Raw genomic sequence first — 72,089 nt, forward strand, 5'->3', positions numbered from 1 at the left:
GGAGAAGCATATTTCAAGATTTTTACACAGAAATTTGTGATCTGAACACCAAGAGTTATGCGTAGGGTTGCCCAATAAAGACATCCTCACTTAGTTCTTCTTTTGGTGAACAAGGAAAAGGGAGATAGTAATCTTTGCAAGTCAACCTTATTGGCCACTCTGTCCGTGAGGGACTTCAAATCAACAATTGAAAGCTTCTTAGAGTCAATTGGGATGCCCAAATATATGATGGGATGCAAATCAAGCCCACAGTTCCTCATGTGAACTGACCAGAGCCATTCAGTCTTTGCATAATTGATCTTCAGTCCGCACATCGACTCAAAGCACATCAGCAGGAATTTAAGATTCATGGAAAGAAGAAGCATGGGTAGGGTCATGTGGCATGTGGGTTAAAACCAGACCATGTGAACGAGAAAACCACTTCGGGTTTGGTGAGGGACCAAACCTCTCAGATTTGGAAAGACGAGGGACCAAAGGTATACAAAAAAAGTTAAGCAACCAAAAATCAACTTTGCGAACAATTGAGGGACAAAAATCATCTTCCACAAATTAATTTATTTGTTTAAACATGAGTTATTTATATGGCTAACATTAATAGCCACCATACCTTCTTTGTGTTATAGTTTTCCTTTGCAACCTGCTTCGAATCAAAGTCCCGAAAATTGCTATTCAATAGTCTATGTTCTCACCTTGAATCTCGAATACCACAGGAGTTGCTATCATGCTTCTTTCTGTACTTGGAATATGGCTAAAGCTGGAGCCACTTGAAACTTGTTGTAAGAGGAGCACTATGGAAGGAAAGTATGGAACTTTCTGAATGACGCAGACTATTGAGTAAGTTCTTCGACTTAATTTAGTTTATGCATCTAGAGCTTACAAGGTAATTTCACGTTCCGTGTATGCTACAACACTACGTAGTTTTTTTCAGTGAATCGGACGGGATTTCTACGAACTGAATTTTTATAAATTTTCAAATTACGAAGTATGGTACAAGGACGAAGAAGGAAAAGACATGAAGCACCTGAGAGGTAGCGGACCTACAAAAAAGTAAGAAGACAAAACTGCGTATGTGTTGACGTGTATGTCATCTTTGTTATTGAGTAGAATCATGACGGTTTCCCTACACTAATGTTCGTTTTGGTCTATAGAAAGCTTAATTAACCAGGATATTTTGGGCCTAAGGTATTACTAAAGAAGGTGCCTCTAATCTTTAGTGTGATGTATGCCTACTTGTCAAATATGTAAAACATCTAGCAGAAGTGCGTTAGGCTCGCTTTTCCACAGATTTATGTGACGATATTATCACAAATCACTGCATTTCCAAGCTAACCCCTCGTTGAATTAGTTCTACTTCGTTTCTCAAAAAAAAAAAGTTCTACTTCAGTTTTTTTTATTTACTTTCATCTTAGGTTAACAAAATTCAAATGCACCTCATAGCCCGAAGAACATATGTGTAGATTCATGCATATATTCTGCATATTTTATTTATATATACGTCATAGAACTAATCTCTGCATCCGATTTGTCTGCCATCCAAAAGGAACAGACAAAAATTCAGGGTGGATATGGATTTTATACATAACTTATCCATCACCTGGAATCCATAAGCCCTCGTGGGTTGAGCAATGAAACCAATAAACTCATGGAAGGGGAGATGAACCTACTCTGCTATCATTTCTGACCAAAAGGATGCATGTTCTGTTCCTTTTTAATCCTCCTGAACCAGAGGAAGCCCATCAAGGCTTTGTCTTAATCTCCACTAGTACCTTCTATTGGGAAAAAAAATCTCCCCTAGTAGCTCCTAATAAGCTGGTTGGGGTTTCACCCTTTGTCAAGAGAGTTACCCCGATTAAATACGATAAAGAAAATTAGCTAGGAAGACAAGTTTGTTCCATCTTTGATGTGTCGCATAAGAGAATCTGCACAGATCTTGTCCTTTTGGATGTCACATGTAAAGAGTGGTATAAAGCATGCAGACACTCTATTAACACCTGTAATACAAGTCCAGCATTCCATCATTGGTGGACTAAAAATCTTTGAAAGTCTCTGCTTCAGAGGCTAGGGTAAATGCCAACACAACAATGCTAGCAGTTCTCTAGCATCTAGCCTTAGAGGTGCATTGATTCTCTGGCAGTGTCTTACATAATCGGTCCTGCTTTTACAAACTGGAATCATAGTAGTACAGATAATTCATGGTTATGGTTTGCAACTGATGGTGCACATTGTTTGTTCCTAGTGTCTACAACAGACATTCCATCAGTGTACATACTTTGTCGGGAAGAAAATTCATTCAGCGTACGTTTGCTTTCTAAGAGATAATGTACGTCGAAATTCCCAGCACTGCGGCTTTATGTGGTGCTAAATATTCTTCAAGTGGAAGTTTTAAGATATATCACTCAATAAGGATGTGTGCGCATTTTTTACGAACTGCATCATGTATGTCTCTACTCTTATAAAAAACAGAGTTGGTGATGATGGTGTGTCTGCCATCCTGCAATATAGGCCATCCGATTTATATCCGACGGATAGGAAGGAAACTATGGCAATTTTGCAAAAAGATACCCACACCCATCTCCACATTTGCAAATAAGGCCTTTCCTCGTTCATCCTTTTCTCCCACAAGATAAACTACTCATACAAATGCATCTTGATGTTCCGTGCAACGCATGGGCATCTTGCTAGTATGTCTAGATGTTTGATAACTCTCCACTTGAAGTTAAGAGTCCGACCAAGAAGTACCAACCCATTTGGGCATCACTCAAAAAAAATTACTTTAGAAATATTTTTCTAGTGATAGGTAATGATAATATATACATCCTTTGTTCCTTAATATAAGACATTTTGGCAGTTCAATTTAAACTACCAAAACATCTTACATTTAGAAATAAAGGTAGGAATAACTTTATTTCCCCTTAAAGCTTCAACGGTCGGTCAACCCCCCCCCCCTTCCCCTCCCTCAGCGTCGTCCCCACGCAGCGACCGGAGGGCCAATCCTAATCCCCGCCGGTTCCAGCCCCCACCCTCCCCCTCCTCCATCGCCCCCTCCTGGGGGCGTGGCCGGGCGAACCCTAGCCGTCGCCGGCGGCGGCGGGGCACTCTGAGTCCTCCTGTTCAGGCGCGCTGGCACGGGCCTTCGCTCCGGGCCAAAGCGTGGCGCTGGAGCCAGGTGTCGCGGCGGCGTGGCGGGCGGTGGCGGTGCCCAAGCGCTGTTGTCCCCCGCGGCGGGCGGCTAGGTGGTGGGCGCGCCTTGGTCGCTAGGGACGGCAGCATCGAGGCTAGAACTGGGGTCAGACAGCGCGGGCCGGGGCGGCGCGGGCTGCAGGTCTCTGTCCCTGCCATGGCCGTGGCAGGTGGTGGTGTGACGCAACAACGACTAAGTGGTGGGCGGGCCGGCCGGGATCCAAGGGCTACGTCGGCTGGACGACGGCGGGCAGTGCAGATGGGCTCCTCGTTGAGCTTCCTTGGTGGTTGGCGGTGGCCCTTGGGATTTCGTTTTGCCGGTGGACGGGTGTATGTTCCTGGTCTCGCGTGGAGCCGCGAATGCCGCCGAGGTGGGGCGACACGGGGGGTGTCCGGTGGGGAGGCAGGTTGGACGGATGGGAGGCGTCGACGAGCCGGTACGAGGGTGTGCTAGCCTGGATGTGTCTGCTCCCCCTCCTTTCCCCGGCCGTGTGTGGGCAGATGTGGCTCCGGCGTTATTCAAGGCGGGATGTATGCTGCGGTCTCTTCGGTCGGGTGCGTCCTTTGGCCCAAAGCCGGTCACTTTGGTCGGTCTTGGGGGTGTCCGGATGCAGGGCGGGGGCCCTGGCGGCGGGAGGCACGACGTTCGTGGGTGGAACTTACGTCTCGAGTGCGGGCGAGCAGCCATGGCCACGCGGATGGGTGGCCGCTGGTGGTTGGTGGAGCTAGGATACGTCGGAGGGGTGGGAGTGCCAGGGTACATCACTTGCCCAATTATTGTATTGGCCCACGGTGGCGATGGCCGTGGACGCCGTATCCTTCATGAAGGCTCCGTCGCGGTGTCCCTACTCCTTCGTGATGCTCCGAGTGAAAACTCAATCTTCGGGATCGGATGGTGGAGGCTATCAGTGGTTGTTCCCTTCTAGGAGGCACCATCTTGGAGTCCTTGCTCTGTTGTTTTCCGTCTCACCTCTCCTCGGAGGATTGCTCGCGGTGGAGGTCTCCGTTGGCTCCAAGCGGTTCGTCTTCACTCATACATAGTGGCTTGGTAGTCGTTGCAGTGGTGTAGCCGTGCTCGGCTCCTTTGTATCTTGCCTTGGTTGTGTGTGCAGCGGTGGCATGAGTTTGTATGATGCTTGTGGATCGGTGCTTTGTATATAAAGCAGGGCGAAAGCCTTTTTTGATAAGCTTCAATGGTCCAAAGAAGAATCAGCTTGCCATTTTTGCATGTTCAGCAGGTGCTTTAGGTTTATTTAGCCTATGGTAATTATTAATCATAGTAGTCAATAGCCTGCTTAAAGTATTAGAGGCCTCTGCCATTGAGCAAAGGAACCAAATAGTCTCAACGAAGATAGGCAGGCAAAAAGAGATGCGGATTCTCCCCGGCATTTCATTTCGTACAATGAAAATATGAAACGAAATCGCTCCTCTCCTTTCTTTCTTTCTTCTTGTGGCTCCTATGCAAGCTTGTCGCTGATTTGCCCACTGGTACTGCTACTAACACCTCCAATACACCCCCACCATTCCCAAGCATTATTCTCCAACTAGCCTCTCATCCCACTATATAAGCTGCACCATTGCCACCACTCTTGTTGCATACAAACACAAGCCAAGCCCGGTGATCTAGCAACCGTAGTAGCACTAGTAGTAGTAGCAGTAACAGTAGTCATTGCAATCCACCTTAGTTTTCTTTTTTGTTGAGAAGCCACAGCCCAGTCAAGCATGAGTTCATCGTGGACATTCAAGCAGAACAAGGTGTTCGAGGATGCGCTGGCCAAGTACGACAAGGACGCGCCAGACAGATGGCAGAACGTGGCGCGGGAGGTTGGCGACGGCAAGTCGGTGGAGGATGTGAAGAAGCACTTCGCGGAGCTGGAAAAAGACGTGGACGAGATTCATACAAACGGTGCCGGCAGCAGCAGCAACAACACCAAGGGCGGTTCCAGCCGTGGTGGCAGCAGCGATGGGCAGAGGTAGTAAGTAGTCTGTCCGAATCTCCTAGTTCTGGACTGTTCCATCCATGCACATGCATCATCACATAATTGGCCACCCTCTACTACTCATGTGGTGTGTGCAAACTGCAAAGGGAAAGGGCGGTGTTCCTTTCGGCCGGCCTGACTAGCTTTCCCCCTGCAGTCACTTGCACTGGATGCTTTATATTCCTTCCATACATGTATTTCCCTCTACTAATATGCATGGTCTCTTGCTGCTCCCTTAGGCATCGACTTCTCTGTTCCCTTCTTACTCTACATGTCTTGCAAATGCTATATTTGGTTATCTCTTGACCTTTAGGAAAAAACTATGTTTGCCCTACTGAATTTTGTTTGTAGTTTATGTAGTCTTGCAAATGTAGTAGCATTGACTCCTTTACCATTGTTGGGAAGCTAGTTACTCCCTCTGTAAACTAATATAAGAGCGTTTAGATTACTAAAGTAGTGATCTAAACGCTCTTATATTAGTTTACGGAGGGAGTACTTGACTAATTCATGAACATATTTTTGTTCCGTCACTCATTTCACTGACCGTAGCCAATCACTTAACTAGTGAACTGCTGTACTAGTGAACTGCTGTCAGATTTATCACTTATATAAACACAGGTTTATCACTATATAAACACAGGTTTGTTTTTCTGGCTTTATCAGTTGGTCTTATAAAGACGGTGAAGAAAGGACAGCGTCAGAATATATCCTACAATCCATCTGATAACTAACCTCAAAAGCAGGGCGCCTTTATTAGGCTTATAGGCGATGTTTTAACCACAGCATGCCCTTAACTGGCAAAAAAAAGGAGATACCGCAGGAGACTAATTTGTCCAGAATAACAAAAAAAGTGTAGTAAGCAGGCAGCTAGAGCATGCTTTTGCTCAACATTTGTGCGTAAAGCTTGCGGGCTCAGTCCCTTACTTGCTGTCTTTTCGCATAAAGTGCCGCTCGTCTCAACAGTTGATGTTTTGTTCTCTCGCATATGGACGTACAGAACAAATTCCAATCTTAGGTTTCTTCCTCTTGCCCCCCTAGCTAGACTAGAATAGATCCGCTACTATATGTTATTTCCAAATTAATGTCCTTCACTGGAAAGACACTCTTCTTTGTTTCTGTCGGCATCTCTACCTTTACAGGGAACATTTATACTTGTTACACTGTGAGCCAAGCATTTCTATTTCTTTTGTGGATTTATTTTTCAGTTTTTCAGTTCCCTCTGGAACGTAGCTAGACTAACCCTCGGTTTATTCTCTCCTTTTTCCAGGCCAAGGTACCTAAAGAGCCAGTGATCGCTGGGCTGGTGCAAGACTCGAGCACAGCTAGCCCGAAACCACTACTATCTACACTACGTACTAGACACACATGACCCCATAGCGATCGTGATCCGGTCATGTAGCTAGCTGAAGTAGCTATAGCTCTCCAATGATGATGGCACTACGACAAGAATAAAGTCCGAGACATAATCAATTCCCGCATCGGAGCTGTATCTTCCGTATATTTTGTACGCATTGTCTACGTGTATATGACCCACACCACGAGCCATGTCCCCAGCTATGGGTGTAGCAGTGGTACCGCCGTAGGCATAGGACGCGACTGGTGCAGTGGTCTGTCTCCCTGTCGAATCTGTTTCCTGATATATAGCGCCGACTTCTGCCCTGACATTTCTTGGCTTTGGACTCGCGCGTCATAGGGAATTCTCCAGCTCTCCTCTTTCATGGCGTGTCCCAAAAAATCTACATAAACTTTGGGGAATCTTAATTCCAGGAAAACCAGAATGGACGGCCCATATAGCTCAGGGTGCCAGCGTGATCGGGTCCCAGACGAGGAGCGCCCTAGGTCAAAATCACTAATTAAGAAGTACTCGCTGCAAAGATCACTTCAATTCCCCTGGATGAGACAAGTGGCGTACATTCCACTTGTCGCAACCTGTGAGTTTTCTTTTTTTCGTAGATTCGTTTATTCAAAATATTTTTTCTCTCAAACCGTGTGTCCAAATCTCGAACCGCTTTCACCGTTGGATTCCTCGCGCAAGATCTTCAAAACTAGATCCCATGTTGATAGGTTTTGACGAACTTTTTTTTCACGAAAAAACCAGACGAAAAAACCGAACCAGGAGCACGGGTTTTTCCCTTTCCGAAAGAGGCACGCCCGTGCCTCTCACAAAATCACAACCGTGCCTCTCGCGGAAGCAAAACCGTGACTCTCGTGGAAAGGAAAAAAAAAAACGTGTTTTTTTCGTTTCCGAGGAGGCACGGCCGTGACTCTCGTGAAAGCACAACCGTGCCTGTTGCGGAAGCAGAACCGTGACCCTTGCGAAAGAAAAAAAAATAGAAAAAGCGTTTTTTTCCCATTCCGAGAGGCACGGCCGTGACTCTCGCGAAAGCACAACCGTGCCTCTTGCGGAAGCAAAACCGTGACTCTCGCGGAAGAAAAGAAAACAGAAAACGCGTTTTTCTTTCCGTTTCTGAGAGGCACGACCGTGCTCTCGCGAAAGCACACCCGTGCCTCTCGCGGAAGCAAAACTGTGACTCTCGCGAAAGAAAAAAATAGAAAACGCGTTTTTTTCGTTTTTGAGAGGCACGGCCGTGACTCTCGCGAAGCAAAACCGTGACTCTCGCGGAAGCAAAACCATGACTCTCGCGAATAGAAAAAAAAACATATTTTTTCACGCAAAAAAAATTTCAAATTTTTTTTGCTTGAAAAGCTAAGAAAGACCGTTGGAAAACCAAAACGTCAAAAAAAACCCGAAAAAACACCGTTTAAAAAGCCAAAAACGCGTGCAGAAAAATAAAAAAAAACCGGAGGGAGCGCCCAGAGCGCGACACGTGGCGAATGGCTAAGAGCGCGCCAAGTGGTGCTGATCGTTGTGAGGCTCCCGAAGGAGCGCTCGTTAACTAGTTGCTCCGGCCCTATGTCCCAGCAGCGCCCATTTATTCTTTTTCTTAGCCAAATAGTACCCGTTTATTCGATTCCAGCAAACGGGCGCACACTATAGCTCCGTGCTGGGCCGGCCCATGTTACATTTCTTTTTCTGTAAAAACTCCCAAAAAAAATAGCGCCGCTGAGGGTCAAACTCAGCACCTGTTTATTCTTTGAGATCGAACCAGCGCACAAACCAACTGGCAACGATTTCCCTTGGTGGTAATTACCTTCCTTTACATTTCTTTAACTAAACTGTGTTGTGTTTTTTCCATTTTTTTGGCCGGGTTTCTTCTGTCTTTTTCCTTTTCTTTTTCTGTTAAAAAATTCATGAACCTTTTTCATCGACGAACTTGTTCAAAATTGATGAAGTTTTTTCAACTGTACAAAACTTTTTTTCAAAATCAATGAACGTTTTAAAATTGGATGAACTTTTTTTAATTTTGATTAACTTTTTTCAAATATGATGAACTTTTTTCAGATTTAATAAACTTTTTCCTAATTCGATGAACTTTTTCTCAGAAAGCGTGAACCTTTTTCAAAGGTGATGAACCTTTTTTAAAATTTGATGAACTTTTGTCAAATTCGTGAAATTTTTTCTCAATATTTTTTATCTATTTTCTGAAAATTGATGAACTCTTTTCAAAATCGATGAACTTTTTCTTAAAACCGTGAACTTTTTTCAAAATTGATGAACTTTTTTTTCAAAATTAATGATTTTTTTTTGTAATTCATTAACTTTTTTCGAAAAGTTTTCAGATTGTTGAAAAATCAAACGCTACAGTTAACGGTAGATGTGCAGTAAATTACGCATCTATTATTGTTCATAAAGAGTTCGCCCTGGACTTGGTCACTAGCACGTACCTAGGTCAGGTGGTTAACCTTTCGTAAACGTGTTCGTGAGTGCGCTTGTTTGATCCAGGAGGAGACCTTTTTTGCCGATTTTTTCGCGCTACCCACGAACAAGCAAACTCGGCCTTCTATCTATTGAAATTTGCTGGGCCGGCCCAGTACCATCGCCTGCGGGCGCCAGTAAGCCGAACCGGCACTGAGAGCGCCGGTTAGGACCTCCCCGCGCCTTCAGCGCCCGTTAGCGAACCGCCTGCTGCGTCGCTCGCATGGGCCTGGCCCAGCAACGCGCACTGGCTCCCGCTACCTGCACACTCGATCGCTGGCTCATGCTCGATCGTTTGTTTTTTTTCTCAAAATTGCTTCATTATGTCATGATTTTCTTAGGAAAAAACCAAGCGGGTTGCTACAGTACATACTCTTATTCTTAGGAAAAAGTTCATCAGATTCGAATAAAGTTCATCGAATGTCAAAATAGTTCATCGAATTTGAAAAAAAGTTCATCGATTGTGGAAAAAATTATCGAATATGGAAAAACTTCATCGAATATGGAACATCTTGAAAATTATTTGAAAAATGTTGAATTAATATTACAAAATGTTGAACAATTATTTGAAAATTTTGAATAAGTAATAAAGATGTTGAACAAGTATTTGACAAATGTCGAATAACTATTAAGACAACAAGTATTAAAAAAAGATGATCAAGTATTTAAAAATAATAAGTATTAAAAATGTAGAACAATTATTTCAAAAATATTGAATAAGTATTAAAATGTTTAATGAGTATTTGAAAAATGTTGGACGAGTGTTGAAAATGTTGAACAAGTATTTGAGAATGTTGAGTAAGTATTAAAAAACTTTGAACGAGTATTAAAAAATGTTGAACAAGTATTTGAAAATGTTTAATAAGTATTAAGAATGTTGAACAATTATTTCAAAAATGTTGAATATGTATTAAAAAATGTTGAACAAGCATTTGAAAAATATTAAGCAAATATTTAAAAAAATTGAATAAGTATTTGAAAAATATTGAATAAGAGCTTGGACAATGTTCAATATGTACACAAAGTATGTTGATCACTTAATAAAAAATATGTTTTTGACATATATGAAAATGTAGAGTGAAAACGAAAACAAACATAAGAAAAACCAAAAACCGAGAAACGGAGAGTACAAAAGGAAATCAAACAAAAATTGGAGAAGAAAAAATGAAAACCAAACAAAAAAAAAGAAAACCCTGTCAGAAAACAAAAAGGAAAAACAGGAAAAAAAAAACAAATGAAACTGTTGCCGTAGCCTCAACTAGATCGCGCCCCTTGTTCTCACCAGTCACCACCAAGGGAGAGGGCATTTCCTAAACGGTGCCTTAAGCACCCCTTAAAGGCGAACCAGTACAGGGCGCACACCCCCTATCCCCGCTGGTCCGGCCCGGCTACTGGTTTGTCCTGCGTTTTTAATCCAAAAAATCAACTGCGCTGATACTGAATCGAATCCACGATCCCCGTCACAAAGGATCGCTGCTATAACCACTCACCTATTGGGATATGGTAACATTCACTTTTTTCATCTTATATTCTTTCCATCTCCTTTTTTTTTTGCTTTCTGTTTTTTTCATCTTCATGGTTCACTATTTATTTATTTTGCAAATACGTGGACTTTTTCTTCAAATTGATGAACTTTGTTTGGAAATTTGATGAACTTTTTTCAAATTCCATGAACTTTTTTTCAAATCGTTTGAACCTTTTTTTTCACTTGTGCTTTTTAAAACTTCTTGAACTTTTTTCATTTTTGATGAACTTTTTTTCAATTTTCTGATGAACTTCTTTTTTTCAAATTCGATGTGCTTTTCTTCAATATCGGTGAACTTTTCCAAATCTGATGAACTTTTTCATGTTGGATGAACTTTTGTTTCAAAATCCACAAAAAAAATTCAATTTTTCGAAGAAGTTTTTTTATAAAATGATGAACTTGTTTTCAAACTTGATGAATGTTTTTTCCAAAATTGATGAACTTTTTATAAAATCAATTGTTTCTTTTTAAAATTGGCGAACTATTTTTTAAAGTTGATGAACTTTTTTCAAGTTTGTGAACTTTTTTGAAATCAATGATTTTTTCCTAATTCATGATTTGTTATGAAATCTGTGACCTTTCAAATTTTCTTCACATTTTTGTTCAAAAAATCTCGTTAGCGTGGCTACAGTTATTCTTAAATTCACGAAAAAGTTACAAATTGGTGACTTTTTCTGAAATATGTGAACATTTTTAAGATATGGGAACAATTTTTTCAAACACAAGAATAGTTTTTCAAATCCAAGAATGTTTTGTCAGATTCATGACGTTTTTGGCAGATAAGGGAATGTTCTTTTAAATCCAAAAGCGTCTTTTAGATACATGAACAGTTTCTAAAATTTTGGATTTTTTTCGGAAATTCACAAACATGTTTTGAATTTGTGAATATTTTTCGAATCTATAAACATTTTTTAAAATTCATGACCATATTTGAATTCACAAACAATTTTTTTAATTCATGAATATATTTTTTTCAAATTTTGAAATTCGAAACATTTTGTAAGTTAGTTAATGTTTTGAAAAAATCATGAACTTTTCTTCAGTCATGTAGTTTTTTAAAATTTATAGAAAAAAAAATTCAATTTTCTGTGAACATTTTTTGAAATCACGCACATTTTTTAAAAGGCAAAAAAAACTAGAAGAAAAAACCTAGGGTCACCCACACCACAATGGGCCGGCAAAAAGAGCGCGCGAAGTCAAAAGGCCCAGAGGGTCACCAGACAACAATGTGTGCGGAGGAGGTGGCAAGTGGCGCCTTGGGGGCCGTGGGTGCAACTTGGGTTGAAAGAAACCCTAGCCCCCACGCGCTCCCCTGTATATAGTCGGTTGGTCTGATTACCCCGGGTACCCGGGTAAAGGGGACCGGGTGCCTGGGCTATCCAGAGACTGGTGAAAAAGTTTGAAAATCAGCTCTAGGGTGCCTAACAATTTGTAGACTTCCCAAGAAATAGTTCAAAAGTCTTCACAAATCGAGGATACTCACCGCAAGGAAATCCTAACTACATGAATATGATCAAAAAGGGACTCTTGGATGGGACGTAGAGTTTCTGCACCCGAACTCAAATGAGCTCAGGTGAACAGTAAAATCAAAACAAAATATATAAAAATCAAAAATTTCCAAATTTTTTGGAAGAAACATTTACAAAAGTTTTAAGTGCTTGCAAAAATTTATCATGGAATCACATTTCTAGAAGGCGTGGCAAATGAAAAACAAAATCGGTACTCTGAAACTGCTACTTTCAAAAGTATTTTGGAGCACTGAATTTTTTTTTGCCACGCCTTACAGGAATGTGATTTCATGACGAATTTTTGCAAGCACCTAGAAATTTTGTCAATGTTTCTCCAAAAAAATTAGGAATGTTTTGAATTTTTTTGATTTGTTTTTTTATTTTACTGTTCACCGAGCTCAAATGAGCTCGGGAGCAGAAAGGCACTTTCACTCTTGGATGCGCCTTTGGATACAATGGCCTGGGATAGAGCGCAAACATTGTTTATCTCTATCTCTACTACTATAGTACATCAATTTTAAATTTGGGTTAGCCACACACGGTGATGCAGAAGCATTTCTTAGCCATTGATTTTTTCCACGGGATGGATCACTGCCATTTATCAATGTTGAACCCAACTGATCCGACGGCCATGATTTGTGGGATTTGCTTCGCATGGCCGCGCGCCAAAACGAGGTCGATGGATCTTTCTAGAGTTAAACGCTGCATCTGACCAACCTGACACTTGCCCTAGAAGTTTCACGTGAGGAGCAACCGAGCTAGCTTTACGTTGTGAACTGGCACTATTAGACAATGTAGTACTACTACTCCAGTGTAGGCCAGAAGCCTAAACAAGTGTGCGCGTGGAGGCTAGCAGCCTATATTACTGAAAAAGGCTTTCGCCCCGCTTTATATTATAAAGCATACCGCCCAAGCCAAGCATCCAACAAGGTTCAACAAAGCACACACACACGCGCACACGGAGGTCCACAAGAACATAGAGAAGACATAAGGGTCAATGCTGAGGGCACAGCACAACAAGCCCTAAACACAAAAACACACACTCCACAGAGCCACTAGACGGCCTAGTCCGGCTGTGGGGGAGGGGGCGGCAGCGGGGGTGCCACGCGGAGCACCATCGAGTGGAGATCGGTGAGGAGGGTGGTGATGACGTCCCTGTCCTGAGGGCGGCTAAGCGGCCGCCAAAGCTGCAAGTAACCACACATTTTGAAGATCGCGTCAGTCGCACGTCGGAGGGGCACCTTCTGAATAACAAGCTTATTGCGAATGTTCCAAGGCGTCCAGGCAAGAACCCCAACGCACAACCATCTAATATGGCGGTAGTGTTGGGGAACGTAGTAATTTCAAAAAAAATCCTACGCACACGCAAGATCATGGTGATGCATAGCAACGAGAGGGGAGAGTGTTGTCCATGTACCCTCGTAGACCGAAAGCGGAAGCGTTAGCACAACGCGGTTGATGTAGTCGTACGTCTTCACGATCCGACCGATCAAGTACCGAACGCATGGCACCTCCGAGTTCAGCACACGTTCAGCCCGATGACGTCCCTCGAACTCCGATCCAGCCGAGTGTTGAGGGAGAGTTTCGTCAGCACGACGGCGTGGTGACGATGATGATGTTCTACCGACGCAGGGCTTCGCCTAAGCACCGCTACAGTATTATCGAGGTGGACTATGGTGGAGGGGGGCACCGCACATGGCTAAAAGATCAAATCAATTGTTGTGTCTCTAGGGTGCCCCCTGCCCCGTATATAAAGGAGCAAGGGGGGAGGTGCGGCCGGCCAGGAGGGGGCGCGCCAGGAGGAGTCCTACTCCCACCGGGAGTAGGACTCCCTCCCTTTTCCTTGTTGGATTAGGAGAAGAGGGGGAAAGAGGTGGAGGAGGAGAAGGAAAGGGGGGCGCCGCCCCCTCTCCTTGTCCTATTCGGACTAGGGGGAAGGGGCGCGCGGCCCTGCCCTGGCCGCCTCTCCTCTTCTCCACTAAGGCCCACTATGGCCCATTAACCCCCGGGGGGTTCCGGTAACCCCTCCGGTACTCCGGTAAAATCCCGATTTCACCCTGAACACTTCCGATATCCAAATATAGGCTTCCAATATATCAATCTTCATGTCTCGACCATTTCGAGACTCCTTGTCATGTCCGTGATCACATCCGGGACTCCGAACAACCTTCGGTACATCAAAACATATAAACTCATAATATAACTATCATCGAAACATTAAGCGTGCAGACCCTACGGGTTCGAGAACTATGTAGACATGACCGAGACACGTCTCCAGTCAATAACCAATAGCGGAACCTGGATGCTCATATTGACTCCCACATATTCTACGAAGATCTTTATCGGTCAGACCGCATAACAACATACGTTGTTCCCTTTGTCATCGGTATGTTACTTGCCCGAGATTCGATCGTCGGTATCTCAATACCTAGTTCAATCTCGTTACCGGCAAGTCTATTTACTCGTTCCATAATACATCATCCCGCAACTAACTCATTAGTTGCAATGCTTGCAAGGCTTAAGTGATGTGCATTACCGAGTGGGCCCAGAGATACCTCTCCGACAATCGGAGTGACAAACCCTAATCTAGAAATACGCCAACCCAACAAGTACCTTCGGAGACACCTGTAGAGCACCTTTATAAACACCCAGTTACGTTGTGACGTTTGGTAGCCCATAAAGTGTTCCTCCGGTAAACGGGAGTTGCATAATCTCATAGTCATAGGAACATGTATAAGTCATGAAGAAAGCAATAGCAACATACTATACGATCGAGTGCTAAGCTAACGGAATGGGTCAAGTCAATCACATCATTCTCCTAATGATGTGATCCCGTTAATCAAATGACAACCCATGTAAATGGCTAGGAAACATAACCATCTTTGATCAACGAGCTAGTCAAGTAGAGGCATACTAGTGACACTCTGTTTGTCTATGTATTCACACAAGTATTACGTTTCCGGTTAATACAATTCTAGCATGAATAATAAACATTTATCATGATATAAGGAAATAAATAATAACTTTATTATTGCCTCTAGGGCATATTTCCTTCAGGTAGCGGGTAGGGGAAGCGTTAGCTCCGCAAGTAAGTCGGGGAAGTTGGTATTGCACCACCGTCCACCGACCGTTTCGCGGAAGCAAGCCCAGAGGAACTGGGCAGTAGAGCACAAGAAGAAGATGTGGTTAGCATCCTCGATCGTGCCACAGATGGGACACATCCCATCGCCCGGGCCGCTACGCTTGAGGACTTCAACCCCAGAGGGGAGGCGTCCACGGATCCATTGCCACAGGAAAATCCTGATCTTCAGAGGTAGGCGGATGTCCCAGATTAGGCTAAAGGGCTCCGGGGCCGCCGAGGGCGCAATGGCGGCGTACAAGGACTTCGTGGAGAAGCGGCCAGATGGCTCAAGGCGCCAGGAAAGGGCATCCAGGTCCTCCTCGATGTTCATCGGCATAAGGGCGATGTCTTGGAGGAGGGAGTCCCAAGCAGCCACCTCGAGGGGGCCGAAGGGGCGCCGGAAAGCGAGACGCCCTAAGTCAATAAGGGCCATCTCGACAGAGACCCGAGGGTCGGCCGCAATGGCAAAGAGTTCTGGGAATCGCGCAGCCAGGGGGAGTCCCCTAACCAACGGTCGAACCAGAACAGGGTCGAGGACCCGGATCCAATTGAGATGGATGTGCCGATGCGAAGGACGGGCAGAAGCTGGATCACGGATTGCCAGAACTGGGATCCACCCGTACGCTGGCAAAAGGCAAGAGGCTGGCCCCGAAGATACTTATTACGGATGATGGTAAGCCAGAGGCCTCCCTCCCCATTGGCGATACGCCACAGCCAACGGGCCAGGAGAGCAATGTTCATGCGCCGAGATGACAAGATCCCAAGGCCACCCTGGTCTTTGGGTTTGCAAATGTCGGGCCAGCTCACCATATGGTACTTCTGCTTGTCGCCCTCACCAGCCCAAAAAAACCTCGACTGGTATTTGGCAACCTCTTGATGGAGGGTCTCATGGAGGCCGTAGAAGCTCATGAGAAACCAGAGAAGGCTAGCAAGCGAAGAGTTGATTAGGATTACCCTGGCTGCTTTCGACAGCCACCTCCCCCTCCAGGGTTCAACCCGGTGCTGCATCCTAGTCACCGTCGGGCGGAGATCAGCGACGGTGAGCCTGGAATCACTAAGGCGGCAGTTCAGCCGGTCCGCAATGGATAAAGCCTCCTCTGGAGGATAGCCAAGGACCATCACTTCGCTCTTATCGAAGTTGATGGTGAGCCCAGACATCTGTTGGAAACACAGAAGAACTTCAGGTTGGCGATGTCGGGTGCGGAGCCCTCCACCATAACTATGGTGTCGTCCGCATATTGGAGGAGGGAGACCCCTCCCCCACCCACTAGGTGGGGGACTACGCCGCGGATATGGCCGCAAGCTTTGGCCTTATCAAGGATGACCGCGAGGGCATCGACAACCATGTTGAACACAAACGGGGAGAACGGGTCACCCTGGCGGACCCCACATAAGGTGGGGATGAAGGAAATATGCCCTAGAGGCAATAATAAAGTATTATATATTTCCTTATATCATGATAAATGTTTATTATTCATGCTAGAATTGTATTAACCGGAAACATAATACATGTGTGAATATATAGACAAACAGAGTGTCACTAGTATGCCTCTACTTGACTAGCTCGTTAAATCAAAGATGGTTATGTTTCCTAGCCATAGACATAAGTTGTCATTTGATTAACGAGATCACCTCATTAGGAGAATGACGTGATTGACTTCACCCATTCCGTTAGCTTAGGACTCGATCGTTTAGTATGTTGCTATTGCTTTCTTCATGACTTATACATGTTCCTATGACTATGAGATTATGCAACTCCCGTTTACCGGAGGAACACTTTGTGTGCTACCAAACGTCACAACGTAAATGGGTGATTATAAAGGTGCTCTGCAGGTGTCTCCAAAGGTACTTGTTGGGTTGGCGTATTTCGAGATTAGGATTTGTCACTCCGATTGTCGGAGAGGTATCTCTGGGCCCACTCGGTAATGCACATCACTATAAGCCTTGCAAGCATTGTGACTAATGAGTTAGTTGCAGGATGATGTGTTACGGAACGAGTAAAGAGACTTGCCGGTAACGAGATTGAACTAGGTATCGAGATACCGACGATCAAATCTCGGGCAAGTAACATACCGGTGACAAAGGGAACAACGTATGTTGTTATGCGGTCTGACCGATAAAGATCTTCGTAGAATATGTGGGAGCCAATATGGGCATCCAGGTCCCGCTATTGGTTATTGACCGGAGACGTGTCTCGGTCATGTCTACATAGTTCTCGAACCCGTAGGGTCCGCATGCTTAACGTTACGATGACAGTTTTATTGAGTTTTGATGTACCGAAAGAGTTTAGAGTCCCGGATGAGTTCGGGGATATGACGAGGAGTCTCGAAATGGTCGAGACGTAAAAATCGATATATTGGACGACTATTTTCGGACTTCGGAAAGGTTCCGAGTGATTCGGGTATTTTTCGGAGTACCGGAGAGTTACGGGAATTCGTATTGGGCCTTAATGGGCCATACGGGAAAGGAGAGAAAGGCCTCAAAAGGTGACCGCACCCCTCCCCATGGTCTGGTCCGAATTGGACTAGGGAAGGGGGGCGCACCCTTCCTTCTTTCTCCTTCCCCCTTCCCTTCTCCTACTCCCACAAGGAAAGGAGGAGTCCTACTCCCGGTGGGAGTAGGACTCCCCCCTTTGGCGCGCCTATACCCTTGGCCGGCTGCCTCCCCCTTGCTCCTTTATATACGGGGGCAGGGGGGCACCCCAGAGACACAACAATTGATCCTTGAGATCTCTTAGCCGTGTGTGGTGCCCCCTCCACCATATTACACCTCGATAATACCGTTGCGGAGCTTAGGCGAAGCCCTGCGTCGGTGGAACATCATCATCGTCACCACGCCGTCGTGCTGACAAAACTCTCCCTCAACACTCGGCTGGATCGGAGTTCGAGGGACGTCATCGAGCTGAACATGTGTAGAACTCGGAGGTGCCGTACGTTCGGTACTTGATCGGTCGGATCGTGAAGACGTACGACTACATCAACCGCGTTGTGATAACGCTTCCGCTATCGGTCTACGAGGGTACGTGGACAACACTCTCCCCTCTCGTTGCTATGCATCACCATGATCTTGCGTGTGCGTAGGAAATTTTTTGAAATTACTACGTTCCCCAACAGTGGCATCTGAGCCTGGTTTTATGCGTTGATGCTATGCACGAGTAGAACACAAGTGAGTTGTGGGCGATATAAGTCATACTGCTTACCAGCATGTCATACTTTGGTTCAGCGGTATTGTGAGATGAAGCGGCCCGGACCGACATTACGCGTACGCTTACGCGAGACTGGTTTCACCGTTGCGAGCACTCGTTGCTTAAAGGTGACTGGCGGGTGACTGTCTCTCTCACTTTAGTTGAACCGAGTGTGGCTACGCCCGGTCCTTGCGAAGGTTAAAACAGCACCAACTTGACAAACTATCGTTGTGGTTTTGATGCGTAGGTAAGAACGGTTCTTGCTAAGCCCGTAGCAGCCACGTAAAACTTGCAACAACAAAGTAGAGCACGTCTAACTTGTTTTTGCAGGGCATGTTGTGATGTGATATGGTCAAGACATGATGTGATATGATTTGTTGTATGAGATGATCATGTTTTGTAACCGAGTTATCGGCAACTGGCAGGAGCCATATGGTTGTCGTTTTATTGTATGCAATGCAATCGCCATGTAATGCTTTACTTTATCACTAAGCGGTAGCGATAGTCGTAGAAGCATAAGATTGACGAGACGACAACGATGCTATGATGGAGATCAAGGTGTCGCGCCGGTGACGATGGTGATCATGACGGTGCTTCGGAGATGGAGATCACAAGCACAAGATGATGATGGCCATATCATATCACTTATATTGATTGCATGTGATGTTAATCCTTTATGCATCTTATCTTGCTTTGTTTGACGGTAGCATTATAAGATGATCCTTCACTAAATTATCAAAGTATAAGTGTTCTCCCTGAGTATGCACCGTTGCGAAAGTTCTTCGTGCTGAGACACCACGTGATGATCGGGTGTGATAGGCTCTACGTTCAAATACAACGGGTGCAAAATAGTTGCACACGCGGAATACTCAGGTTAAACTTGACGAGCCTAGCATATAACAGATATGGCCTCGGAACACGGACACCGAAAGGTCGAGCGTGAATCATATAGTAGATATGATCAACATAGTGATGTTCACCATTGAAACTACTCCATCTCACGTGATGATCGGACATGGTTTAGTTGATATGGATCACGTGATCACTTAGAGGATTAGAGGGATGTCTATCTAAGTGGGAGTTCTTAAGTAATATGATTAATTGAACTTAAATTTATCATGAACTTAGTCCTGATAGTATTTTGCAAATTATGTTGTAGATCAATAGCTCGCGTTGTTGCTTCCCTGTTTTATTTTTGATATGTTCCTAGAGAAAATTATGTTGAAAGATGTTAGTAGCAAAGATGCGGATTGGATCCGTGATCTGAGGATTATCCTCATTGCTGCACAGAAAAATTATGTCCTTGATGCACCGCTAGGTGACAGACCTATTGCAGGAGCAGATGCAGACGTTATGAACGTTTGGCTAGCTCAATATGATGACTACTTGATAGTTTAGTGCACCATGCTTAACGGCTTAGAATCGGGACTTCAAAGACGTTTTGAACGTCATGGACCATATGAGATGTTCCAGGAGTTGAAGTTAATATTTCAAGCAAATACCCGAGTTGAGAGATATGAAGTCTCCAACAAGTTCTATAGCTAAAAGATGGAGGAGAATCGCTCAACTAGTGAGCATGTGCTCATATTGTCTGGGTACTACAATCGCTTGAATCAAGTGGGAGTTAATCTTCCAGATAAAATAGTGATTGACAGAATTCTCTAGTCACCATCACCAAGTTAGTAGAACTTCGTGATGAACTATAGTATGCAAGGGATGACGAAAGTAATTCCCGAACTCTTCATGATGCTGAAATCGACGAAGGTAGAAATCAAGAAAAACATCAAGTGTTGATGGTTGACGAGACCACTAGTTTCAAGAAAAGGGCAAAGGGAAGAAGGGGAACTTTAAGAAGAACGGCAAGCAAGTTGCTGCTCAAGTGAAGAAGCCTAAGTCTGGTCCTAAGCCTGAGACTAAGTGCTTCTACTGCAAAGGGACTGGTCACTGGAAGCGGAACTACCCCAACTATTTGGTGGATAAGAAGGATGGCAAAGTGAACAAAGGTATATTTGATATACAGATTATTGATGTGTACTTTACTAGTGTTTATAGCAACCCCTCGGTAATAGATACTGGTTCAGTTGCTAAGAGTAGTAACTCGAAACGGGAGTTGCAGAATAAACAGAGACTAGTAAAAGTGATCAAAGGTATATTTGATATACAGATTATTGATGTGTACTTTACTAGTGTTTATAGCAACCCCTCGGTAATTGATACTGGTTCAGTTGCTAAAGAGTAGTAACTCGAAAACGGGAGTTGCAGAATAAACAGAGACTAGTAAAAGGCGAGGTGACGATGTGTGTTGGAAGTAGTTCCAAGATTGATATGATCATCATCGCACACTCCCTGTACTTTCGGGATTAGTGTTGAAACTAAATAAGTGTTATTTGGTGTTTGCGTTGAGCATGAATATGATTTGATCATGTTTATTGCAATACGGTTATTCATTTAAATTAGAGAACAATTGTTGTTCTGTTTACATGAATAAAACCTTCTATGGTCATACACACCAACGAAAATGGTTTGTTGGATCTCGATCGTAGTGATACACATATTCATAATATTGAAGCCAAAAGATGCAAAGTTAATAATGATAGTGCAACTTATTTGTGGCACTGCCGTTTAGGTCATATTGGTGTAAAGCGCATGAAGAAACTCCATACTGATGGGATTTTGGAATCACTTGATTATGAATCACTTGATGCTTGCGAACCGTGCCTCATGGGCAAGATGACTAAAACGCCGTTCTCCGGAACTATGGAGAGAGCAACAGATTTGTTGGAAATCATACATACAGATGTATGTGGTCCGATGAATATTGAGGCTCGTAGCAGGTATCATTATTTTCTGACCTTCACAGATGATTTGAGCAGATATGGGTATACTACTTGATGAAACATAAGTCTGAAACATTTGAAAAGTTCAAAGAATTTCAGAGTGAAGTGGAAAATCATCGTGACAAGAAAATAAAGTTTCTACGATTTGATCGTGGAGAAGAGTATTTTAGTTACGAGTTTGGCCTTCAGTTAAAACAATGTGAAATAGTTTCACTACTCACGCCACCTGGAACACCACAGCATAATGGTGTGTCCGAACGTCATAACCGTACTTTATTGGATATAGTGCAATCTATGATGTCTCTTACCAATTTACCACTAATCGTTTTGGGGGTTATGCATTAGAGATAGCTGCATTCACGTTAAATAGGGCACCATCAAAATCCGTTGAGACGACGCCTTATGAACTGTGGTTTGGCAAGAAACCAAAGTTGTCGTTTCTTAAAATTTTGGGGTTGCGATGCTTATGTGAAAAAGTTTCATCCTGATAAGCTCAAACCCAAATCGGAGAAATGTGTCTTCATAGGATACCCAAAGGAGACAGTTGGGTACACCTTCTATCACAGATCCGAAGGCAAGACATCCGTTGCTAAGTATGGATCCTTTCTAGAGAAGGAGTTTCTCTCGAAAGATGTGAGTGGGAGGAAAGTAGAACTTGATGAGGTAACTGTACCTGCTCCCTTATTGGATCACAGAAATCTGTTCCTGTGACTTCTACACCAATTAGTGAGGAAGTTAATGATGATGATCATGTAACTTCAGATCAAGTTACTACCAAACCTCGTAGGTAAACCAGGGTAAGATCCGCACCAGAGTGGTACGGTAATCCTGTTCTGGAAGTTATGTTACTAGACCATGACGAACCTACAAACTATGAAGAAGCGATGGTGAGCCCAGATTCCGCAAAATGGCTTGAGGCCATGAAATCTGAGATGAGATCCATGTATGAAGAACAAAGTATGGACTTTGATTGACTTGCCCAATGATCGGCGAGCCATTGAGATTAAATGGATCTTCAAGAGGAAGACGGATGCTGATAGTAGTGTCACTATCTACAAAGCTAGAATTGTCGCAAAAAGGTTTTCGACAAGTTCAAGATGTTGACTACGATGAGAGTTTCTCACTCGTATCTATGCTTAACTATGTCTGAATCATGTTAGTAATTGCCGCATTTTATGAAATCTGGCAAATGGATAAACAAAACTACATTCCTTAATGGATTTATTAAAGAAGAGTTGTATATGATGCAACCAGAAGGTTTTGTCAATCCTAAAGGTGCTAACAAAATATGCAAGCTCCAGCGATCCATCTATGGAATGGTGCAAGCATCTCGGAGTTGGAATATACACTTTGATAAGTTGATCAAAGGATATAGTGTTATACAGACTTGCGGTGAAGCCTGTATTTACAAGAAAGTGAGTGGGAGCACTACAGCATTTCTGATAGGTATATGTGAATGACATATTATTAATCAGAAATAATGTAGAATTATTCTGCAAAGCATAAAGGAGTGTTTGAAAGGAGTTTTTCAAAGATAGACCTCGGTGAAGCTGCTTACATATTGAGCATCAAGATCTATAGAGATAGATGAAGACGCTTGATAAGTTTTTCAATGAGTACATACCTTAACAAGATTTTGAAGTAGTTCAAAATAGAACAGTCAAAGAAAGAGTTCTTGCCTGTGTTACAAGGTGTGAAATTGAGTAAAGACTCAAAGCCCGACCACGGCAGAAGATAGAAAAAGAATGAAAGTCATTCCCTATGCCTCGGCCATAGGTTCTATAAAGTATGCCATGCTGTGTACCAGATCTATTGTATACCCTACACTAATTTTGGCAAGGGAGTACAATAGTGATCTAGGAGTAGATCACTGGACAACGGTCAAAATTATCCTTAGTGGAATAAGGATATGTTTCTCGATTATGGAAGTGACAAAAGGTTCGTCGTAAAGGGTTACGTCGATGCAAGTTTTGACACTAATCTAGATGACTCTAAGTCTCGGTCTAGATACATATTGAAAGTGGGAGCAATTAGCTAGAGTAGCTCCGTGCAGAGCATTGTAGACATAGAAATTTGCAAAATACTTACGGATCTGAATGTGACAGACCCGTTGACTAAAATTATCTCACAATCAAAACATGATCACACCTTAGTACTCTTTGGGTGTTAATCACATAGCAATGTGAACTAGATTACTGACTCTAGTAAACCCTTTGAGTGTTGATCACATAGAGATGTGAACTATGGGTGTTAATCATATGGTGATGTGAATTATTGATGTTAAATCACATGGCGATGTGAACTAGATTATTGACTCTAGTCCAAGTGGGAGACTGAAGGAAATATGCCCTAGAGGCAATAATAAAGTATTATATATTTCCTTATATCATGATAAATGTTTATTATTCATGCTAGAATTGTATTAACCGGAAACATAATACATGTGTGAATATATAGACAAACAGAGTGTCACTAGTATGCCTCTACTTGACTAGCTCGTTAAATCAAAGATGGTTATGTTTCCTAGCCATAGACATAAGTTGTCATTTGATTAACGAGATCACCTCATTAGGAGAATGACGTGATTGACTTGACCCATTCCGTTAGCTTAGCACTCGATCGTTTAGTATGTTGCTATTGCTTTCTTCATGACTTATACATGTTCCTATGACTATGAGATTATGCAACTCCCGTTTACCGGAGGAACACTTTGTGTGCTACCAAACGTCACAACGTAAATGGGTGATTATAAAGGTGCTCTACAGGTGTCTCCAAAGGTACTTGTTGGGTTGGCGTATTTCGAAATTAGGATTTGTCACTCCGATTGTCGGAGAGGTATCTCTGGGCCCACTCGGTAATGCACATCACTATAAGCCTTGCAAGCATTGTGACTAATGAGTTAGTTGTAGGATGATGTGTTACGGAACGAGTAAAGAGACTTGCCGGTAACGAGATTGAACTAGGTATCGAGATACCGACGATCAAATCTCGGGCAAGTAACATACCGGTGACAAAGGGAACAACGTATGTTTTATGCGGTCTGACCGATAAAGATCTTCGTAGAATATGTGGGAGCCAATATGGGCATCCAGGTCCTGCTATTGGTTATTGACCGGAGACGTGTCTCGGTCATGTCTACATAGTTCTCGAACCCGTAGGGTCCGCACGCTTAACGTTACGATGACAGTTTTATTGAGTTTTGATGTACCGAAGGAGTTCGGAGTCCCGGATGAGATCGGGGATATGACGAGGAGTCTCGAAATGGTCAAGACATAAAAATCGATATATTGGACGACTATTTTCGGACTTCGGAAAGGTTCCGAGTGATTCGGGTATTTTTCGGAGTACCGGAGAGTTACGGGAATTCGTATTGGGCCTTAATGGGCCATACGGGAAAGGAGAGAAAGGCCTCAAAAGGTGACCGCACCCCTCCCCATGGTCTGGTCCGAATTGGACTAGGGAAGGGGGGCGCACCCTTCCTTCTTTCTCCTTCCCCCTTCCCTTCTCCTACTCCCACAAGGAAAGGAGGAGTCCTACTCCCGGTGGGAGTAGGACTCCCCCCTTTGGCGCGCCTATACCCTTGGCCGGCTGCCTCCCCCTTGCTCCTTTATATACGGGGGCAGGGGGCACCCCAGAGACACAACAATTGATCCTTGAGATCTCTTAGCCGTGTGCGGTGCCCCCCTCCACCATATTACACCTCGATAATACCGTTGCGGAGCTTAGGCGAAGCCCTGCGTCGGTGGAACATCATCATCGTCACCACGCCGTCGTGCTGACAAAACTCTCCCTCAACACTCGGCTGGATCGGAGTTCGAGGGACGTCATCGAGCTGAACGTGTGTAGAACTCGGAGGTGCCGTACGTTCGGTACTTGATCGGTCGGATCGTGAAGACGTACGACTACATCAACCGCGTTGTGATAACGCTTCCGCTGTCGGTCTACGAGGGTACGTGGACAACACTCTCCCCTCTCGTTGCTATGCATCACCATGATCTTGCGTGTGCGTAGGAATTTTTTTGAAATTACTACGTTACCCAACAGGGGAAGTAAGGCCCGATCTCACCGTCGATGTTGACCGCCGTCCGACCGCATGTGACGAGTTGCATAATGCGGGTCACCCAGCGGTCGTCGAAGCCCTTTCGAAGCAAAACTTCCCGAAGGAAGGGCCAATGGACAGTGTCGTAGGCTTTGTGAAAGTCGAGCTTTAGGAAGACCGCACGGTGGTTCTTGGCTCGGACTTCATGGAGGACTTCATGAAAGACCAGCACCCCATCCAAAATAAACCGGCATTGGATGAAGGCGGATTGGTTGGGGTGGGTGACAGAGTCCGCTAGAAGGGTCACCCTATTGGCGTACCCTTTAGCCAAGATCCTGAAGATCACGTTGATCATCGTGATCGGGCGGAATTGGCGAATGTCCGAGGCCCCCGGGACCTTGGGGATGAGGGTAATGATCCCATAGTTTAGGCGCCCAAGGTCCATGGTCCCAGAGAAGAACTCGTCGAAGAGGGCCATGACTTCCGGTTTGATGGTTTGCCAGAATGTTTTGAAAAACGAGACTGGCAATCCATCCGGGCCCGGAGCCGAGGACGGGTTCATTCCTTTGATCGCCGCTAGGACCTCCTCCTCCGAGAAAGGTGCCACCAGGGCGGCATTGGCCTCGTCGGAAACTAGCTGGGCACCCGATCAGGTGTCGGGGGCCAGCGCAGCCCCACCCGAGGGGTAGGGGAGAAAAGGGCTTTATAGAAGTCGTCTACGTGGGCTCGGATGTCTGAGGGGCGAACAAGCTGAGTATCGCCGTCCCACAAGGAGTGAATGGAGTTCCATCGATGCCGGCCATTGGCGATCGCCTGGAAGTAAGCCGTGTTAGCGTCACCACGGAGCACCCACCGTTGGGTGCCGCGCAGCCGCCAGTATGCCTCCTCATCCAAGTAGATGACCGAGAGCTGGTCCTCGAGATCATATCTCAGCATCCACTCGTCCGGGGAGATCCCAGAAGTGTCAGCGCGGGCGTCTAGAACTTGGATGGCACTCAGAAGGGCCTTCTTGCGGTCACGGATATCACGGCCGAGGTTCGCGCCCCAACCCTTCATAAATTGGCGTGCAAGCTTGGCGCAGAACTGCCAGGAGTCAACGGCGGACATGGCGCGGTGAGGAGAATCGCGCGCGGCGGTCCACTTCGCCGCAACGGCCACGCGGAATCTGGCCTGGTTGAGCCAGAAGAGCTCAAACCGGAATCGAGGAGGGATGGGGGGGCGTTCATCTGCGGAGGAGAGGAGGAGGGGGACATGATCGAAACCGATCCGGGTGATAGCCTGCAGTGAGGCCAGGGGACATCTGAGTTCCCACTCCGGAGAGACTAGGACGCGGTCTAGAACGGACTGCGTCGGGTTCGCCTGGCGGTTAGTCCAGGTGAACCGGGCCCTCGTTCGCTCAAGCTCACGGAGGCCAAGCTCCGCGATGCAGTCGTTGAACATCTGCATCTGGGGGCGGTTAACCCGGTCATTGTTCTTCTCATCCAGGGAGTGGATGAGGTTAAAGTCCCCTTCCATGACCACTGGGAGGGAGGAAGCGGAGATCTTCCGATGCAGCTCAGCGAGGAAGGTCAGGGAGCGGCGGTGGTCCGCCGGTCCGTATACAATGATGACCTCCCACTTAAAGTTTAGCGCCCGCTCGAAGATCTCCATACTAACGAAGAACTCGCCCCGGTCCATACCGCCCACCTCAAAGGTGGCATCCTTCACACCTAACAGGATGCCACCTGAGTGGCCATTGTTCCCACTAGAAGGAAGCCAATGCCAGGGAAACAGGTGGGAGCTAAGGCCGTCAAGTTCGGGGAGACAGAACTCCGTGCGCATGGTTTCTTGAATGGCAATATGTGATGTGTTCGTTGCGGATGTACTCAACTAGCTGGCGGCGGCGGCCGTCATGACCGAAGCCGCGGATGTTCCAAAAGAGGGCGCGCATCTAAACCGCCATTAAGGGGCTGCTTGACCCCAGGACGGTGGAAGCGCTGTGGGCTCTGAGAGCGGCAGTGCGGGAGCGGGTGTGGCCACGGATTTCCTCGACTGGCATCCCTGCGGGAGGCTGGGGCGCCGGTGTGCGGAGGATACGGGCCCGGGTCTCGGCGAGTTTCCCGTCAAGGATCTCGCGGGCCTGGATAGCCGCAATTTGCTCTAAGGGGGGACCAACTTCCCCCCAGAAAACTACAGCCGAGTCTAGGGCCACCTTGGCAAGACGGCCGAGCGGGATCGCTTCGAGCGCAGAGAACGAACAGCTGGAAGAACTGGAGGGGATGTCGGTCGCACCTGTCTCGAGGTTCCGGGCCGCAGCCCGGATCTCAGCCCGCTCGGAGATGGACGGCGCCGGGAAGCCGGCCGGGCGGTCCGCGTCAAGACGGGCACTGCGGCGGGAGGCAGTCACCGGAGTCGACGAAGCCCGAGCCCAACGGGCGTACGACACCGACCGAGGCGGGTGGGGGGGCGACGGGGGTGACCACCGTGTCGGTGGCCACGAGGAGCAGACGAGTCGGGGACGCAGGCACCGGAGGCTCCAGCAGGGCACCAGACCCCGCCCGGGCAGGAGAGGGCGGGTCTGGGGCCGGCGCGTCGTCCTCCAGGACGGGAGCAGGAGCCGGGGAAGAGGCGGGGGACGGCGGCGCGGCCTCCCCAGGGGGGTCCGCCGGGGGAGACCCGAAGGGGGGAGGCTCCGACGTCGGCGAGGCCGTCAGCAGCGGAGACGGCACCGCCGGGGACGAAGGTGGCGGGACGGTCGCGGAGAAGGAGCATGGCGAACGCGGCGAAGATGCCGGGAGGACGAGGAGGCTGACGCTGGAGATGTCGCTGAGCTCGGCCGAAGAGGAGGGAGAGGAGACAGGCAGCGTGGCGAGGGCGACCTCGGCGGAGGAGGCCAACCCACGCGACCGACCCGCACCCGCACCCCCGCGCCCCGGAGAGGGGTCGGATGGGTCTCGCGAGGGGGAGCGGCTGCGGCCAGAGCGCTCATCGTCGTCCTCCGGGTCCTCATGACAGGAGGGGCGCGGACGGCGGTAGTGGGAGTCGTCGCGGTTGTCCGCGCCGCCCCCATCAAAGTGGCCATCAGTGAGGTGCCGAGGGCGGCCGATGTGGTTGGGAGGCTCGGGGTAGATCTTGAGGTCGAATCCCTGGTCGTTGAAGAAAACCCGGACGGTGGCACGGAGAGTGGAGGAGTCGAGGCACTTGACCTTGACACGGACCTCCTCCTCTTTGCGGAGGGAGAGCTCATCCACCACTATCACCTTGCCCAGGATCTTGGACATACTGCGGATCACCTTCTCAGAGGCGGCGATGTCGGGGAGGCCAGCTATGAGGATCCATGCAGTGTCCAGCAAGGCAACTGCCTTAGGGTCCATCAGGGGCTCAGAGATGTTGACGACGAGCTTGTTGAGGGCGAGGGTGATGTCGTCGCTACGGGTGCAGAGGCCCAGGCTTAGGGCGTCGGGGAAGACCACGGTGAAGGAGCTGTCCGAGGTCGGGGTCACCTGCCAATCCCAGACGCGACGGCAGAGGTGGTTGAGTTCCGCCTCGATCATCTCCGACGAAGCGACTCCGGCCCCCACAATGGTCACGACCGCCAGGAGCGATGGAGACGGAGGGGGGACGTCCTCCACCTCGACGTGGAAGAAGTCGAGACCCTCAATGCCGTGGCCGTACATCATGAGCTCCTCCGTCACCGGGTGGTCCGGGCATAGAGCCGCGGGGTGGCCCGACTCCTTGTAGAGGTAGCACATCGGCGGGTTGGGGCACTCGACCTGGTAGTGGCCGACAAGTCCACAATTGAAGCACGGAGGCGGATCGCGGGGAGCACCGGAGTTGGGCGCGGTCGAGGACGCGGGGGTCTAAGCCGCGGCAGAGAGGGGGTCGGGCGGGACCCCTATTCTTCTTCTTCTTCTTCTTGCCGCCTTGGCGCCCGCGAGCCCCGGAGCCACCATTGCCCGGAGGCATGCTCGGTTGATTTTTGGGGGGCTGGTACCGGCGAGTGGTGGCGGCGTCATTGGGCAGGGGCCGAGAGGGCGACGGAGAGCGACCGCGGCGACGCGCGGGGGAGGGGGAGCGGGGGCGGTCGCGGCGGCTCTCCCGAGCGAGGGAGCGCCGGCCATCAGCCCGCACCGGAGAGAGGCGGCCATCCGCACGTGCCGGCGAACGTCGCGAGTCCCGCGGCGGCGAGCGTCGGGAGTCACGGGGAGGGGAGCGGCGGGAGTCACGGGAGGGGGAGCGGCGAGCCTCGCGAGCAGGAGAGCGGCGGGCGTCGCGGGAGGCCAGCTGGCGGCGGAGGTCGGCCTCGCGGCGCTGGCCCTCTGGCGAGACACGGCCAGCCTGCCGGGGCTCATCCAGGGGCCGCTTGGGGCGCCCGGCACCATCGCCCCAGTCGCGGGCCATGGAGAGGGGCGGCGGCGTCGCAGGGGAAGAGGGTGGTGCCGGCGGCGACGGGGTTGGGAGGAGGGAAGCGAGGGAGCGGGCGACCGGGACAGGGGCGGGGGGTGGATTGCGGCTGGAGGGGAAACCCTCGTGGAAGCCAAATCCGCCCCCGAGCGGGGGGGAGGGGGAGCTGGGCCGAGGCCGAGGCGCTGCGGCCAGGGGGCTGGGCCGGCCCACACACCACAGGCCGCCCAGATGGGTCGGCCACCTGGGGAGGGAGGGTGGGAAGCAGGCCCAAAAGTCGCCCCGGGCCCGATACGGGCAGGCCCAGCCCAGAGGCGGAAACCCCGTGCCCGGCTAGGGTTCCTCCGGCCGCCGCCGACGAGGAGAGCGCGGCGGACGACCGGCTCACGACCGGCTCGGAGGGCATGGCGCGTCGAGACGGCGGGGGGAGGGTGTGCAGCAGAGACGGGACGAACCGAAAAATGCAATGAAGGGGCGGAAAGGGAAGCGCTGGGAGAGCAACGGGGCGCCGGCGACCCTCGACGGCGGCGGAGCAGCCGGACGAGCCGGGGCGAGCCTACCGGAGGGCCTCCAGGACGCTTGGGCAGGGCCGAGCTCCGCCCGCCCGGCCACACCCCAACCGTAGGAGCACCGGTGGCGACGGCCAGCCCCCTCGCCGAAGGCGTCGCCTTTCCCCGCAGCCACCGGAGGGGAACGCGGCAGCCGGCGGAGGGGCCGAGCCCGCACCCGGGCAGCCGAACTCCCACCGCCGGGAGTAAGGCCGCCAGTGGAGCGGGGAAACGGCGGGCGAGCCGGGGCGGGCGGGGGGGGGGGGGGGGGCGCGGTCGCGACACTCCACCGGCTGGCCCGCGCCGCGGTCATCGTCTTCCGCCAGGTCCGCCCAGACCACCCGACCAGGGGGTCCAGGGGACGGGGGGAAGGAGCAGACGGGGAGGGGGCGGCGGGGTCGCCGGAGGCCTCGGCGAGGAGGGCGGACGGCGGCGAGGCAGGCGCGCCGGGCAAGTCGCCGCGCGGGGCGTCGCAGTCGCCCGAGTTGCCCATCCTCGCAAAGGCAAAAATCTTCACTGATGTCTATGTTTACCTGTTCCAGCCTATATTACTGCAGTAGCCATTTTCTCCTCGCATGAATACTGTTGAATGCATGCACGAAAGCATTTTTTATTTTTCTCAAAAGAATTAGTACGCTGTTGAAAAAATTGTACGCATAGCAATACTCCCTTTATTTCATAATGTAGTGCATATAGTTTTTTTTTGCAAAGTCAAACTTTCTAAACTTTGAACAAGGTTTTGGAGAAAACTATTTATATCTACAATACCAAAAATATAAAATATGAGACTACATCTTACGATTACGATGAATCTAATGATGTATTCTTGGCATTCTAAATGTAAATGTTTTCCTCCATTATGGAGCGAAAGGAGTATCGATGTTCGTTGAGAGAAATATTCAAAGCCTATAGAAAATTCAGATTTATATTTTTTCATAGGATGTTAAGTTATTTAAAGTTTGTAGTTTGAAAATGTTAAAAATAACATCAAACTAACTTTATCTGTATTTTCAAGTTTGAATTTGAAAAAGAGTATCAAAAACGTTCTTATATTATGGGACGGAGGGAGTAAAAGATTTTGCAAACACGTCAATAACATTTCTTTTGGAATAAAAGTCTATTTTTAAAAGCGTTATTCATATAGAAATTCGTTGTGCTACCATGATTAGATACGAATTGTAAAAAACAATCCATGAGTTCCCAACATGATAATTTTATAGCATATAATATTTTACTTTTAATTTACATGATTTAGTATTGTGATCACACATAATAATCTAACGGTTGCAACCAAAAATAAAAACCCAGTTGTTCGGTTAGTAAACACTTGAATGGTTGCAACAAAAAAATAGTAGAATATGATCTGAAGATACTGAACCATCCCAACCCAGAAAATTGGTCGAACCGAACGGTTCAATTTCTATTTGGCTCCTCACATGATTATTTTATGTATGTCATGATGTCTCTATATCTTGTGATTATTTTATGCAAGGACCACATCCAAACCACCTTTATCCCTTCAACCGAACATAAAATGTGTTCATTCCACTCATCTTAACCAAACACCAAAACTGAGTCATCTCATTCCCAAAATCTGGATGGTCCCAGCCCACTCATATCTAACCCTTCAACCAAACATGGTCTCATCGATGTCTCAGATTAGGCCAAAAAATGACGATAATGTCTTATAATAGACATATATAAAAAGGGTGTTGCACAGAGATTTTTCTGCTGCACAATGGTAGACCGTTCTGATCTTACGATCAAGTCCAGTCGTCCAATGCCTAGCGGGGCCCAGTAATTTAACATTTGTGAACTGTGGGAGGGACGGCTAATGAAGTGTTAAGACGGCTCCCTGTGAACGAAAAAGGTGACAAGACGGCTCCCGCAGAAAAAATGATACGATACGACAGCTGGGAGGGAGTGTACCACGCGGGCCCTACGAGCCGGCATCTCGACGAAGAAGGCGCCGTGGGCTCTCTGTAGTGGTTGTAGAACAGGCGGCTACAAATGGAAGCGGCCAACCCAGGAGTAAAGTCTGAAAGTAATCTGAAAGCGCAATGCCCTGTCGCCCATGACAGATGACCCCGAGATCTTCTCTTAATAACCAAACTAAGCCACCATCTCACACGTAAAAACCGCATGCTAATCCCGGTGCGCGCCATGCGTAGTGGACGACAACCGAGAGCGCATTGAACATGCCCGGGAAACAGAGCACCGCCGTCGCGTCCACGTCCCAGCGCACTCCACAGTCCCCCCGGCTGCGCACCGAGGCCTGCCCGAGAAAAGCGAGAGGATAAACGTGCGAGGTGACGAGGAGTCCTCCTCGATCCCACCCCCCTTCTTCGATCGTCAACGGTTTCTGGCTTACGCGGCAGGGCAGCGGCCATCGTGATCTCACCTCGCCCCCTTGCGCCCTCCCCAGTCAGTTCCTCTGGCCTCCTTCCCGGAACAGGGCCAGGCTCCTGCGCGCGAGGGTTTCCTCTGAAGAAAAGAGCTGGGGATCAGAAGGAGGTTCTTGTTGCTTGACAGGTTCGGTTTTCGGACTCTCCTTTCATCTTTTCACTTTCCTGATTTTGATTGGCGGGGTTTTATGGTTTCCCCGTGTTTGATTGGTGCCCTATAATTACAGGAAAATGAAGTTTTCTTGGTTTTAGCCCACAAGTTTCACGAAAGGAGAAGCTCCTGTGGTTGTTCATTGTTTTTGCTTAATCTCTGGGTAGCATTTCTCTCCAACGCTGGTTGCTTGGCTCCGTTTGATCCAACGAATCAATACAGGTTACCTTCCTCTTTTGCTCAGGAAACAAGGGGAGGAGGTTACAGAGGTGAGTTGCTTCCTCAAGTTTCAGATTCTTCTTTTTTGTACCTGGGTTCGCTACTACTACCTCTGTTTGTAAATGTAAGATGTTTTGGCAGTTCAAATTAAACTGCCAAAACGTCTTACATTTAGGAAAACAGGATGTAGTATATATTGTGTTTTCATAGTTAAACCCATACTAGTTAAACAATTAAAATAAACGACTGTTGTTATCGGTTTTTCTGAATTATACTTGTCTTTCTAGTCCAACGTTAATTTGTCACCTGGGAATGATACACACCATACTTATGGGGTCAAATTTGTTTTTGTTGGTTTTATTTTCAGTGCCTTCAACTGCTTCCATACTCCAGCTAATATAGACTACACTGATTTTAAAAGAAAACAAGAAATCGATCGATCCACCTAGTAAATAGTAACAAGTGCCTGAAAAATTGCACATGTTTTTGGAGCAATGTGAAAACAGTCTTCGAGAAAAATGCTATTCCATATGATAAAAAACAAATAGAAAAGTAAACTTTAACCACGGTGGATGCGACGGGACGTGGATAATAACTTTCAAAATGTATAGAAGGTACATATGTTCTATCTAAGACAACTAAAGTTCTTCCTATTTTATTTCGGATATGGTCAAAGGGATATTGTATTCAAAGATTTTTCTTACATGTACTAGAAATCTTAAAGTGTTTGTGTGATTTACTAGATTTATCTAGTTCCAACTATAAAAGAATGTTTTCCAAAGAAAGTAGTTGGTTGGCCAAACTATTGGCATTTCACCATGTATGAACTCTACGAGTTGTGGCATAACTAATTGTTTTCATGCTTGATTATTGGCCACTCGTGCTAATGTTAGGTTACCTTCGAATTGCAAGACAATGGTGTTAGACAGTGACCAGGAATATGCCTGATAACAGTATATCTGACATATTAATTTAGGGAAATATCTGATATACCAATGTTTTTTGAAAATTTTACATGGTTTACCTTTTGTAGTATTATGCACTTGCAGCCTACATACTGTCATCATCTCCTTTCTTTTGCTGAAGATACTGATTGAGTGATTGTGTTACAAATAACAAAACAATGAAAGTTTGCATGTAGGGTTTATTTGACTGTTGATTTTAACTTGCCTTTTCAGCCTATTTTGACAATCTCTCATGGCTTTTGACAGATGGAGAATAATATTGATGGAATGTTTGGTACACCTGAGCATAACTCACATCCTAAGGTGCAGATATTAGATTGCTAGCATTTCCATTTGTTTGACAACTATTTCTACTTGCATATAACTGTTCGTATTTTGTTGTAAGGTGAAGTTCATATTTTCGTGTCCGCTCATTATTTGATTGCTTGTAATTCGTCATGTCATTCTTTCTTAGATCTGGGGAGATCTGCGGTACAGTAAAATGGTCATGAGTTTTTTCAGGCATTAATCCAGTACTTCCCATCATATGCAAGAGTAGTTGTGTATGGTTAATAAATATGTTAAACAATACCGTGCAATATATGCTAAATGCTGTATCCAACTATGATTCGCATCACAATATCACTGTCTCAAATTATTAAGCCTGAAATAGTGGAATTTCTTTCATCAAGCACATACTGCATTTAGCTTTCGTGCTAGTTGGCAGGTGTAGTAACAACTTAAAAGCGCAGCATTTTAAACTACCATTTCATATATTCATGGTAATATTTATTTTGTTATATCATTTTCACCAGGTACCTGTCCAAACCCTCACATTTTGCTAGTTTTCAGTTATTATGATTATTCTTCTCTGACTCTGTTTTTGTAGGTTCACAGCTTGATGTGCAGTAAGTTGAAAATGATGTTGGATAAAGTTACTTCTATTCTTCCATCAATAGAAGCTGCTCAACCAGGATGTAAAGCGGGCATAGAGGAACTTTGCAATCTGTACAGCATAGTTGACAAAGGGAAACTTATAATCCAAAACTGCATTGAGTGCAGTAGTCTTTATTTGGTATGCCACTCTGCATTCAGGATGTAAAACCATTTAATTCATATTTTCTGAACATTTTTCTTCATAAAATGATTTTCCTTGGCTTCTCAAGTATTGTCTTTTGATATTGAGCACACACATTTCAGGCTATTACAGGAGAAGCGACAGCAATGCGATGCGAAAGGATTAGAAACTCGATGAGGCGGAGCTTGTTCCTGATTCAGAATATGGTCCCGTCCATGTTGGCTGATCAGGCTAGTTTACTCAATTTGATAGATCACTCAATAGCAGGCAAATTTTTTTCTAGGCTGATCATTAACTCAATTTGAACTAAAACCACGTTAAGTATTTTGGAACAAAGGTAGTACATGGTTTGCTCACTAGTTGTAAAAAAGAGTAATTCTCTGGCGAACCATTTCTTGGAATATCAATCAAAGTAGCATCAGTATGGGAAACTCGCATTCACATATTTTTAGTTGGAGGTGTATCCAGTATTTGCTGCATATAGGCATGCGTTGTCTGCAGAAATTTCTGCTTACCAAATAACTGCATTTATTATTACTACGCCAATATTGATATTGCAGGTTTTAAATAGTATATTTACACCTCACTATTTGTAACAGGTTGCTGACGTACATAATGATCTCCGAAATATGAAATTCCTTGTTGATCCAGCAGAAGAAGAAGCTGGCAAAGCGGTCTTGAAGATGCTTCGACATTCGGATGCAACCGAAGAACTTGAAATGCATACATTCCTTCTAGCATGTTCAAAGTTAAATCTGACATCACAGAAAGCTATGTTAATCGAAAGACGGGCAATCAAGAAATTACTAGATAAGATCAATGGCAACGATCCCAAAAAGGAAGGTATCCTCAGTTTTTTCCTGTATCTAGTCAGGAAGTACGGAAAGAACAGCAAGCCTGAGACAGGTGCAAAGGATGGAACTGCGAATGAAACTACATGCACAAATGTAATTTCTAGTGACACCGGTGCACGCAGAAAATGCATTCCAACTGTGAACTCTGGGACTGGGAGATATGATGATCAGAATAATTTGTCAGGACTTGCTACACCACCTCCAGAGCTCTGCTGCCCAATATCTATGAAGCTGATGCACGATCCTGTGATAATAGCCTCTGGACAAACTTATGAAAGAGAAAATATCGAGAGGTGGTTCAGTAAAGGATACGATACTTGTCCTAGGACACAAGTAAAGTTAGAAAACTTTACAATAACTCCAAATACTTGTATGCAGGCTGTTATTTACAACTGGTGCAAAGAACAGAAGCTTGAATGCACTTATTTGCCCGAGCAATTTCATAATTACTCCCTATCAAGTTTGCACGATATCTCGGCGCCCCTGATTGCTCACAAAAACTTCGATTACATGGTCGAGCATAGCGGTTCATCAGTTGCATTATCTGGTGCTAGTTACTTATCATCCCCAGTCAGGGAAACGGATGAGCCAAAAACTAGTTTTACCCAGTTTTATTCAAATGTCAATTGCCAGTTGTATCTGTCCTTCTGCAACTTTGATAAGGAAATGTTTCTGAATTTGTTTCAAGAACTCTCAGAGCTCCCGGTGGAACTGCAAAGGCAGGCTGTCAAAGACTTAAAAACTGTCCTGAATAGTGAAAATGAGGTTTGGCAGTCCATGATCTCCAATGGCTTTTTAGAAGCATTCCTTGAATTTCTTAAGAATGACAATCTCAGCAGCACATTACAAGCTCAGAAAACTGGAATTTATTTTTTCCTTACGTTTCTTTGCAATAGCAGGTATGGGTATATCTTCATTTATATTCTCCATTTGCAGATATTAGTTGATGTTGAAAAGAAGATATTTTCTTTCTAAAAGAAAAATAATAATTCTCAGCAGTAAATCGCAAGTCGTAATAAGACCTAGTTTTGGATCACCTGATGCTCTCTCTGTTTTTCTATTCAATTAAACTAGTTCCATGCTCCAAAAGTTAGGAATTCTGTCATATGCTTTTGCACAAAGGCCTAAGATACTATTATGTAGTTTTAGTTTAGTTAAAAATGGATATTTGTAATGTTTAATTTTTTATTTTCATCAAGGACAAGAATTTTATCTATCACTGAAGATGCAGTGCGGCTGATTGTATCGTTCCTTGATTCCGAGTTAAAGCTGGAAGCTTTGCTGATACTTCATGAACTGCTGCATCATCCAATTTGTCGGGAATCTCCTCTCATGGCCTCGCTTGTGGCTCCTTCTGTGATTGGAGCTTTGGATACTGGAGATAATGAGTGCTTGCAGCTTGCTCTAAAGATGATCTGCGAACTGTCATCCAGTAATGATGTAAAATCCTTGCTGGTTTCTCCAGGCATAATTGCCAAGCTGTCTACATTGCTCAGTGAAGTAAGCTTGACCGAGTATTGCCTGAAGATTCTGAGGAACTTATGCGAAGTGAAACAAGCTGCTGATCTTATCATCAGATCAGAGCATTGCATCGGTTCCATTTCAGATCATCTAGACACAGGAAGCCGCAGTGAGCAGGAGCATGCATCTGTTATCCTTCATACGGTATGTTCCCGCAGCACCGAGGCGGATCGTTTTCTTGTGATGAAGGAAGGTGTCATCCCTGCCCTTGTTGATCTGTCGGTTTATGGAACTGAGGGGGCAAAAGCGTCTTCAATCAAGCTGCTTCAAACATTGGGGGGCTCAGGGGTAGGTCATGCTGTCGATGCTGGAGTAGAGAGCTCACCCAATGGGTCGATCTGCAAACAGCCGATATCCAAATCAGCTCGGTATATCTCAAGAAAGCTCAGCATTTTCTCAAAACCCCGGTCGCGAAACATCCTCTGAGAACTTAGTGATTTTTTATTTTTTTTTAGAATCAGAACTTTGTGAATTTGACAACACTGACCACCTGATGCAAATGGGAGCGGGTAGTAGTGTCCAAATGAAGTGCTTAATGTGGATACTTTTTTGACCGAAATGTATTTGACTAGAGTTTTTATTTGCACATGTTTTTGTCTCTCTTTGCTAGGGTAAGAAAAGGGAGGTTTAGCTCACAGGTTTTGTGTCAAAAAGGCTTGCACTCTGATATTCATCTACTTCCACTTCATACTCCTCTATGAATGAATGCAGCCTAGCAACTAATCCATCAACCAACTCCACGGACTCATAAGAAGATGGTCAATTCCATGGAGCATGGCAAAGCAAGCTGTCAACATATGCCTCTTGTAACGAGGTTCAAGAAGTGTAGCCATCCCATTAGATCTTGAATGTCCTTCCAATACTTATCAGGTTTACTAGTCATTTCCTCAGAGAGTTTTTTTATAGTTGGATTGCTAGAAGTGGCCCACTGTCTCGTTTTCATTTTAATCTCACATATTTTAGGGAAGTAAACATTAGAAATCACATAATCAGTTCCCGAGAACAACTTAGTTATCTCATAGAATAATCCAAGTCTCTCCACCATCTCTGCAGCAAACTCCCATTCTTTGGCACTAGGTAAATGCTCATATTGTTTCTCAACTTGATTTGCGCGTTTGAAAACACCTCTGTATGGTAAAGCTGCTTCTAGCATCATGAAAGTGGAGTTCCACCTAGTTTGGCAATCAAGAATCAACTTTCTTGTTATCTTAACTTTTTTAAACTTAGCCATCTCCTCACTTTTACCGAAAGTTCATTAGTCCAATCTCGAGGAAAGGGACATGGCGTCTGTATATTGAATCGTACTGATGTTGTATCTTAGCAACGTAGGCAAGAATAGCAACAACATCGGCAAAGATTTAGTCAGAATGAGACACTGAGTTGTATAGAGTAATATGCAAGAACAAAGTTAAAGATGATGCGCCAGTGATGCTTTAGTCCCGTAGCAAGAGTATGGCCCCAAACTGTGGGAAGCATGGTGGACAAATTGTCGATGCTATCCTATGCGCCGACATCGTAACCTCGGTCCTAGCATTTATTGTGATGACCAACTCCATGGCTAGATACCAGAAATGTCCATCTGGTATTTCCGTGGGGTTGAACCCGTCGCGAGTGAAGTCATACGTCATGCTGGTTTGTAGCATTGTGTTGAAGCGAAATGCTTGGTTGTTGTATGCGATCGCTTCCATTTTTCCCTAATATTTTTTTATGAATAATAACAATAATCAAAGAACAAAACTGTTTATCAAATGTGTATATTAAAAACGTGTTGTAAGTAGTGACGAGTAATGCCTTACATCCTGAGTAAACGTTCCCCATTACATTATACTTCATTTGAGCCTTCCACAAGACCCTAGAATGAATGGTCCAACAATTCTGATAGATATGTTCCATCTGGACGCTCTGAAAAGTCTGTGCATAGAATAGAATGAATGGATGAGGTAAATAATTGAGCGGTGATGGCAAACTGCCGTATAAGCTAATTCATCTATATTGTCTGTTCATCGGAGGGATGATAGGTCGAGGGATGACAGGAACTGGCGGCGATACCATCACCCTCTTAGAGGTCGTCCATCTGTATGAGATTATCATGGCCGTGGAGGAGATGGCTGAGCCTATGTAGAAAGATGGAGACATATATGATGGTGCAGAGCATTTTTATGAGCATAGTGGGCGGTGGGAAACCAAATAACTTTCAAATTTTGGTTTTGGCGGTCTAGGTGCCCGTGGGTGAAAAATCTCTCTCGTATGACCCACACTCCTCAAGCGATCGCAGTAGTCATTTGTTCAATCTTTGGCAACTTAATAAACATTGTTTATTATTTTTAGTAACCAAAAAAATTCGGATCTCCCTATAATCAAGACCAGTATCCCTTAACGAGCATGGTTTCCATTTGACCGGCAAAATCGCAATAGTCATTTGATCAATCTTTGGCAACCTAATAAATATTGTTCATTTATTGTTAGTAACACAATAAATCCGGATCTCAGTGTAATGAACGCCAGCCTCCCAATACTTCGGTAGTCACGTAATATATCTCTTTCCCTGAATGCACCCACGTCATGTCTCTCATGCGTGAATAAGAAAAGTTTCCTTTCCTCTCACTAAAATATACTATGTGTTTCTTTTTGCAAAAAAAGTATACTTTGTCTTGGATTGCATGCAAGATAGCATCAGCAAGACAGGAAATTGTGAACATAAGTTGAAAGCATTGTGTGATTTTGCACATACCTGTTTTACGCATTACTGATATTTATTAGGTTGCCGAAGATTGATCAAATGACTATTGCAATTTTGCTGGTCAAATGGAAACCATGCTCGTTGAAAGATACTGATCTTAATTACAGGGAAATACGAGTTTGTTTGGTTACTAAAAATAATAAATAATGTTTATTAGTTTGCCAAATATTGATCAAATGACTATTGCGATCGCTCGAAGAATGGGGGTCGTACGAGAGATTTTACACTCACGGGCACCTAGATCGCCAAAACCAAAATTTGAAAGTTATTTGGTTTTCCCGTCGCCCACTATGCTTATAAAAATGCCCCGCACCACCATATATGTCTCCATCTTTCTACATAGGCTCAGCCATCTCCTACACGTCCATGGTAATCTCATACAGATTGACGACCTCTAAGAGGGTGATGGCATCGCCGCCGGTTCCTGTCATCACTCGACCTATCATCCCTCTGATGAACAGGCAAGATAGATGAATCAGCCTGTATGGCAGTTTGCCATCAACACTATATTATTTACCTCATCCATTCATTCTATTCTATGCATATGAACTTGACTTTTCAAAGCATCCAGATGGAGCATATTTATCAGAATTGTTGGAACATTCATGCTAGGGTCTTGTGGAAGGCCCAAATGAAGTAGAATGCAATAGGGAATGTTTAGCTTCAGTGTATACTACTGGATCAGGAAGTAAAGCATTACTCATCGCTACTTAGATCACGTTTTTTAATATACACATTTGATAAACAGTTTTGTTCTTTGATTATTGTTATGATTCATAAAAAATATTAGGAACAAAAATGGAAGCGAACGCATACAACAAGCAAGCATTTCGCTTCAACACAATGCTACAAACCAGCATGACATATGACTTCACTCGCGTCGGGTTCAACCCCACGGAAATACCAGACGGACATTTCTGGTATCTAGCCATGGAGTTTGTCATCACAATAAATGCTAGGACCGAGGTTATGATGTCGACGCACAGGATAACATCGACAATTTGTCCACCGTGCTTTCCACAGTTTGCGGTCATATTCTCGCTACAGGACAAAAGCATCACTGGTGCATCATTTTTAACTTTGTTTTTGCATATTACTCCATACAACTCAGTGTCTCATTCTGATTAAATTTTTCCATATGTTGTTGCTATTCCTGCCTACGTTGGTAAGATACAACATCAGTGGGATTCAATATATAGACGCCACGTCCCTTCCCTCGAGATTGGCCTCATGAACTTTCGGTAAGCGCCATTTAGAATTTGAGATTTTCATATGCTTCTTTTAATTGTATTCTCATATGTTTCTCTACTCCTAGTTGGGGAGTTGGTAAGTGGTATCGTCGCTTCTTACCCCCACCCCCCTCCATTTTTTCATTAAGGTGCAGGGTGGGATTCACAACCCGTTCCCAATCTGAACTTGCCAAACCGCTCCTCCTTCCACGCCTCCTCCTTTATTGTAGCATACGAATTAATTGCAATATCTTAATTTTCTTTTCATGGGTTTGGACATAGTTAGAAACTGAGCATTATGTGTGGATTGGTGTGATGCGGCGTAACATGAGGGCTACGACACGCATGGCCTGTGAACAGGAAATGAGAAACCAATCTGTTTCGGATCTGATTTTAGGGATACTATGGGAACCTATTTTAGGCAATTTTGGCAATCATCAGGTAAATCTTATGGCAAGTGGCAGTCGTATAAACAATATATGGCAATAGGCAATGTGCGGCTAATCCTCCACCAAAGCTCTCGCACGACACGATTTGGCAACAATCGCCATTATCGACCACAAAAGCAGGCTGCCGCAGTGCCTTCGTAGGATTTGCGTGCACTCCAACATTGCGAGGCATCACACCCCTGCCCAAGGTGTGTCGCACTGGAGGAGAGGGTCTGAGGAGCCATGCCACAGCTCCCTGGGCATTCAGGAATGAGGTCGATGTGCCTACCTGCCGTTGTTTGGACCCCGTTGGCGTGGTCAATCGACCGCAACAGACCAAGGTAGTCACCAAAAGGAACCCGTCGTCCACGTCATCACCGGATCATGGGCACAACGGGATCTGGCGTCGTCTGCTTCCCATCCCCGCCATACTGGAAGCCATCCATGGTGCACCATCGTCTCAGGTACTCCCGCGCTGGATGGATATTTTTCCAACAGTCTAATAGACTCTGAAGACCATCAGGAACCTTAATGTAGAGAATGAAAATTGTAAGATCAATATCTTACCTATTTTGATATTCTTTGATAAACACCGTTAAAGAATACCAGATATATTTATTGTTAGTTCTTTGTTGACATATATTGTTCTTAATGAACCTTAATGTTAACAATATGCTGTACCATAGGATCAATGGAAAGAAGGTTTGGCTGTCCAGTTGATGGTACTAATGTTGGCTCTACCAAAGTATCTCTTCTACATGATATCTTCTTAATTATGGATCCCGTCATTTCATGAAAGTCAGTATCTCGAGAGCAAGCAGGCAGCTTAGCCAACAGTGTAGGATGATCCAGTGCTTTTGGAATCAAATTATTGGGTTGGTACTGTATATTCTGAATTTGTTTGTAAACAAATGTGAGGAGTGGGAGACGATCTGCATTTATAAATTTTACTTAGGTTGAGGTTCCGTTTTCAAGATCCTATTTTTTTGTTGTAATAATTTACTAATTATAATATTTTTTATTTCTTCTGGATATAATCTACTATTTTTGGATTCACAGGAACAAGATAGAAGAGCTAACAGTCGTTGTTTTACACTAGTACAATTGCTCTTGGGAGGTGAAGCACTACTAAAGTGGGTGCATTAAAGAGCATATCAAGTGGGCTGAGACCCTCGTGGCTATGCTAGATGTTGAAACAACAATGATATGGGGATGAATGGGGTGATCTTAAAGGAGAAACTACAATATTTTTCTATAAAAAAATTCACCAATTGTATACACTACGTACTGGAATCTCCTACATATCATCCAAAATCTATATACAAAAAAATTGTATACATCACAACAACTATATATTGTATACATCATGTATAAGAAGAAATCAATGCTTATAGTTATATACACGGATGCATCACATCATGCATATAAAAACAGATTTGCTAATTTACAGTCGGATGAAGTTAATTCGCTTTCATTCGTTTTTTATCCGTCAAATCCCTGTGTCAAGATTCGTGCATTTCTTTTTTTTTCTCTTCCTGCTCTCGGGCTGTTTGGTTCTTATCGGGCCCGCAACCTTCTGCCGGGAGACCCGTACTCGCGGGGTCGTGTGTCCTCGTCGGTCTCTTTTATTTTTGAATTTTTTTTCTCGCCTTTCTCTGTTTCCTTCCCCATTTCGAGTGGCGAGAGCTTGCAGGCAGAGATGGCCCCGGCTTGCTTCTCCTCAAGCGCGCGCTGAGGGAACAGGCGAAGTCGAGGCCATGGCGATTTGGCTGTGCTGTGTTCGCTGTTTCGCTTGATTTCGTACCGCTCCTCTTTTCCTGTGGTGATCTCCGAGCCCTGTGCCCCCCACCCTCCACCCAATTGAGGTTGGTTTGCAAGTATCCTCCCCCCCCCCTGTCTTCATTTCGCTACATTTTCTGTTGGATTTTGCTAGTCTGGCTGAGTGTTCTGTAGTTCCCGCATGTAGCGGTGGATCCTAGATGTTTGGATGTTTTGTGGTATTTTTGTTGCAAATGTATGGTCCGATGTAGATGTAGCGGTGGAACCCTCCTGTCTATTTGATAGTCCCTAGATGTGTACAGTCCTTAGATGTATGGATGCAAATGCTGAGTCTAGTACCTAGATGTCTGGACTGTAAATTGATATGATCCTTTTGGCGTCTGCTAGTTTGGTAGGTTGATTTTGGTATGGCCTGCATTTGGATGTAGATGTACAGCCCCTAGATGTATGGATGCAAATGCTGAATCACCTTGTCAGTTGAGTCTCATAGTGTGTTTTTTGGTGGACTGAATGTTTTGAATTCAGTAATAGTGGTTTGGCTGTAAATTGCAGTGTAATTTTGAGTGGATTTTCAGCTTAATTGCAGTGTACTCCAGTGTAAAAACTCAAAGCCTTTGAGTTCAGTGAATTTTTCAGCTTAATTTTATAGTGATTTTTGTACTGTAGTTCAGTCTATATTAGTCTATCTTACACTGTAATTTTTAGTGCTTTCTTCCTTTTTTTTAAGCTCAGTAATGTGGAACTTACAGTGATTTACTATGTTTTCTATACTATTCTAGCATAATTTTTTTAACTGAATGTCTGTTTACTTGCAGTCTAAATTAATGCGCATTCAATCCTGTAATGTGTAATCCTCCTGATCAGTTGAGTCTCATGTTGTTTAGTTGGCGGACTGTTTTTTTTCAGTTAAGTAACAGTGTTTTCAAACTGTAAATTGTAGAGTAATGTGCCACTTCTAGTGTAAACTGAATATTTGTGTACTTACAGTCTAACTTAATGTATAGTAACCCTGTAACTTACTATTCTATGTTCTGAAAATTTCAGTGTAATTTCATTGTAAATTCATTTGGAATTTATTTTATGTAATTTACACTGTAATGTCAGTGTAGTTACACTGTAATTACACTATATATCCATTTAATTTTGTAATTGGATCGATATAAATCATTTGCAGTGCTGATTTCTTCATGATTTAAATATTTTGACCATGGTTAGTCTTTTTATGGTGTTCACACAACTAATATGCTTGCTTCATCAAAATCACTTTTGACTATGGTTAGTGATACAGATGGCGAGATTGCGGAAAGCTTACAGGCAGGAACCCCATGCCATTTCTCCCTGGAATCCAGAATAATTTTCCTGCTAGGTAGGGGTGGTGGGGAATCAATAATGAAGTATAATTTCTGTGTTTCTAGGCTGTGCCCTTTTGCCATGTTTTTATTTCCATTTTACCTTGGATATCATTTGCCCTTGAAGAAGTTCAGTGAACGTCTCCTGTCCTCGCATTCTTCCTTCACCTTCGTTTGGTTCACCTTCTTTGATGCTGAAATTTAAAAAATAATTGAGAGTACTCAGTAGTGTTTCTAGCAAGTCTAATGTATTTTTTCTTGAATTACAGTGTTTTTTGAGCTATCTACAGCATCAACAAAGTTGTAATTGCAATGCATAGCTAAGTAATTTGAACTATACATCTAGGTGGTTTTCTCTAGTCTAAGACTTATATTTATTTTTCTGTATTGTATGCATATGACAGTTACTGGGTTCAAATAGCAAAAGAAGTAAGTCAATCATTTTGTCTTCATCTTACATGAAGTAGTGCATCTTCATCTTGCTGGTATGACCCCTGTAGTTGCTTGTTCGCTTACCTTCTTGATGCTCAAACTTTTTTTGAAAAGAATGAAAGCAGTCAGTAGTGTATTGCTGGTATTTCTATCTAGTGTACTCTATTTATTTTCTGAATTAGCATTTTCAAGTTGTTTACAGTGACAAGCTAGATGTATTTTTCGAAGCATAGTCATCAAACACTATAATTTTCAGTGTTTTTTTTTCATTTTTTTTGTAACTTCAGTTATGTGCCACTTTTAACTGAATATCTGTGTCACTGAATATATCTGTGTACTCTATTTACTGAATCTCTAGTGTAATTACAATCTAATTTCTAGTAATAAATTCATTTGGAATTTATTCTATGTAATTTACAGTGTAATTCTATTGTTTCCACTGTAATTACTATAAAAAATTCTAATTTTACAGTCTAACTCAATGTTCAGTAACCCTATAACTCACTATTCTCTGTTCCGAAAATTCCAGTTACATGGATATACAGTGCATTTACTGAAGTCACACTGTAATTCCCGTCTAAGTTCCAGTTGTAAATTCATTTGGAATTTATTCTATGTATTTTACAGTGTAACTTCAGTAATTCTACAATGTAATTCTACTGTTTTCACTGCAATTACTGTAAAAAATTCTAATTTTATAGTGTAATTTATTCCAAGACCCCATGCTCCTTTTCTATTATGCTTTCTTATTTTTCTTGCAAAGATTCAGCTACTTTCCCCCATGTTTCGTGCAGATGCTGAGAAGTAGGAGAGGGGGCTGTTTCTAGGGAGAAGTGCTTAGTGAAATGCAGGGTTGGAAACCTGGGACCCGTTTAGTTATTGTGGGACAAGGACAACGACATTCAGAGGACAGGAAGGAACAGAGGACAGATGACATTTGTCAAATTCTGGATGGCCAAAAAATATGACTGAAAGCGAATTGAATTTAAGTCAAATGTAAAACAGACAGTCCCTATAAAAAACTACAAGATCAATGCTCATATTCATAAAATCATACACAGAACTGAAACTCACCAAGCAAAAAAAGCTTGTTCTTGTTCTTGTTTTTTTTTTGGCAGCAGAGGATCGTCTAAGCGGGCTAGGGCGAGGCGGCCGGCTTACGTGGTTGTGTAACTTGTGTTGCGACTTGCGACGGTGCTGTGCCTTGGATGCCGAAGCAGGAGTTGGAGGACCTTTACGTCGGCCATGAACTTGGCCCTTTCCTGGCGGACGGAGATGGATGCACCATCCAACGACGGGATCGGGGTGGTCGTGCCATGCTGCTGGCCGACGGCCGTGGTGGTCGCCGCCCTCTGACTCAGTCCCCATGAGTGTGAGCTGCATCTGCTTCTCCCGGTCGCTATCCTCGCGCTCGCGCAAGCTATTGTCATCATCCGCAAGGTCCATGGCGTCCGAGCGGCTGGATGCGCAGGCGACGACGAGGCAGAGCAGCTGGGGGCGGCGACTAGCGAGGGCCAACGGGCCGAGGAGGCGAGGAGATGAGGAGGATATCAATCTCTGTCTATCTAAATATGGGACAGGATCACGTATTCATTATTCACATCACCTAATAATCACGTTAATCCCGGAGAGAAAGAGAAATATATGGGATTGGTTCTGTCATTCCATGTACGTGCCTTTGGCCTATGTGGGCTATTCATGTTTTTTTTTGTTGAGAAAAACGTGGGCTATTCATGTTATCTCGTGGGCAGTGGGCTACTGGATTAGACTGATTTTTGGGAAGTTAATTAGACAAATGAATATTGAAGGCTCACTCAATAAATTTTAAGGTGGTATATATATATATGAGTACACGGGTATGGGTTATTGCTGTCCCATACCCGTACCCACTCTATCCGATGAGTTTAATATTTTCCTATTTATATACCCATGGGTTATCTTTTATCCCATACCCTTGCCCTAATAGGGTTTTTACCCGCCGGGTACGCGGGCAATGGGTACCCATTGCCCATTGTCATCCCTACTTGTGGACCTCGAAATACTCGCGATCAAGGAGCTCACTGGCCATCTCAAGGTGGCGGTGGAATGGGTCGATCCAGATAGCGAGACCGAAGCCGGTGGGCGGCTGCTGCTCATCGAGGAAGAATGGTGTGCACTCTTGAAGCGTGATGTCAATAGGGCGCAGGCAGGAGTGGCTCGTCTGACGCCCAATGTCACGGTGGAGTTTGTGACAGAAAAGGTAAATGTCGTACCGGTATTGATGTCGGTAGGACAAGTGCCACTACTGCATGACCGCTGGCCATTGGGCTCATGATTTCCATATAAGAAGAAACACGAGGAGGCTCATCTCACGCAAGCCCAAGCCGGTGACGCAGAGACAAGCCCGTCTGGCCGGCGGATATACTACTACGCCACCGAGCCCATATTAATACGCCGCCAAGCAGCTCGGTCATCAGCAACAGTCCCCGGCCAAGATATGTCTCAAATGTATCTACTTTTTCAAGCACTTTTGTTATGTTTCTTTCCTGTAATTAACTTGCATTATATGGAGAAAACTAACCCGGATTGGCATTGCAGAATTACCCCTTGATGTTATTTTTGTGCTGAAATAAAGTTTTTCAGATGGAGCCCAAAATGTTACTGATTTTTTTCTAGAAGAAAAGAGTCACATATCCAGAAGGGCACTCGGAGCTATCATTGATTGCAACAAAAGAAGCTTACTTTTCATGTGAATGGCAATGAACATATGTTTTGTTTTTCAAAGAAGAATGATAAAAGAAATGGATCCCAAAAGGCTGCAGAAATTATGACTATCGTCATTGGTGAATTTGAATTGCCCATTATTCCGTCTAAAAAGAAATATAAAATTCTTATGATTGGAACCTTACCTATCCAAGTTGAGAATATGAAGAAGGGCTTCAGTAACTTTGTGAAATTCGTGGGCCCTTCAAGTTCAAGGGAGACAAGGTCCTCCTCGCTCACGGACTCCGTGAGACCTGTTTATGTGACTTGAATGCATACAAGGCTCGGGTAGAAGAGGAAGAGTGCATGAGTCGTGCCCATGGGCAGCTAACATAGACATGCGGAGCAGCTACCACCACAGTTTCTATGGGAACTATGGAGACCACACGGATCAGGGAGATTACGAAGGTCACGAGGATTGCCAGCCATGGGATTGAGCCCAACTTAGGCCAAAAGGCTAAACTTGGGGGAGTATGTTTCCTTATCGGCATTTCATTCATGCTATCGTATACATTTGTCAATGCACTTGATGAATTCTGTATATCCGTATTTGGTTTTCATTTGCTTCGGTTGCTAGTTCTGTTAAAAAGCAAAAATCCAAAAAATATTTCTTCTTGTTCTTCGCTTTATTTTTATTGTATTCTTTTGTGTTCTTTTTGGCATTGCCTTCCTTCTTTTTTGATTTCTTGTTGTTTACTTTTAAGAAAAGAAAACCCAAAAAGACTTCTCATTCTTTATTCTGCTTTTGTCTTTCCGAAGTTCTTTGAGAAAAACGACAAAATTATTTCCTCATTCTTTTTCCTTTTTCTTTGAAACTTTATTTGACTGCCTTTTTCTTGAAATGTTGAAAAATCTCAAAAATATTTCTCTTTTCTTCTCTTTGCATTCCTATTTGCCTTTTTAAGAAAAACTAAAAACTCCAAAAGTATTTTATTTGTGTTTCTTTGAATTCTTTTTTTGTTTCAAAACTCCTTCTTGAATAATGGCACCTCCCACCCTCCCACCCTCCCAAGGCGACTCCCATGGCGATTTTGGCCCTCTGCCCTAATCTCCATCCCCGGCGACCCCAATGGATGGCCTCCTCCATTGGGACTTCTCCCCCGGCCTTAAGGTCGAGGGCCAGGTGCGTTCATGTTTTGGATCTACGGTCCACTTCGTCCCCAACCCCAACTCCAAGGAGTTCTTCCTTGAAGTTTCCTTCTCTTCGGCCTCTTTTCCTCTCTCGGTGGAATCTGTTGGTTTGGCCCTCCAATCTTGTATTGGTGGAATCAGTGATCGTTTTAAGGTGCTCTGCTTGGGTGATCGTCGTTTTCGATTTTCGGTGGCATCTAATCGTGTTGGTCATTTCATCTATGGCTTAAGAGATCGCATTTGGCCGGACTTCGTATGTCACTTTCATCTTCATCGTGGAGCCAAATCTCACCATAGACCTCATGATTGGCATGCTGACACTGAGATCAATGATTTGGCCTCATCACCAGGCCCGGCTATCAAATCCAAATGGCCATCTTCCAAATCAGATGTGGATCTTGATTCGGCTTCTATCTCCGTCCTTGAAAAATTTGGGTTGACATCCAGGCCGACGGTGAGACATTCCGGCGAGGATACCCCACCGGAGATTTCTTTTGGTAGGTTTTTGGTTCTGTTTTCTCGGGATAATCATAATCTTTTTCGGATTGGGGCCGTTAACTTGCCAATTAGATCGGGGTCATCAGATAAGCTGCCATCTTATCAGGGTCATCGGTTTAAGCAACTTTTATGGGATTCCATTCCAGATGATAAATTGCATCATATTCTTGATGGCTGACAAGCGGGTTATGATAATGATTGTGTTATGCACATGTTGGATATTGGATCAGTGCCATCTAAGGATTATATCTATGCTCGGCTTCAACATTGTTCCATTTGTGATCGATTTGGCCATCCGGAACCAGTTTGCACAGGTACTTTCTGTCAGCGATGTGGTGATATGACTGATACGTGTTCATGTTTGGTATCTTTCAATCGATCAAGGGCTGTTATCGTATCATCAGATGCTGCACGTCATGAGCCATGCATATCGGGCCGGCCTTTGCCACCCCATACATGTTTGGTCTGTTCAGTCTCGGGGCACCGGTCTGCTAGCTGCCCTGGGCTCTTGAGATGCCCGCGGTGTCAAGTTATTGGCCATTGGGCCCGAAAGCCCAATGTTTGTCATAAGTTACCCAAGCTTTGTTGGGCTCCGACCCCACCCCACGCTACCATATCTAGTACAATCCTACCCAATAGTGGAAAGAGATCTTCTACGGTTTGTAATCCTATGGTGACTCGTACGACCCGTGCTTATAGGGATTCAGGAGCACATATGGTTTGGATTCGGAAGCAAAAAATCCCGCACCCGTCGGACGTGGCATCGTCTCATTGCTTGACGTTATGACTCCCTCCGCCAGGGGCAGTCAAGTCGACCTGCCAAAAACCCTAATCGGGTGCGGAGCCTGTTGGAAATATGCCCTAGAGGCAATAATAAATAGGTTATTATTATATTTCCTTGTTCATGATAATCGTTTATTATCCATGTTAGAATTGTATTGATAGGAAACTCAGATACATGTGTGGATACATAGACAACACCATGTCCCTAGTAAGCCTCTAGTTGACTAGCTCGTTGATCAATAGATGGTTACGGTTTCCTGACCATGGACATTGGATGTCGTTGATAACGGGATCACATCATTAGGAGAATGATGTGATGGACAAGACCCAATCCTAAGCCTAGCACAAGATCGTGTAGTTCGTTTGCTCAGAGCTTTTCTAATGTCAAGTATCACTTCCTTAGACCATGAGATTGTGCACCTCCCGGATACCGTAGGAATGCTTTGGGTGTGCCAAACGTCACAACGTAACTGGGTGGCTATAAAGGTGCACTACGGGTATCTCCGAAAGTGTCTGTTGGGTTGGCACGAATCGAGACTGGGATTTGTCACTCCGTGTAAACGGAGAGGTATCTCTGGGCCCACTCGGTAGGACATCATCATTATGTGCACAATGTGACCAAGGAGTTGATCACGGGATGATGTGAGTTACGGAACGAGTAAAGAGACTTGCCGGTAACGAGATTGAACAAGGTATAGGGATACCGACGATCGAATCTCGGGCAAGTAACATACCGTTAGACAAAGGGAATTGAATACGGGATTGATTGAATCCCCGACATCGTGGTTCATCCGATGAGATCATCGTGGAACATGTGGGAGCCAACATGGGTATCCAGATCCCGCTGTTGGTTATTGACCGGAGAACGTCTCGGTCATGTCTGCATGGTTCCCGAACCCGTAGGGTCTACACGCTTAAGGTTCGATGACGCTAGGGTTATAGGGAAAGTATGTACGTGGTTACCGAATGTTGTTCGGAGTCCCGGATGAGATCCCGGACGTCACGAGGAGTTCCGGAATGGTCCGGAGGTAAAGATTTATATATGGGAAGTCCTGTTTTGGTCACCGGAAAAGTTTCGGGTGAAATCGGTAATGTACCGGGACCACCGGGAGGGTCCCGGGGGTCCACCAAGTGGGGCCACCAGCCCCAGAAGGCTGCGTGGGCCAAGTGTGGGAGGGGACCAGCCCCAGGTGGGCTGGTGCGCCCCCCCACCAAGGCCCAGGCGCATGGGAGAGTGGGAAGGGGCAAACCCTAGGTCCAGATGGGCCTTAGGGCCCATCTAGTGGGGCGCCTCCCCCTCTCCTCCCCTTGGCCGCCCCCCTTGATGGGATCTAGGGCTGGCCGCCTCCTCTTGGGGGTGGAAACCCTAAAGGGGGCGCAGCCCCCTTCCCCCCTATATATACTTGAGGTTTGGCTGCCATACAGACATGAGAACGTCTCCTTTTGGTGCTGCCCTACCCCTCTTCTTCCTCCTCCTCTCCCGCGGTGCTTGGCGAAGCCCTGCGGGATTGCCACGCTCCTCCACCACCACCATGCCATCGTGTTGCTGCTGGATGGAGTCTTCCCCAACCTCTCCCTCTCTCCTTGCTGGATCAAAGCGTGGGAGACGTCACCGGGCTGCACGTGTGTTGAACGCGGAGGCACCGTTCTTTCGGTGCTTAGATCGGAATCAACCGCGATCTGAATCGCTACGAGTACGACTCCCTCATCCGCGTTCTTGCAACGCTTCCGCATCGCGATCTACAAGGGTATGTAGATTCACTCCCCTTCCCCTCGTTGCTAGATTACTCCATAGATTGATCTTGGTGATGCGTAGAAAATTTTGAATTTCTGCTACGTTACCCAACAGAGCCGTCCTCCTCGAGTTTGCCACCTCTGTCACCCCTGCCTCTGCCAAGAACCACAGCTTGCTCCTCTTCGCCGGCCGCCCATATTCCAATCTGCCGCCCTCCCTCACCGGCGGCTACGACGAACTTTCCGGTGCGTCCCTTCGCCTTTGCTCCGGATGGATCGACGTTTGACCGCGGGCCTGCTCATCGCGTCCAGCGACATGTCATGGTGGTGGATGAGCCACCGCTCAACCATGATAGGTATGCCTTCGTCACCATCGACCCGCCTGTTCCTGATCATCAGAAGGAGTTTTGGCTTGCTGAGGTCTGCCGCATTATCATAGTCGACCTATATTATGAGTTGCTTGATGATTTCGTTTATCCGCTGGGAATTGCTTGCGTGGTTTTTTCTGATATGGAGAGCAGAGATGCAGCGATTAGAGAGGCTCCTCATGCTTTGACTGAGGACTCTACTTTCAATCTGGTTCCCCATGATGAGGGTCTGAATATGCGTATGCCTGCGTTCGAGTATGAGGTCCGGGTTATGTTACTTGCTTTTCCTATGGATTATCAGACTGAGCATTATGTGCACAAAGCAGTATCTAACTTTGGTAAACTTCTGGTTTGGCCTCACCCCGGGCAAAACAAGGCGCGGGTTCTTGTCAAATGCCATATCAAGGATATGGCCGAAGTCCCACACAGTCTTTTAGTTACCAGAGTTGGTTTATTGCCGGGTTTGGGTCGCTCTTGGTCTGTTCCTGTGTATGTGCTCAATGGTCGCAATACTATTCCAGGACTGATGGGCACGGAGGAACCACCACCCTTGCTCAATGCCTCGCCACACCCGTATGAGCTTCCGTATTATACTGTCATGCAACAGGCTCGCCTGGATGAGATGGAAGCTCAGCAAGCTCAGAATGATGCTGCTTGGAATGCACCTCCTGCCCAAGAACAACTTCAGGAGAATGGTTGGAGAGCTTGGCCTGTGATTCCTCCACCGTACACAGGTTTTAGTTTCAGGTCCTTTTTTCAGTATGATGGCCCTTCACTCATGGATGGAGTGGACCCTGAACACAATGTCATTGATAACTTATCTGATGTTTGGTCCTCTGAAGATGAAATTGCTGCTGTTGAAAACTTGGCCGACAGTTTCATCGTTGGAAATCTTGCTGCCAGGACTGCTTTTGTCAGAGTTGGGGGAGAGTCCATCAACGTTGCTATTGTCATGGACTGTGAACTACTGCTGTGGTTGGCTTCTATGCTGAAACGCATCTATACTCGTGCCCTCACCGAGGCGCCGGCCCAGAACACATGCTTTCCTGTAAACCCCTTCAAGTTTATTCAGAGACAACTGGAGGCAATCAGTGTGGCTTGGATGCTCAACCTACAGCCGGAACCTGACTACTTCTTCAGGATTTTCAGTTCTCAGTTTCAGTTGGGAATTTGCATTGCTTCTTCGCACATGGCCGATGGTAACACTGTGGTTTCTGCTAGTGTCTTTCTGAAAGATTCTGTTCAGTTTCAGTTGCGGGAGTCCCAGGATGGGGTTTCGGTGCTGGAAACTGACGCCTATACCCAGCAGGCGGATTCCACTGCCCCACCTCCTGATAATGCACTTCATCTGATTGCGTCTTCCTCACTGTTCAATGAAGCTGCACCCCGTCATGGCAAAGTTCCACTTGATACCACTGCAGTCCAGAGGAGCACTCGTTCGAGTATGACGGCTTCAAGGTCCACCAGATCACTGATGTCAAACAGACCCGATCTAGGGTGAAGGCCAGAGTCGCTCCATCTGTCCAAGCAATCTCCATGGCCGCGGCCCCTGTCCAGGCTTCAACCGAAGAGTGCCCGCCCCTACTTCCATTCAGGATCTACAGCAGGTGGGCATTCGATGTGGAATTGCATCCGAAGATCTTTCTGAAGATAAGCTGCTGGCTGCCCAGCAGACTGCCTCTGATGAGGCTGTCCGATCTTCTTTATGCTCATGAATAAATCTTGGAATGTTCTGTTGTGGAATATCAGAGGGATTAACTCTGATAGTAAACTTTTGGCCATTAGGAATGCGATCGATATTAGTGGCTGTTCGGTGCTATGTACCAAGAAACTAAATAGGAATCTTTTGATTTAGTGTTTATTAAATCTTTCTGCCCCAAGCGATTTGATAAATTTGTGTTTGCACCTTCGATTGGGGCCTCGGGTGGTATTCTCACTGTCTGGAATAGTTCAGTTTTTGTGGGCACACCATGGCATGTGGAATCGTTTGCGGTGGGGGTTTCTTTTGTGTCCACACAGTCGAATGATTCCTGGAATTTGGTGAATGTCTATGGACCATGTACTGGTCAGAGACGACTAGATTTTACTTCCTGGCTGTTTGATCTTCATATTCTAGATACTGAAAATTGGCTAATATTGGGAGATTTTAATTTCATACGTTCCACGGATAATAGAAACAGACCAGGGGGACGCTGATGATATGTTGCTTTTCAATGAGATAATTCGAACGCAATCATTGATGGAAATTCCGGTCAAAGGAAGGGCTTTCACTTGGAGTAATATGCAAGATGATCCACTTTTGGAACAACTTGATTGGCTCTTTTCTTCTTCGAATTGGACCACCTCTTTCCCAAACACAATGGTTCTACCATTGGGGAAACCGGTGTCTGATCATATCCCGTGTGTACTCTCAATTGAATCCAAAATCCCAAAGTCAAAGCTGTTCCGTTTTGAAAACTTCTGGGTTAACTGCACTGGATTCTCTGAAGTTGTTGCACGATCATGGGAAAAACCTTGTTACGCCCCAAACTCAGTGGCGATGGTGTGCAAAAAACTTAAGTCACTTAGGTATGACCTCAAGCATTGGAGCAGAGGCGTCTCTAATCTGAAAGTTATGATCCAGAACAGCAATGACGCCCTGACCAACCTGGATGACCTGGAGGACAAGAGAAATTTGTTTGTGCAGGAAGCGAATTTCAGGCGAATCCTGAAAGATCATCTAAACCGTCTCCTGAAAAATCAAAATGAATACTGGAGAAAGATATGCACAATCAGATACTTTGGGTTTGCTGATGAAAATACCAAACTCTTTCAATCTTTGGCAACGGAGAGGTTTAGGCATAACTCCATTGCTAGTCTGCGAGAAGGAGATGTGGAGATCACTGATAATGTTGGGAAAGAAGGTGTGTTGTTCAACACGTATAAAGATCGTCTGGGTTTTTCTAAACCAACACACATGCGATTCGACCTGCAATGGATCATCAAAAAGGTTGAGGGACTGGAGGTGTTATCGCTGCCCTTTTCCACTGACGAGATTGATGCTGTTGTAAAGGAAATGCCAGCCGACAGAGCCCCTGGACCCGATGGTTTTAATGGCTGTTTCCTCAAATCTTGCTGGCACATTATCAAGAAGGACATCTATAAGATGTGCCATGATTTCCATGACGACAACCTTGATATTTCTAGCATTAGTGAGGGATACATCACCCTAATCCCAAAAACTTCCTCCCCGGAGACTGCCAACGATTACAGACCGATCACTCTACTCAACTGCTGCTTAAAAATCATCACGAAGATCCTGGCCAATTGCCTACAGAAAGTAATCCTTAAAATCATTCACAGAAACCAGCATGGGTTCCTCAAAGGTAGAACCATACATGATTGCCTTGCATGGTCTTTTGAATACATTCATCAGTGCCAAACATCTTCGAGTGAGATTATTTTGCTTAAGCTGGACTTTACCAAAGCTTTTGATACGATTGAACATGAACCGATGTTACAGATCATGAAACATATGGGGTTTGATGAAAGATGGCTGGGTTGGATGAAATCCATTTTCTCCCCTGGTGTTTCCTCGGTGCTGTTGAATGGGGTCCCAGGTAGGAAATTCCCATGTAAGTGTGGTGTGAGGCAAGGCGACCCCCTATCACCCCTCATATTTGTACTGGCAGCTGGCCTCCTCCAAGCAGCAATCAATGACGCTTTCGCTCAGGGCTTGATCGAGTTACCATTCCCGTGCAACCGAAGAGGTGATTATCCGGTCATCCAATATGCAGATGATACGATACTGGTCATGCCAGCCTGTCCCGATCAAGTCGCCCGCATGAAATCCATCCTAGTTGATTATGCTGACTCTGTTGGTCTGAAGATTAACTTCCAAAAGTCCACGTTGATTCCCATAAATCTTGGCTTGCAACAAGCTTATGCCCTAGCGCAAATTTTTGGCTGTACGGTCGGATCCCTACCCTTCACATACCTGGGTCTTCCCTTCGGAACGACGAAACCAACCCTGCTTGAGCTCATGCCAATGGTTTGTGCAGTTGAGAGAAAGCTCTCCACGGCCCTCTCCTTGCTTTCAGCTGGTGCCAAACTCACTCTGGTAAACTCTACCATTACTTCGATGTTGATCTATGCCATGTGTACACTTAAGCTGCACCCCAAGGTGATTGAACACATTGATAAGCTGCGTAGATACTGTTTGTGGGCCAAAAACACAGAGACATGAGTTAAAAATAATTCTTTGGCTGCTTGGGAGTTGGTCTGTAGACCGAAGCGCAACAGTGGTCTTGGGGTGATTGACATCAAAACGCAGAATGTCGCACTCCTCCTCAAACACCTTTTCAAGTTCTACAATCATCACGATGTCCCGTGGGTGACTCTAATATGGGATGCTTACTATGTGGGTCGAGTGCCACATGCAGCAGACCCGATTGGCTCTTCCTGGTGGCGTGATATCATGCAGCTCAGTAATGTGTTTCGTGGCATCACTCAGGTTGCGATTGGGGACGGATCTTCAACTTTGTTTTGGAAGGATGTCTGGATTAAACATGATCATGATGCACCACTCTCCGAGGTCTTCCCCCGTGCCTTTTCCTTTTGCACAAACGAGGATGAGTCGGTGGGAACTGTTCTGACGGCTACTGACCCCGCTATGCTTTTCCATCTACCTCTGTCTACCCAAGCGAGACAGGAGGTCAGAGAAATTCAGCAACGATCCAGGCATGTTGTGCCGGAGAGGGATTCCGCTGATTCTTGGGTTTGTACCCTTGGAGGAAAGTTCTCGGCCAGCAAATACTACAACCACTGCTTCAGGGAAACGATAGCCGATGAGGCCTTTCTGTGGCTTTGGAAAGCTAAGAGCCCCATCAAATTCAAGCTGTTTGGCTGGCTGTTGCTGGTTGACCGTCTAAACACAAGGAACATGTTGAAACGGAGACACTACACTGTAGTGGACAACATTTATACATGCATGATGTGCCAAAATCCGCTGGAGGAAATGGTTGAACACCTCTTTTTCTCATGCCCATTTAGCCAGTGATGTTGGGCCAGAGTGGGATTGTTTTGGCCGAATGTGGGTAATAGGGTATCTTTGTTGCATGCTGGTAGAAATCAATGGAGTCAGCCGCTGTTCATGGATATTTTCTTGCTGGCTGCATGGAGCATTTGGAAGGAGAGGAACAATGAGTATTTCAGAGGGGTGCCTCACTCCTTCACGGCATGGCTAGATAGATTCAAAAACCTACTAAGCCTGCTTGTGCACAACTGTAAAGAAGAGCTTCGCCCCTTCCTAGACTCTTATATACAAAACATGTAACATAGATACACTCTTTTCTCTTGCTTGGTTTGAGGGGGGCCCTCGGATACCCCTCACTTGTAATGATGTAATTGTTGTGGTGTGAGTAATACAAAGTCAGTGGGAGCCTCTCCCGCTGTCGTTACTGTTAAAAAAAAAGGATTTCTTCTTTTGTTGTTCTTTTAATTTATTTTAGTTTTTCTTTTTGGCTTTTCTTTGTTGTTTTTTGTTTCTTTCATCTTTGTGTTAAAAGTTGCAAAAACAAAAATCCCAAAAGATTTATCAGTTATGTCTTATAGAGTCTTGTGTTTGAAGAGAGAAAAATTTGTTCGACTCTTATGCGCTTTATTGTTGAACTAATGAAGAGGCCAAATATATTTCCTTTGTACAGTTCTCAGTAGTTCTAGCTTCAATCGCGGTGACACTTGAATTATATTATGATTATCAATGCTATTCAAATTGTGCTAGTGAGAAGGCAATAGTGAAGAATATTTGGCGAAGTAGCTATGGCGGAGAAAGCTGGTATGATCATGTTTGTTTTGTTAATGTATAGATGTTACATTCATGATTGCTTCCCAAGTTTTTTAGTATAGTCATCCTGTGCATAATGAGAATTTAGTGATACATGTTTTCTCATGTTGAGTTTCAATTAACTAGGAGCCTTTATAATGAGTTATCTTGAGTGTTAACATGCATTAAGATCTGGCATAATGTGCATGGTATTCTCCTTTGAAGTATTCAAGTAGTTTGACTTGGCACATGTTTACCCATGATTAATCTATTCCATTTAGCCTCAAAGATCTTATGCATTTAGAATATCGTATCATATCCATGTTACCGTTTAATGCTTGGTTATTCACAATGCATGATTTGTTGGAAATATGCCCTAGAGGCAATAATAAATAGGTTATTATTATATTTCCTTGTTCATGATAATCGTTTATTATCCATGCTAGAATTGTATTGATAGGAAACTCAGATACACGTGTGGATACATAGACAACACCATGTCCCTGGTAAGCCTCTAGTTGACTAGCTCGTTGATCAATAGATGGTTACGGTTTCCTGACCATGGACATTGGATGTCGTTGATAACGGGATCACATCATTAGGAGAATGATGTGATGGACAAGACCCAATCCTAAGCCTAGCACAAGATCGTGTAGTTCGTTTGCTCAGAGCTTTTCTAATGTCAAGTATCACTTCCTTAGACCATGAGATTGTGCAACTCCCGGATACCGTAGGAATGCTTTGGGTGTGCCAAACGTCACAACGTAACTGGGTGGCTATAAAGGTGCACTACGGGTATCTCCGAAAGTGTCTGTTGGGTTGGCACGAATCGAGACTGGGATTTGTCACTCCGTGTAAACGGAGAGGTATCTCTGGGCCCACTCGGTAGGACATCATCATAATGTGCACAGTGTGACCAAGGAGTTGATCACGGGATGATGTGAGTTACGGAACGAGTAAAGAGACTTGCCGGTAACGAGATTGAACAAGGTATCGAGATACCGACGATCGAATCTCGGGCAAGTAACATACCGATGGACAAAGGGAATTGCATACGGGATTGATTGAATCCCCGACATCGTGGTTCATCCGATGAGATCATCGTGGAACATGTGGGAGCCAACATGGGTATCCAGATCCCGCTGTTGGTTATTGACCGGAGAACGTCTCGGTCATGTCTGCATGGTTCCTGAACCCGTAGGGTCTACACGCTTAAGGTTCGATGACGCTAGGGTTATAGGGAAGGTATGTACGTGGTTACCGAATGTTGTTCGGAGTCCCGGATGAGATCCCGGACGTCACGAGGAGTTCCGGAATGGTCCGGAGGTAAAGATTTATATATGGGAAGTCCTGTTTTGGTCACCGGAAAAGTTTCGGGTGAAATCGGTAATGTACCGGGACCACCGGGAGGGTCCCGGGGGTCCACCAAGTGGGGCCACCAGCCCCAGAAGGCTGCGTGGGCCAAGTGTGGGAGGGGACCAGCCCCAGGTGGGCTGGTGCGCCCCCCCCACCAAGGCCCAAGGCGCATGGGAGAGTGGGAGGGGGCAAACCCTAGGTCCAGATGGGCCTTAGGGCCCATCTAGTGGGGCGCCCCCCCCTCTCCTCCCCTTGGCCGCCCCCCTTGATGGGATCTAGGGCTGGCCGCCTCCTCTTGGGGGTGGAAACCCTAAGGGGGGGCGCAGCCCCCTTCCCCCCTATATATACTTGAGGTTTGGGCTGCCATACAGACATGAGAACGTCTCCTTTTGGTGCTGCCCTATCCCTCTTCTTCCTCCTCCTCTCCCGCGGTGCTTGGCGAAGCCCTGCGGGATTGCCACGCTCCTCCTCCACCACCATGCCGTCGTGTTGCTGCTGGATGGAGTCTTCCCCAACCTCTCCCTCTCTCCTTGCTGGATCAAGGCGTGGGAGACGTCACCGGGCTGCACGTGTGTTGAACGCGGAGGCACCGTTCTTTCGGTGCTTAGATCGGAATCAACCGCGATCTGAATCGCTACGAGTACGACTCCCTCATCCGCGTTCTTGCAACGCTTCCGCATCGCGATCTACAAGGGTATGTAGATTCACTCCCCTTCCCCTCGTCGCTAGATTACTCCATAGATTGATCTTGGTGATGCGTAGAAAATTTTGAATTTCTGCTACGTTCCCCAACAGTGGCATCATGAGCTAGGTCTATGCGTAGTTTCTATGCACGAGTAGAACACAAAGTAGTTGTGGGCGTTGATGTTGCCAATTCTTCTTGCCGCTACTAGTCTTATCTTGTTTCGGCGGCATTGTGGGATGAAGCGGCCCGGACCGACCTTACACGTACACTTACGTGAGACAGGTTCCACCGACTGACATGCACAAGTTGCATAAGGTGGCTAGCGGGTGTCTGTCTCTCCTACTTTAGTCGGAATGGATTCGATGAAAAGGGTCCTTATGAAGGGTAAATAGAAATTGGCAAATCACGTTGTGGTCATACGTAGGTAAGAAAACGTTCTTGCTAGAAACATACAAACCACGTAAAAACTTGCAACAACAATTAGAGGACGTCTAACTTGTTTTTGCAGCAAGTGCTATGTGATGTGATATGGCCAGAAGATGTGATGAATGATATATATGATGTATGAGATTGATCATATTCTTGTAATAGGAATCACGACTTGCATGTCGATGAGTATGACAACCGGCAGGAGCCATAGGAGTTGTCTTTATTTTTTGTATGACCTGCGTGTCATTGAATAACGCCATGTAAATTACTTTACTTTATTGCTAAGCGCGTTAGCCATAGAAGTAGAAGTAATCGTTGGCGTGATGACTTCATGAAGACACAATGATGGAGATCATGATGATGGAGATCATGGTGTCATGCCGGTAACAAGGATGATCATGGTGCCCCGAAGATGGAGATCAAAGGAGCATGATGATATTGGCCATATCATGTCACTATTTGATTGCATGTGATGTTTATCATGTTTTTGCATCTTATTTGCTTAGAACGACGGTAGCAAGTAGGATGATCCCTTATAATAATTTCAAGAAAGTGTTCACCCTAACTGTGCACCGTTGCGAAGGTTCGTCGTTTCGAAGCACCACGTGATGATCGGGTGTGATAGATTCTTACGTTCGAATACAACGGGTGTTGACGAGCCTAGCATGTACAGACATGGCCTCGGCACACACGCAATACACTTAGGTTGACTTGACGAGCCTAGCATGTACAGACATGGCCTCGGAACACGGAGGACCGAAAGGTCGAGCATGAGTCGTATAGAAGATACGATCAACATGGAGATGTTCACCGATCTTGACTAGTCCGTCTCACGTGATGATCGGACACGGCCTAGTTAAACTCGGATCATGTTTCACTTAGATGACCAGAGGGATGTCTATCTGAGTGGGAGTTCATAATCAGATGAACTTCATTATCATGAACATAGTCAAAAGGTCCTTGCAAAATTATGTCATAGCTTACGCTTTAGCTCTACTGTTTAAGATATGTTCCTAGAGAAAATTTAGTTGAAAGTTGGTAGTAGCAATTATGCGGACTGGGTCCGTAAACTGAGGATTGTCCTCATTGCTGCACAGAAGGCTTATGTCATTAATGCACCGCTCGGTGTGCTGAACCTCAGCGTCGTCTGTAGATGTTGCAAAACATCTGACATACACGTTTTGACGACTACGTGATAGTTCAGTGCGTAATGCTAACGGTTTAGAATTGTGGCGACAAGACGGTTTTGAAACGTCGCAGAACATATGAGATGTTCTAAAGACTGAAATTGGGATTTCAGACTAGTGCCCACGTCAAGAGGTATGAGACCTCTTACAAGTTTCTTAAGCCTGCAAACTAAGGGAGAAAAGCTCAATCGTTGAGCATGTGCTCAGATTGTCTGAGTGCTACAATCACTTGAATCGAGTGGGAGTTAATCTTCCAGATGAGATAGTGATGGTTCTCCATAGTCACTGCCACCAAGCTATTAGAGCTTCGTGATGAACTATAACATATCAAGGATAGTTATGATGATCCTTGAGCTATTCGCGATGTCTGACACCGCGAGAGTAGAAATCAAGAAGGAGCATCAATTGTTGATGGTTAGTAAAACCACTAGTTTAAGAAGGGCAAGGGCAAAAGGGATACTTCATGAAACAACAAGTCGTTTGCTGCTCTAGTGAAGAATCCCAAGGTTGAACCCAAACCCGAGACTAAGTGCTTCTGTAATGAGAGGAACGGTCACTGAAGCAGTACTACCCTAGATACTTGGTAGATGAGAAGGCAGGCAAGGTCGACAGAAGTATATTGGATATACATTGTATGAATGTGTACTTTACTAGTACTCCTAGCAGCACCAGGGTATTAGATACCGGTTCGGTTGCTAAGTGTTAGTAACTCGAAATAAAAGCTGCGGAATAAATGGAGACTAGCTAAAGGTGAGATGACGATATGTATTGGAAGTGTTTCCAAGGTTGATGTGATCAAGCATCGCATGCTCCCTCTACTATCGAGATTTGGTGTTTGCGTTGAGCATGATTGGATTATGTTTATCGCAATACGGTTATTCATTTAAGGAGAATAATGGTTACTCTGTTTATTTGAATAATACCTTCAATGGTCTTGCACCTAAAATGAATCTCGATCGTAGTGATACACATGTTCGTGCCAAAAGATATAAAATAGTAATGATAGTTCCACATACTTGTGGCACTGCCATTTGAGTCATATTGGTATAGAACGCATGAAGAAGCTCCATGTGGATGGATCTTTGGACTCACTCATTTTTGAAAAGATTGAGACATGCGAACCATGTCTATTGGTATATATGCATGAAGAAACTCCATACAGATGGATCGTTTAGACTCACTTGATTATGAATCACTTGAGACATGCAAATCATACCACATGGGCAAGATGACTGAAAGTCCTCGTATTCAATAAGATGGAACAAGAGAGCAACTTATTGGAAGTAATACATTTTGATGTACGCAGTCCAATGAGTGCTGAGGCATGCAGTGGATATCGTTATGTTCTTACTTCACAGATGATTTGAGTAGATGCTGAGTGTATTTACTTGATGAAACACTAGTCTGAATTATTGAAAGGTTCAAGTAATTTCAGAGTGTAGTTGAAGATCGTCGTAACAAGAGGATAAAATGTCTGTGATATGATCATAGAGATGAGTATCTGAGATACGAGTTTGGCACACAATTGAGACATTGTGGAAAGTGTTTCACAATTAATACCGCCTGGAACACCATAGTGTGATGGTGTGTCCGAACATCATAACTGCACCCTATTAGATATGGTGCATACCATGATGTTTCTTATCAAATTACCACTATCGTTTATGGGTTAGGCATTAGAGACAACCGCATTCACTTTAAAAGGGGCACCACGCAATTCCGTTGAGACGACACCGTTTATAGAAACCTAAGTTGTCGTTTCTTAAAAGTTTGGGGCTACGAAGCTTATGTGGAAAAGTTTCAGGCTGATAAGCTCGAACCCAAAGCAGATAAATGCATCTTCATAGAAAACCCAAAACAGTTGGGTATACCTCCTATTTCAGATCTGGAAGCAAAAGTAATTGCTTCTAGAAACAGGTCCTTTCTCGAGGAAAAGTTTCTCTCGAAAGAATTGAGTGGGAGGATGGTGGAGACTTGATAAGGTTATTGAACCGTCACTTCAACTAGTGTGTAGCAGGGCACAGGAAGTTGTTCCTGTGGCACCTACACCAATTGAAGTGGAAGCTCATGATAGTGATCATGAAACTTCGGATCAAGTCGCTACCAAACCTCGTAGGACGACGAGGATGCGTGCTACTTCAGAGTGGTACGTGATCCTGTCTGAGATATCATGTTGTTGGACAATACTGAACCTACGAGCTATGGAGAAGCGATGGTGGGCCCATATTCCGACAAATGGTTAGAAGCCATGAAATCCGAGATAAATGGAGAAGAAGACGGACGTGGACGGTAATGTTACCGTCTATGAAGCTCGACTTGTGCCAAAGAGTATTTTCACAAGTTCAAGGAGTTGACTACGATGAGATTTTCTCATCCGTAGCGATGCTTAAGTCCGTCGGAATCATGTTAGTATTAGCTGCATGGATGAAATCTGGCAGATGGATGTCAAAAACAAGTTTCCTTACCAGTTTTCGTAAGGAAAGGTTGTCTGTGATACAATCAGAAAGTTTTTGTCGATCCTAAGGATGCTAAAAGGTATGCTAGCTCCAGCGATCCTTCCATGGATTAGAGCAAGCATCTCGGAGTCAGAATATACGCTTTGATGGAGTGATCAAAGTTTTTGGGTTTATACAAAGTTTGTTAGAAACTTGTATTTACAATAAAGTGAGTGGGAGCGCTACAACATTTCTGATAAGTATATGTGAATGACATATTGTTGATCCGAAATGATGTAAAATTTCTGGAAAGCATAAAGGGTTGTTTGAAAGGAGTTTTTCAAAGGAAGACCTGGATAAAAGCTGCTTACATATTGGGCATCAAGATCTATAGAGATAGATCAAGACACCCGATGATACTTTCAAAAGAACGCACACCTTGACATGATTTTGAAAGAGTTCAAAATAGATCAGCAAAGAAGGAGTTCTTGGCTGTGTTACAAGGTGTGAGTATTGAGTAAAACTCAAGACCTGACCACAGCAGAAGAGAGAGAAAGGACAAAGGTCGTCCCCTATGCTTTAGACGTAGGCTCTACAGTATGCTATGCTGTGTACCGCACATGAAGTGTGCCTTGCCATGAGTTGGTCAAGGGGTACAATAGTGATCCGGGAATGGATCACATGACAGCGGTCGAACTTATCCTTAGTACCTAGTGGACTAGGGAATTTTCTCGATTATGGAGGTGAAAAGGAGTTCGTCGTAAAGGGTTACGTCGATGCGAACTTTGACACTAATCCGGATGACTCTGAGTAGTAAACCGGATTCGTATAGTAGAGCAATTACTTGAAATGGCTCCAAGTAGCGCGTGGTAGCATCCACAAAGATGACATAGATATTCGTAAAGCACACACGAATCTGAAAGGTTCAGACCCGTTGACTAATAACCTCTCTCACAAGCATAACATGATCAAACCAGAACTCATTGAGTGTTAATCACATAGAGATGTGAGCTAGATTGTTGACTCTAGTAAACTCTTGGGTGTTGGTCACATGGTGATGTGACCTGTCAGTGTTAATCACATGGTGATGTGAACTAGATTATTGACTCTAGTGCAAGTGGGAGACTGTTGGAAATATGCCCTAGAGGCAATAATAAATAGGTTATTATTATATTTCCTTGTTCATGATAATCGTTTATTATCCATGCTAGAATTGTATTGATAGGAACTCAGATACATGTGTGGATACATAGACAACACCATGTCCCTGGTAAGCCTCTAGTTGACTAGCTCGTTGATCAATAGATGGTTACGGTTTCCTGACCATGGACATTGGATGTCGTTGATAACGGGATCACATCATTAGGAGAATGATGTGATGGACAAGACCCAATCCTAAGCCTAGCACAAGATCGTGTAGTTCGTTTGCTCAGAGCTTTTCTAATGTCAAGTATCACTTCCTTAGACCATGAGATTGTGCAACTCCCGGATACCGTAGGAATGCTTTGGGTGTGCCAAACGTCACAACGTAACTGGGTGGCTATAAAGGTGCACTACGGGTATCTCCGAAAGTGTCTGTTGGGTTGGCACGAATCGAGACTGGGATTTGTCACTCCGTGTAAACGGAGAGGTATCTCTGGGCCCACTCGGTAGGACATCATCATAATGTGCACAGTGTGACCAAGGAGTTGATCACGGGATGATGTGAGTTACGGAACGAGTAAAGAGACTTGCCGGTAACGAGATTGAACAAGGTATCGAGATACCGACGATCGAATCTCGGGCAAGTAACATACCGATGGACAAAGGGAATTGCATACGGGATTGACTGAATCCCCGACATCGTGGTTCATCCGATGAGATCATCGTGGAACATGTGGGAGCCAACATGGGTATCCAGATCCCGCTGTTGGTTATTGACCGGAGAACGTCTCGGTCATGTCTGCATGGTTCCCGAACCCGTAGGGTCTACACGCTTAAGGTTCGATGACGCTAGGGTTATAGGGAAGGTATGTACGTGGTTACCGAATGTTGTTCGGAGTCCTGGATGAGATCCCGGACGTCACGAGGAGTTCCGGAATGGTCCGGAGGTAAAGATTTATATATGGGAAGTCCTGTTTTGGTCACCGGAAAAGTTTCGGGTGAAATCGGTAATGTACCGGGACCACCGGGAGGGTCCCGGGGGTCCACCAAGTGGGGCCACCAGCCCCAGAAGGCTGCGTGGGCCAAGTGTGGGAGGGGACCAGCCCCAGGTGGGCTGGTGCGCCCCCCCACCAAGGCCCAAGGCGCATGGGAGAGTGGGAGGGGGCAAACCCTAGGTCCAGATGGGCCTTAGGGCCCATCTAGTGGGGCGCCCCCCCTCTCCTCCCCTTGGCCGCCCCCCTTGATGGGATCTAGGGCTGGCCGCCTCCTCTTGGGGGTGGAAACCCTAAGGGGGGGCGCAGCCCCCTTCCCCCCTATATATACTTGAGGTTTGGGCTGCCATACAGACATGAGAACGTCTCCTTTTGGTGCTGCCCTACCCCTCTTCTTCCTCCTCCTCTCCCGCGGTGCTTGGCGAAGCCCTGCGGGATTGCCACGCTCCTCCACCACCACCATGCCATCGTGTTGCTGCTGGATGGAGTCTTCCCCAACCTCTCCCTCTCTCCTTGCTGGATCAAGGCGTGGGAGACGTCACCGGGCTGCACGTGTGTTGAACGCGGAGGCACCGTTCTTTCGGTGCTTAGATCGGAATCAACCGCGATCTGAATCGCTACGAGTACGACTCCCTCATCCGCGTTCTTGCAACGCTTCCGCATCGCGATCTACAAGGGTATGTAGATTCACTCCCCTTCCCCTCGTTGCTAGATTACTCCATAGATTGATCTTGGTGATGCGTAGAAAATTTTGAATTTCTGCTACGTTCCCCAACATGATTATGATGAATATGCTCTCTAGTTTGTTGCTTCCCAGTCTATATATTGATAGTACTCGTGTACTAAGTGGGAACTCTACTTGTACATCTAAAATCCTTATCCAATTTTTTTCCATAAATAGTCCACCATATCTTCCTATCATGTCTGAGTAAGGTTATTCCAATTCCATGTAAATTGTCATTGGTGCATGACTTAAAATTGATAAACACTTTTCAATGATCAAAAAATTTAATGTGTTGTAATACATTTTGATTCCACGAACTTATAATGGTGCAAAAGTGGAGTATAAAATATGTGGGAATGTCCACCAAATTAAAAGATGTAGAAGGCCAGCCAAACAAAAAATCAGAAAAGGGGAGGAACCATCTCCTCTCCAAAAATATAAGCTCAATAAAAGATAGAGGAAAAACCCCCCGCACCATCATAAGGGGAAATGGGTGATAGATGTATTGCACCTCATTAAAGGCGTTGTAATTAACTCAAAACTTGGGTAGCTGAAGTTGATCCATCTTTTCAAAACTACTTAAGCACATGATAATCACTGCTTCCCTTTACGAAGGGCCTATCTATTTACTTTTATGTTGTGTCATCACCTTCCTAGAGCACCTACTTCGAGAGGAAATTTATCATTTTTAGTTTGACATGTATTCTGTCTAAGTAACATTATGTGATGCATGAATATGATGCTCTATACTAAATATAATATTCAGTCACTACTTGAACTTCTCTGATGTCTTGCATTTATCTTTTGCTTCACAAAAAGACTGGAGGGATACCATGTTGTCATGTTTGCATCATATCCATTTCAATCATGTTGATGTTTGAAATGATTTATTATAACTTACTAGTTAGTTGGAATCTTATCATAAAAGAACTTGGTTGTTAAGTTTCAGTTATTCATGGGTTACGTTCATAAGAAGTTTATAAAGTGATCATGGACTAAATTAATGTGTGTACACATAAAAAAGTGATCATTAAAGTTTTCTTTGTCGCGTCCGTTTATCAACTAAATTGCTTGAGAGCAAGCAATAAGCTAAGCCTGGGGGAGCTGATACATCTCAAATATATCGACTTTTTCAAGCAGTTTTGCTATGTTTTTGTCCTCTAACTTGCATGATTTGGATAAACTAATCTGACCAGATGTTTTTTTATTAAGAATTCTCCTTGGTGTTACTTTTGTGGAGAAATAAAGTTTCCTAGATTGAGCACCAAATTTTAGTGAATTTTTTTCTGGAAGAAAGGGGCAATGGAGTCAAAAGGGCACCAAGAGGGAGGCCACCAGGTGGCCACACAGCGTAGGGGTGCATGGGACTAACATGTGGGGACCTCAGGGCACCGCCTTACGCTCTGCTTTGGATATATAAACCCTCATGACTTAAAAATGAAGTGATTTTTTCTGAGAATTTTTTGCGACACGGAGCCACCGCCACCTATGTTCTTCGTCCGGAGAGCTAATCTCGAGACTGGTCCGGGCCTCAAGAGAGGGGAATTCATCGCCATCGTCATCACCACCATCATGATCTCCTCTCTCATGTGTGAGTAATATCCTCGTAGGCACATGGGGGTGGATGAGATATTCTATGTAATAGATGTCAGATTTGTTATAGTTTGATCTCTAGTTCCATCTATGTTCTGAAATTGATGTTGCTATGACTTTCCTATTGTTAATGTTTGACACTAGGGACTGAGTGCCATGCGTTTATATTTGAACACTTTATGTTTTCATGAATATATATCTGTCTTGGATCTTATCTACAACTTATATGCACCTATTATAGTTCTGAACCCTAGACGCTGAAGTGATAGTAATCAGGGGTATCATTGGGGATGGATATGGTTTGAGGATTACATGTATCCATATATTATTAATGCTTTGTAAAATGAGTGCCTCAGTTACCCTTAATTTACATTAGGATCTAGCTGAAATGGGAGGGTGGGACAAAAGATGTTCTGGAAGTTCTTATTGCAAGCACGTCCAAATACATACGGAATATATGCCTACATATTATTGATGAGTTTGGACTAGTTTTTTATCACCTTGGGTTACAAATATTACATATATGATTCCATTCATGCAATGTCCACTATCCACTCCTATGCCTATGCTTTCCATACTTGTTACTCTCTTTGTGTTACTTTTGTTCTTGGCAACTGCTAGGAGTTGTTGTTTTTGTTATTAGTCTGCAATCAAAAAATCATTCATTACATTGCTTTTTCTATTAATAAATTATTATGCCAGGCAAGTATTCTTTTCCAGGTGTGGTAGAATTTGATGAGTCCCTTTAGTGATTCGGTAAACAGATAGGAAAAAGGATTCTCGCCTTTTTCCCCAGAGGTGAACCTGAGTTATCTAACCCACGAGAGGACGTGCACCTTGAAGACAAGGGTTTCTAACAAGCATTTGCAAGAGTATTAAATTCCGGCTTTTAGACGGATCATAATCAACTTGCAACTATGAACACTTGTAATAAAAATAGGCATGTGTATGAGGACTTAACTCTTACAACCATGTACTTGCAAACGGGAACATTGTGATATTAATTTATGCCCTGAAAGACAGCCGTCAAGATGTGCTTGCAACGTATCGAAGTGGGGAATGTGTTCAAATTACTTCTTGACTGGAACACACCCTCCATCAAGAGTTAGTTGTCCAACCGAAGGCCCTACCTATCACGCGAGGTTGCTCTATAATTAAGATAGAATCAGACAAAAGCATTGGGTGTTTGATGACTGCACCTCTTGGTTCCAAGATATAGGATTCATGCCACCATACTAAACTTTTTGTCACTGGTGTTCAGAATAGCGCTTCATGGTCTCTCTACCCTTAGCCTCCTTGTACTCCGAACTCGGTGATCCTGGGTACCTGCAAGGTCAGAGAAAGTGAGAGAGACAACTATGGAGCAACCTTATTTCACACATACAAGACATTAGTTCCAAGTCATTCCATCAATCCCTTCAATAGAATTACTCACACATGGCAATCGGATCGCAAGAAGAAATCATTGAAGAACACATCAAGACAACTGCTTTATTGATAATATGTCTTACAATGGTTGCCGAATGTGTTACACGATTACAAGGTAAGGCTAACTTGGGGATGTATGATGCAGTGATGGTGATGGTGGTGGCTATGGAGATGGAGATGGGAAATGTGGCGGCTATGGTTTGTGGATGCTACTGGTGATGAAGATGGATGTTTCAACGATTGCCCTGATCCGATTTTGCGGTTGGCCCTTTAATAAAAGTTGGAGGGTTGGACGCCACAGTGTCGTGGGCACCTGGTACAAGTGCGTGCACTCGTACCAGATGTCGTCGTGTGCTCTGGAACGGTTCCTGCACCTCCCACTTGATCTCTCTTATCTTCTATTTGCTCCTTTCCATATATTTGCTTGATTTAGTCCATGTATATCCCATTTTCCCTTGGAAACAACATTAAGAGAGCATGTTGGGATCTTTTGCGTTCATTAGTCATTACTACGAATATCGGAACGGATATGTCGGTTTTTATGAAATAAACCAGTTTAAAATAGGTATGATGAGCATAATAATAACATTGATCAGAACTTACAACTCAACTGCAAAGGCTTATAAATAAAAAAATTTGGATTTCCTTGTGTCAAATCAATAAATTTGGGTTGTAATACTTCCCTTGAAGACTATTGCAACCCCCTACACTTGTGAGTTATCATGCCACCTCCGCAGGTCATGTGCTTTTCTTCGACTAGCCATTGTTGCACCTTCTTCAGCCGCGAATGTAAGACGTGGATCTACTAGGTGTCTTCTCTTTGTTTGTCGGTTTGTCTCACCTAGGAACGATGTCTGCTGATGATGGGGATATGTTGGACATCATCCACGATGGAAGCGACTTCGAGGACAAACAAGTTGATGAGTCCCAGTCAGAGCGGGGCATGTACAACAAGCTGTCGGGCACGTACTACCAGCAGCCGAGCACCTACAGCGAGCAATCGGGCATGTACACTGAGTAGCCGGACTGGACAATTGGTTGGCCGGTGGTGAACCAAAAAAGAAGGGCATTGGAGAAATTTTCAATTTTAGTGTGGATGAATTGTTGTCTGATCTTGGTTGTCCACTAATGTCAATCAGTCTCATGGCACAAAGCAAAAGGGCTCAACCTTTTGATCCAGTGTTCATGATTTGTTCCATGAGCATGAACAATACGATCCATATCGCAAGGAAGCGAACCAGGCTCATGGTCCAAAGTCACTCACTGCTACTTGTGAGCTGCGTTGGGATTTTCCCCGAAGAGAAGAGGATATGTAACATAGTAGAGATAAGTATTTCCCTCAATGAGAACCAAGGTACCAATCGAGTAAGAGAATCACGCAAAGCCTCGTGAATAGCACCTCCACACACAAAAGCAAATACTTACACCCAACGCGGGCAAGAGGGTTGTCAATCCCCTTGAACTCGTTACTTGCAAGGATCAAATCTTGTAGTGGTAGATAGATTAATTGCAAAACAAAATAAAATAAATAAAATTGCAACAAGGATATTTTGGTTTTCTATATATATGATAAAACTAGACCCGGGAACCATAGTTTTCACTAGAGTCTTGTCTCTCAAACACATAACATACGGTGGGTGAACAAATTACTGTTGGGCAATTGATAAAAAAACACATAGTTATGACGATATTCAAGGCTATATATGATCATGTATATAGGCATCACGTCCGAAATAAGTAGACCGACTCATGCCTGCATCTACTACTATTACTCCACCCATCGACCGCTATCCAGCATGCATCTAGGG

The 72,089-nt window shown here is 45.1% G+C and overlaps 3 protein-coding genes, 1 long non-coding RNA gene and 1 pseudogene across 5 annotated transcripts; 3 read left to right on the forward strand and 2 right to left on the reverse strand.

The window, feature by feature from the left end:
• Positions 1-4,752: 4,752 nt before the first annotated feature.
• Positions 4,753-6,818, forward strand: LOC109752539 (protein RADIALIS-like 4). The gene is made up of 2 exons (XM_020311433.4): positions 4,753-5,153; positions 6,427-6,818. The coding sequence occupies exons 1-2, from the start codon at positions 4,903-4,905 to the stop codon at positions 6,449-6,451; spliced, it is 276 nt and encodes a 91-aa protein (XP_020167022.1). The 5' UTR covers positions 4,753-4,902; the 3' UTR covers positions 6,452-6,818.
• A 6,185-nt stretch (positions 6,819-13,003) lies between these two features.
• On the reverse strand, positions 13,004-25,668 carry LOC141027034 (uncharacterized; annotated as a pseudogene).
• Positions 25,669-25,823: 155 nt separating this feature from the next.
• On the reverse strand, positions 25,824-27,011 carry LOC141027035 (uncharacterized). The gene has a single exon (XM_073503953.1). It carries the CDS (start codon positions 27,009-27,011, stop codon positions 25,824-25,826), a length of 1,188 nt encoding a protein of 395 aa, XP_073360054.1.
• A 5,337-nt stretch (positions 27,012-32,348) lies between these two features.
• On the forward strand, positions 32,349-37,879 carry LOC109752537 (U-box domain-containing protein 45). Of its 2 annotated transcripts, XM_040394877.3 has the most exons (8): positions 32,349-32,653; positions 32,754-32,811; positions 32,900-32,946; positions 34,108-34,164; positions 34,730-34,915; positions 35,041-35,148; positions 35,518-36,671; positions 36,972-37,879. In XM_040394877.3, the coding sequence occupies exons 4-8, from the start codon at positions 34,108-34,110 to the stop codon at positions 37,717-37,719; spliced, it is 2,253 nt and encodes a 750-aa protein (XP_040250811.1). In that variant the 5' UTR covers positions 32,349-32,653; positions 32,754-32,811; positions 32,900-32,946; the 3' UTR covers positions 37,720-37,879. The 2 variants fall into 2 exon arrangements, with proteins under 2 accessions (XP_040250811.1, XP_073362015.1); XM_073505914.1 differs by having other exon boundaries at positions 32,366-32,653; positions 32,754-32,946.
• Positions 37,880-43,279: 5,400 nt separating this feature from the next.
• LOC109752543 (uncharacterized) lies at positions 43,280-47,085 on the forward strand. The gene is made up of 3 exons (XR_012190283.1): positions 43,280-43,555; positions 44,758-44,835; positions 46,045-47,085. It is a non-coding gene; the product is annotated as an uncharacterized lncRNA (long non-coding RNA).
• The last annotated feature ends 25,004 nt before the right edge of the window (positions 47,086-72,089 follow it).

This window comes from Aegilops tauschii, chromosome 7 (genome assembly GCF_002575655.3).
Source record: "Aegilops tauschii subsp. strangulata cultivar AL8/78 chromosome 7, Aet v6.0, whole genome shotgun sequence".
Classification (NCBI taxonomy): domain Eukaryota; kingdom Viridiplantae; phylum Streptophyta; class Magnoliopsida; order Poales; family Poaceae; genus Aegilops; species Aegilops tauschii.

Excerpts from the sequence above, each read along its gene's own strand:
- LOC109752537 (XM_040394877.3), top strand. The coding sequence starts at position 34,108 with ATGGAGAATAATATTGATGGAATGTTTGGTACACCTGAGCATAACTCA. Across the intron at positions 34,916-35,040 it reads AGTGCAGTAGTCTTTATTTG|GCTATTACAGGAGAAGCGAC; the intron begins GTATGCCACTCT and ends CACACATTTCAG. Across the intron at positions 36,672-36,971 it reads ACGTTTCTTTGCAATAGCAG|GACAAGAATTTTATCTATCA; the intron begins GTATGGGTATAT and ends ATTTTCATCAAG.
- LOC141027035 (XM_073503953.1), bottom strand. The coding sequence starts at position 27,011 with ATGCGCACGGAGTTCTGTCTCCCCGAACTTGACGGCCTTAGCTCCCAC.
- LOC109752539 (XM_020311433.4), top strand. The coding sequence starts at position 4,903 with ATGAGTTCATCGTGGACATTCAAGCAGAACAAGGTGTTCGAGGATGCG. Across the intron at positions 5,154-6,426 it reads GGCAGCAGCGATGGGCAGAG|GCCAAGGTACCTAAAGAGCC; the intron begins GTAGTAAGTAGT and ends TCCTTTTTCCAG.